Source organism: Phyllostomus hastatus, unplaced genomic scaffold, assembly GCF_019186645.2.
Source record: "Phyllostomus hastatus isolate PE091 unplaced genomic scaffold, TTU_PhHast_1.1 phas_scaffold_21, whole genome shotgun sequence".
Taxonomy (NCBI): Eukaryota; Metazoa; Chordata; class Mammalia; order Chiroptera; family Phyllostomidae; genus Phyllostomus; species Phyllostomus hastatus.
Genome location: NW_025334017.1, coordinates 49,465,434 through 49,537,522, shown reverse-complemented (window position 1 = coordinate 49,537,522; position 72,089 = coordinate 49,465,434). Strand labels below are relative to the sequence as shown.

Here is a 72,089-nt window from a genome sequence, read left to right as displayed (position 1 = left end):
GAGTCTCCACTCTGCTAAAGCTGTAGGGTTCTCTCTTGCAGGGCTGCGCATGGTTCTCCCCCCCTCAAATGGCTGCCGCGTCTCGGTTTAAATCCCAGCACGAATCTTCCTCTGAAGCCCCCATTTCCAGCTCCTCTCACAATTGGCTACAGCTGCCCAATTCTGGGCAGGTGTGGCCCTGGGGTGTGGAGCCAATGATCTCCAGGTTCTTCTGGGTCTTATTACAGATCCCTATTTGAGGCTCCCCTCTTGGCTGCACCCTGTTACAATGCTACAAAAACAGTTCCAAAAAAAATAACACGAAAAAAGGGATTCTGGCTGCTTTGGTCCTTATGGTGAAAACCAGTCACAAGGGAACTGGACCGTGATGACATCTGGACGCTTTGGGAGGCACTTGGAAATACCACTGCCATCCAAACTCATGGATACGACACTGAAATCCACCCCTATTCCTGCCGACCTGCACGGACGGTGCATTCCCCAAAACGGCCACAAGACGGCAGCAGAGAGCGACAGATGCAACGCATAGCGCACTGTTGCCTCGGCTGAAACATTCCATCCATTATAACCGTGAGATCCAAGGATGGGCACACTTTTCTCCAAAAAAAAAAATAAATAAAAAAATGTGAAGGCACAATATTCCCACCATTCTATTCCGCTCCCTTCTGCCATCTTGCCAGAGCAGAGAGTTCTGCCAGGGGCTTTCTGCATGATTACTGAGAACAGAAATTTCTCTACACTGAAAAAACTTTCGGAATAATGCACTCAACAGCCACACGAAAGTGCTAGGTCTGCTGAGTACAGCGATTGAATCACGACTGTGCAGCCAGTCTGAGTAAGGTAGCCACCGCCATCCTCCTCCAAAGGGAGGTCGTCATCCAAAGGAGAGGAGGTTGCCTTTGTACTGGATTCTCGAGGGAGTCCTGTAGCAGGAGCTGTTTGTGGAAATCCATAAGGTTACTCGCAACACGTCTCCGAGGGAAAGAGGGCAGCATTCATCCTCAGAAGACTGCGAAACTGCAGGAGGAGGTGAGAGCACACATTTCTGTTGGGTGACTATGGAAAAGGTGTTGGGCCCTCCGTCTCTCCCATTTCCCGTTAGTGGAAAACATCCATGATTCATCCCCCCTCACAATTTATTTTGGAAAGTGAACATTTTCCTTATCTTTCACTAGAGAATCTCCAACGCATAGAACGTGAAGATAGGTACCCCCAACTCCCCGCTTAACTCCTGTGGAACACAAACTTCAAAAAGATAGACCTAACTCTGCTGGTGCAAATAGTTTTCCACGCTTCATTAGGGTGCTTTAGGTATGTTACCTGTTAACATGGTCTGTCCTCCGTGAACCTCAGCCCTCCACGGCAAATGCTATACCAGACTCCTAGGGCAACTGCAGGCGAGAAATCTCCAGCATGAAACTGCACGATCCACTTCAGACTTGTTGTGTCCCTCACGGCAACGTCTCCACACACACCACTAATCTTTCTTTACCTTACAGGGGTGCTTTTACATTTCTAGAAATGACAAGGCCAAAAGGGCCAAATAGGTTGCCTAGGCTATTTCCTCTTCACTGTAAAAATGGCCACACACACACATTCACCAGTTGTCTTCAGGTTTTTTTTAATGGGAGCCGGTATAACAGCTTCCATGGTGCAATCTAACAACACGGTTTTGAATGACAGAAAGGCATGTGTGCACGATGAAAGAGATTGGATGGGGTGGGTATGTCATGGGGGGCGGCATCACATTGAACTTTTTACAAGCCCAATTTAATGCAAGGTTCAACCATCATCACAGCCTTGAAATCTTACACTTTTTATTTTTGCTCTCATAGCATTTAAGCTACCATTCACAGCAAATAGGTGACTGCAGCGTTCTGTTTGGGACTTCTGAAGGAGACTCCTACAGCACCTCCTCCGTGAACCACCAAGGCAATTACAAAATAACTCAACATGACGCATGGTAAAGATGCTCTAGAACAACACTTGAGAAAGAAATCTTCACCCTGGACGGCACATATTGCAACAAGAAGCTGCAAATGGACGAGTTTTGCACCCATACGAGGAATCAGAAAAGTTGATAAAGTCCAGGCAAAACCAAGAAACGAGGCTATACAGATATCAGGAAAGGGCACATGCATACAATGATACAGCTGATAGTTTACTTTGCTGTTTTTGGGTAACTCTTCGTGCAGCATTAGGTATAAATTGTACCTCTGCATTCTTTAAGGAACCTAAAAACAGACCAAACAGACAGAAATGACTTTCAAGCACACCTGCAACTTGTCAAAGCCTGACTAAAATACGCTGCAAAGCTGCTTCAGAAAAGGGTCACACAGTACACGTTCCCTGCTCCCTTTGCTCCCTTTCTCCTTCACCTGAGAGCCCGTCACTAGGTAACTGGACACTGTTGCCATTTATACGTTGTCAAAAGCACTTGACATGACTACTGCCATGAAAGTCATTGTAATTCCACTGGAATCAACCTTTACTGCTGACCTACACTAAGGTGTCATTCCTGAAAACGGCCACCAGACAGCAGCAGACAATGACAGATGGACCGCAGATCCCACTAATGGCTAGGCTGAAAGCTTCCTTGGCTTTTGAGCCTGAGATGCAATGACAGACACACTTTTCATTTTCCCAGGACAATGTGACTGCAAAACAGCCTCGCTGTTTTCTTCCACTGCCCTCTGCCTCCTTTCCGGCAATTTCACCATTCCATGGTCCCACAACATGGTTATCTTTCAGAGCACAGAAATCTTCCACCTGCCTTCTGCAGTCTTCCAGGGAATGTTAATTTCTCTCCAACAGGAAAGTCGGAAAGACCCAACTCAAAGGCCACGTGAAGGGGGGGGGTCTGGCGAGTATTGCGGATGAACCACGACGGCGCAGCCAGGCTGAAATCGTTTTTCCGTGGTCAGAAACAGAAACATGCACTCTCACTTTATGCTGAAGCTTACGTGTCTTTCCTCACAGATTCCAGGCTCTTTCCCTTGGATTGGGCTTTCAGTTGGTCCAAAGGGGAGCAGTACATGTTGCCAGGAACCTGCTGGTTTCCCCAGGAGCGCCCACTGCAGGACTCCCTCCCCGATCCACCACAGGGGGACATCACCTCCGATGGATGAAGACCGGCCTTGGGAGAGGCTGCTGTGGTGGTTACTTTGTTTGCCCATAACCTCTCCTGTTCCACATGTTTCTCACATATGAATGATTCACTTCGCACCCCCCACAGATTGGCCTTGGACAAGGAAGGTTTCCCTTACCCTTCAGTAGAGAACCACTTGTGAACATGGGATCAAAAAGGGTCCCCTACCATCCCACTTAATTTCTGTGGAACCCACATGTGAAAGCAATTAATGTAACCATGCTAGTGAGGGGACTCAAGACTTCTAAAATTTTACCTTAAAGTAAGAAGTTGTAACTCTACCAAGTAATGTGTATATTAAGAATTTTCATTCAGACACTACAGATAAGGCCCATCCTGGCTCCTGGGAACACAGCTGACCTCCTGGAACACTGCTGAACATTACCACCTGGGAACAGTCGGGCCTTTTGTGTTCTAGGAAGACACAGATGACCGCCATTCCTGGGAACAGCTAACTGCCCAGAACAGGAAGGTTGCAGCTTTGCTCACCTGATCCTCCCTGAATCTCTAAGCCCTCACCGCATCCGGTTTAATCCCTGTTCTAAAAACTCTGGCCAGGAAAGAGAAGACAAAATGGTAAGTTAGGGTATTAACCCACCCATCTTCTCGGATTGCTAGCCATCTGAATAAAGCGCCTATAAAACATTCAATCACTGTCACTGCTTATTGGGTTTTTGGTAGTGACAGGTACCCCAAAAGCCAATGTCTTTTCCAGTTACACTAGTGCAAATGATGTTTGACGCTAGATTAGGAGAATTTCAGTGTGTCGCCTGCCTCCCATGGGACATAACGTGGTCTATACTCAGGGAAGGTCTGCCCTGCCTGACTCTCCACTGCAACGGATCTGCCTGCCTGCGGGGCAACTGGGCGTGAAAAATCTCCAGCGTGAAACTTGCAATCCACTTCAGACACGTGCCATCATCACTCACAGCAATGTCTCCACACACACCACAAACCTTCTATTACCTTACAGTTGCACCTTTACCTTTCTTGAAATGATGAAGCCAAACAGCCGGAAATGTTGCTCCTGTTCACGTGTCTTCAGTGGGAAAAGGACCACACACACATTCGCCACTTGTGGTGAGATTTTCTTATCAGACGCTGATGTGATGGCGGCCATGACACGATCTAACAAAACAATTTCAAATGATGTTAAAGGCAAGGGTACGCGACTGAAGCGAGGGGATGAGGAGGGGGCTGACGGTGGAAGTGAGGTTGGGGACCAAACCAACTATAGGGCTGAACAAACGTTTTGACCATTCTGATTTAGGACAAGGTTCAACAAGCAGCCCTGGCTCAAAACCCTATACACTGTTTTGGCTCTCATCACCCTTATGCTAGCATTCACAGAGAATGGAGGAGAATGTTCTGTGGTTCGGGACTTGTGAAACAGACTCCTACAGAAACTCCCAACATGGTTCCCCATTACAATTACAGAATAACACGATCAGAACAATGCTAAACATGCTACGACCCAAAACTTCAGAAAGAGATCTTCACCCTTCAAGGCACACATTAGAAGCAGAAGGTGGAAATGGACAAGTTCTGCACCCACATGAGGAATCTAAATAGGTAAATGTAGTCTCAGCAAATCAAAGAAATGAGCCCTTAGACGTGTCTGAAAGGGCTATACATACAATAATAGCACTGATATTTTACTCTGCTTTCTTTTGTATCTCTTGGTGCAGCATTATGTATAAATTTTACCTCCGTGTAACACAAGAAACCTGCAGCAGACAAAGCAATGACAAATGATTTTCAAACACTCCTGAAACTTGACAAAACCTGACTCTCCTACAGTACAAAGGCAGTTCCAACAAAGGTCACATCAACCACATTTACCATTCCCTTTCCCGTAACTTACAAACCAATCACAAAGTAGCTGGACACTGCTGAGATTTACATGCTTTCAAATGCACTGGAAATACCACTGCCATGAAAAGTCATTATGATGCCACTGAAATCAAACCCTTTTCCTGCTGACCTGCACTAAGGTGTCATCCCCAACACGACCACGAGAGGGCAGCACAGACCAACAGACGGAAGGCACATCCCGTTAATGGCTTGGCGGAAAGGTTCATTGGCTTTTTAGAGTGAGATACAATCATAGGCACACTTTTCATTTTCCACCAACAGCAAGACTACACAGAGTCGTCACTTTTCTGTTCCACTGACCTCTGCCACCTCACAGGCAACTTCACCATTCCATCATCACACAACATTGTTCTCTTTTGGACGACAGAACTCTTCCCGGTGCCTTCTGCAGTCTCCCAGGGAATGGACACTTCTCTCCACAAAGAAAAATTTGGAGAGACAGACTAAATGGCCGTGTGAGGGTACAAGGGTTGGTGAGCACTGCGGATGAATCGGGACTGCGCAGCCAGGCTAGAACCATTTTTCCCTGATCACCAAAGAGAAACATAAACTCTCGCCTTATCCTGAATTGTACGTGACTTCTGCTGACAAATTCCAGACACTTTCCCTTCAGTGGACCTTTCAGTGGGTCTGACGGGGAGCCGTACCTGTTGTGAGTAACCTGATGGCTTTCCACAACGAACTCCTTCTGCACAACTCACTCTAAAATCCACCATATAAACACCCTCAGCTCCTTTGGATGAAGACCGTCCTTTGCTGGGGTGACGGATGGTCCCTTTGTTTGCCCACAATCTATCCTGTTCCACATTATCCTAACACAGCAACGACCCATCCCCTAATCACACTTTCACCTGAAAACACAACATTTCCCTTACGTCTCAGTGGAGAAATGCATGTGGATATGCGGTCAGGAAGAGTCCCCACCACCCTGATTAACTTCTGTGGAACCCAAATGTCAAAGCAATAATAGAACAGAGCTGGTGCAAACGATTTTCAAAGTCTGATTAGGATACTGTGAGTATGCTGCCTGTCTCCCATGCTGTTGTAAAGTAATCTGTCCTCATTAAACACCTTCCCTTCATGGCTCTCCACTGCACCTGGTACACAGGACCCGTGGGACAACTGCACACGAGAAATCTCCGGTGTGACAGTTGACAATCCACTTCTGATATGTTTTCTCAGCACCTTCTCCATACACACCACACATGCTTTTTCCCTTACAGTTGCACTTCTACCTTTCCAGAAATGACAAAGCCTACTGTGCCAAAAAAAATCCTTATGCTCATCCATCTTCAGAGTGAAAATGGCCACACAGATATTCACCACTTCTGATTATTTTTTTTAGCATCAGCAGATAAGACATGTCTCATGATAGAGTATAAATTAATGGTTTCAAATAATTTTTAAGACAAGTCTATGGGACCAGAGCCATAGACTCTGGTCTATGGCATGAGTGGGGACAAAAAAAATTTGTGACAAAACTGACTTAAAGCAATATTCAATCAGCATCACAGCATTGAAATCCTATATAAACAGGAAATCCTGTTTTCCACCTCATAGCACTTAGACAGGCATTCACTGAGAATGGATGACTAGAAACTTCTGTCATTCGGGACTTCTGAAATGGACTCCCACAAAACCTCTGAAGTGAACCAACATTTGAATAACAAAATAACTTGAACTCAAGAGAAGTGAAAATGCTCTGTACCAAAACTTGAGAAAGAAGTCTTCGCCCTTGAATGCTCACATGACAAACAGAGGCTGTAAATGTACATGTTGTGGACCCTTATGAGGAACCTGAAATGGGAAACAAAGTCCAGACAAACTGGAGGAAATGAGCCTGCAGACATGTCTGGAAGGCGGTGTATATAACATAAAAGCGCTGGTACTTTTTAATTTTTTACTTCTTGGTGGAAAATTTTAGCTAACTGTTATCTACACATTGTTAAAGGAACCTGCAACACACAAAGCAAATTACAAATCATTTTCAAGCACACTTGCCACTTCTAGAAATCCGAATCTATCACGCTACACAGTGAGATCTGAGAAACGTCACATAACACCCACTGATTGGTCCCTGGCTGTAAATCTGGACACCAGTCGCAAGGTAACTGGACAGTGCTGACATCTGGATGTTTTCAAATGCACGTGTAAATACCACTGTCATGAAAAGTCACTGATACTCCATTGTCATTGACCATTTTTCCTGCTGCTCTGCACTAAGGTGTCACTCTTCAAAATGACCACTAGATGGCAGCAGAGACAGACAGATGGAAGGCATATCCTACTACTGGCCGGGCTAAATGGTTCCTTCGCTTTTTACCCTGAGATGCCATGACGGACACATCTTTCATTGTCCCCCTACAACATAACTGCACAATGCCATCACTGTTTTCTTCCTCTGCCCTCCTTTATGCGATTTCACCATTCCATCGTCCCACAACACTGTTCTCTTTAGGAGCAGAGAACTCTCCCAAGTGTCTTCTGCACTGTTCCAGGAAATGGAAATTTCTCTCCACAAAGAAAAATTCAGAGAGATGAACTAAATGAATGTGGGAAGGAGCAAGGTCTCCTGAGCACTGTGGAGCAGTCAGGACTGCACAGCCAGGCTGGAACCGCTTTCCCTGGTCACCAAAGAGAACTGTGTTCTCTCACCTCATCCTATCTGCTTCCACATCTGCTGACAAACTCTGGACTCTTTCCCTTGGGTGGAGCTTTCAGTGGGTCTGATGGGGAGCAGTACCTGTCACCACTAACCTGCAGGTTTTCCATAAGGAGCTCCTCCTGCAGGACTTCCTCCCGGATTCACCACAAGAGCGACGTCACCTCCTCTGGATGAAGAGTGTACTTTGGAGGGGCGAGTGGTGGTTCCTCTGTTTATATAGAGTACAATTCTTCTTCTCATGGCTGTAACGTAGAAATCAGGAACAAACAGTCAATAATAAATCCTTACATTTAAAAGTTATGAAATATACTTCTAAACTACATTGCAATCAACACTGGTTGATATTTCACTGGAATCAACCACTTTTCCTATGGACCTGCATGAAGGTGTCATTCCCAGGAATGCCTGTGAGATAGCAGCAGTATGCACACTTAGAACACTTTGGAAATGACCAAATTATACCACCCGTCAGTTTTCAAAAAACTTCAAAGGACTGAAATTATACAAAATACACATGTCATCCTCATGGCTGCTAACATAAAAGTCAGAAACAGAAGGTAACTAGAAAGTCCTTTTATTTAAATATAATGAAAGACACTTCTCAAATAACGTTTCATGCACCCTTGGTAGATAATTTACTATTGCCAATGACTGTTCCTGCCAGTCTGCATGAAGCTGTGATTCCCAAGTAACACATGACATGGCAGCAGAGAGCCACACTTGGGACATTTCTCACAGGGACCATCCTGTGCTACGACAGGTTTAACAAATTCCAAACGACTGAAATTATATACAGCATGTTTCTTTCTGTCATTGCTGTTAATATAGGAATTGGGAGCAAAAGGTAACTACTAGGTCTGATATTTAAAACTTACTAAATGCACATCTCAATGACATTTCAATCAACATTCATGGATATTCTCCTACAGTCAACCACTTTTCCTGCCGACCAGCTACGAACATGTTATTCCCAAAAGGCCCACGAGATGGCAGCAGAGGTGCACACTTGGAAACTGTTCTATTTGCTATGCCAAAAGGTTCATTCAGTTTTTAGGGAAAGATACAATGAGAAAGATGTTTTTCCTATTCATCAATACTTTCATTGAACAATATATTGACCATCTTGTACCACTATTCTGCCATCTTTCAGTCATCTTCATAATTCCATCTTCCCAAGTGTTTACCTTTTGGCAAACCAATATAAAGCCAGTTTCAAAAACCATCACGGCATTGAAATTTTGTACAATATGTTTCTCAAAGTGCTCTCGTTGCACTTAGGTTGGAATTCATTACAAATGGGTGACTGGAAAGCCCTTATATTTGGTAGTTATGTAATACACTTACAAATAACCTCAAAAATAGAACAATTTGAACTTCAAAATAAACTGAATAGGGATAAAGACACCATATGCAAAAAACTTGTGAAAACCATCTTCACCCTTAAATGCACAATATCACAAATAAAGGATGAAAATATACAAATGTTGCACCCATACTTATAACCTAAAATACTAAATGAAATCCAGAGAAAGTAGAGAGAAGTGTGCACATTCATGAATCAGCAAGTGTATCTACAAGAAATCATAGCAGTTCTTTTTAACTCTTGGAGTAGAATTTTCAATAAAACTTTTGTCATTGCTTGAGTAAGCAGCAACAAAGTAAATTAAAAATGCTTTTCAACCACACCTGAAACTTTTTTTCAAGTGACTATATTTAGCTATAAAGCAAGTTTCAACGAATGTCTTCAAAAACTATGCTTATTGCTCTCCTTCTCATAAGGTAACTAGAAAGTCCCTATACTTACATGTTTTAAAATACATTTATAAATACCTTCCCAATGTAAATCACAGTCAGAGTGGAGAAAAATAGTAACAAGACTGCATACCAGACCAAGATCTTTCTAGTTTCAAAAATACTAAAACCTTCAAACTGCTTCTCAACCAAAGGTGATTTGTGCCGCAAAGAGGACTTCAGGCAATGTTCTGAGTCTGTTAGATTGTCCTCAGGTGGACAGAAGCGAGGCTGCTGGCAGTGAACAGAGGTATATTGGATGCTCCTGAGCACCTGCAATGCAGAGCACAATCCCCCAGGAGAATGAATTCTCTGGCCCAAAAGGTCCCTAGTGCTGAGAATAAGAAACCCTACTCTGTATCATGAAGACTCCATTGAAATACAAACAGTATATCCTTTTGCATCCTAGATCTCAAGGGCTGCCTTTCTTGGAACAGGAGGCCTGAAGCTGAAACTGAAAGAATAAAATGCCAGCCAACTTGCAAATGTCAGGGAGAAGTGTCCTAGGCAATAGTCGGGAGGCAAAGGAAGATCTGTCCACTTAGGAGAACACATCACACTGTGATTAAACACAGTAGTCCTCTGAGGGTCCCTGCTTCTTTCCATTGCTCATACATTATTTTAATAACTTATTCATAGTGTCACTTAGAACAAAGAGTCTTGCTCTGTTAGATTCCAGATTTCACCACCTAAAGTTTTCCTCTTTGAAAATGTGGACATTTGCTACATTGTGTTCTTCAGAGTACCTGGGCAGGGGGGGGGGCACACTTCCTGTCACAAAGTACTTCGGATTTCTAGAACACCGAGCTCTTTTAAAATGCAAAGAAAGATGTTACTCTTTTATTTAGTCATTAACATATTTGTGACTAACAAACACAATTTTCCTAACTCCTCACATTACCTCACTTCTTCATGTTTTCATTCAAGCTGTAACTATTTCTAGGTCACCTACAGCTACAACCATGGAATGATCATTATTGCATGAGAGCAAGTTTACCCTCGTAACTCATGACATTCAACGGAAAAGTATCACAAACAGAACTCACTACAAGGATAGGGAAATTACATGAAAAATAGGTAGATATAGAAAATTATAGATATAAATTTATGAAAGGACTCAGAAGCAACAAAACAGTTTAAAAAAAAAACCTGGGAATAAACCTAACTACAATGTACAGGATCTGTATGAATGAAATTGGAAAGTGCTACATAGTCACAGAAACTTGCACAAATGAAATATATCGTCTTGTTTGGGGGTTCAAAATGGCTATCTTTGTATATCCATTTACCACAGTTATCTACAACAGAAATATCCAGAGAAACATAGAAAAGTGGTCCCACAGGAAAAGTTAGTTAAACTGGGACCCGAGACATGTACCCCAGAAACAGTCTGGCCCCCCGTTTTCTGCTCCTCACAGGGCGGTTGTATCTGCCCCCCCAACTCTCTCACCTCATAGCCCCCACGCAGCTCACCTCCTGCCCCTGGACCACCTTGCTTGCATCGCGTTAGCCTGTGAGCGTCACCTCGTGCCCACGGAGAGTCGTGCCCCAGCAGCGCCTAAACTCCAGGCCGTGTAGTTGTTCGTCTCTCCACCACAACTGCCCACCCTTCACACTCGCCAGCCTAAATAGGCCTCCCACCCAGCCCCGCCCCATTGGTGGCCCACTCCCACCTCCAGCCCAGTCCTGCCTCTGACCTTAGGCCCCGCCCCTCATCTGTACCTTTGAGGTTGATTGGTCCATTTAAAAAAAAAATAGCCAGGAGTCATGCACACTTGTGGACGTGCAGTGTAATGAAGAAATACATTAATAATTATACTTTACAAAATTAAATAATACTCTGAAAAAGTTCCGAGATTAAAAGGACAAGACACAAACTGGGAGAAAACATGAATGACCTAAAACGTGGTGTGAAAAAACATCGAAAGTGAAAGAATAGGAACAGGTACACAGGATGGTGCAAAAGCAGCTTTACAGTTGTTCACATGAAATTAATGTCATCATTATTAAATTATAGGGCAAAAATAAACTTCGTTTCTCGTCCTCAAAACACGAAACCTCCTTTTGCCCCGCCCTGTCTTATGCACACATAAACCACCTGAAAATTACATAATCACATGCGGTGGGATTCAAGGTAACAAGCATGGCTAGAGAGGAAGACCACTTCCTATCAAGGAGTTTCATTTACCAGGACGTCCAAATTCATACACAATGTCATAAACTTAAATTGTGCAGATCAGAGACACAAAAAACTATAATCATAATAGATTTAACAGACCTCTCATCAAAAATGCAAAATTCCTCTTTCAGAAAGAACAGACCACCTCAAAAAATTCAGTAAGGATGTAAAATACACCATGAGCGGCACACTGGACTCAACATTCACAGATAACCCACTTTGCAGTTTTCTTGCTGACCTGCCCTAAGGTGTTATTCCCAAAATGACCACAAGACGGCAGCAGAGATGCAAACTTGGAACATTTTTTACATTGACCATATTGTAATAAAAATTTTTTAAAAATTCAAGGGATTAAAATTACATTAAGTTTCTAGCTCTAATTGTAGATAATCTAGAAATCAGATGTAAAGGTCACCAGAAAATTCTTACATTCAGAACTTATGAAATGGACTTCTAAATATCACTCCAAATGAATCACAATTGCAGTTAAAATATCATTTCAAACAAATAATATTTAAAACAATACATTAAAAACCTATGGGAAAACATAGTGATACACCTGCACATTAGGGGGAAACAGTTGAAAATTTACCTGTTTTTGCATCCATACTGCAAACCCATAATAGTACATTAAATCCAGAGAAACTAGAAGAATGGAACTAGGCAAGGAGAGATGTCCTGAGGGTATATACCTAAGAGAATAGCAGCTATTACCTGTTTGGGTAGGTTTTGAATTACTTTTTTATTTCTCTATGTGATATAAGGAAGTTACCACAAAAAAAAGGCAGTCTGTTTGGGTAAAAAAAAAGAAGTTATGAGAGGAAAACTTGGCATAGTTTATGAATAGAAATAACCTAGACTGCTGTGGTGACACCAGAGGCCTTTTTTCTGCTCACCCACCCGATCTCCCCAATCAGAGGGGCCCCTTTTCCAAAGCGCACTTTTTTGTGAGGAAATGACGGGACCAGAACTGAATGGGCAGAGAGGTGCTGACCAGCACAGCCTGAGGGGGAACTTGCCCCAGGGCTGCCTCACTCCAGGGCCCCCTCACAGCCAAGACGCTTCACAACTAAGCAGCAGCAGCATTGGGCTGACCCACAGAGCTGTTGCTTCATGATTCACCCAAAACAACATGATTCACCTGGAACAATACTGAGCTTCCTAACAGCCATGCTGCACTCACAGCCATGAGTACCAAAACAGAGGTATTCGCACTAAAAAGAGTTTCCTTCTTCCCCACACCCCAGCTCTGGAACTCCTGCTGGCATTGAATTGAAGCCAGTGACCATCACTTCCCAGACACCAGATGCCACAGACAGACTCAGAACCTGACACAGGCCCTGGACTCCAGAACCTGGGCCCCAGAGCAGACCTAGAACCAAAAGCTGAACCCAAGAAACCTGCCCCAGTCCCAAAACTGTTCCCACGACCCAGGCCAGACCATGGACCCTCAATACCAGACCCCAGACACCACAGACTGATGACAAACACTGGACACCAGATTTCACACATCCGAGATAAGAGCCAGAGCTGCACACGGACTCCACACACTAATCCAGGACACGGACCTACACCCAAAGATACTCCAGCTCCCAGACACACAGCCAAAGACAGATTGAACACCAGCCCACAGACCCAGGAGACAAAACCCGAATCTGTAAACAGAACCCCACAGCCAGACTCCAGAGCTGGAGCTGGGCAATGGAGCACACTTCCCAGATGCAGGAGCAGAAGCGAGTCCTCACAGTGTGAAAAGAGCCAGGAGCCGATAAAGAACATTCCTGACTCTCTAAGTCCAAGCAGCTGGCGGCAGAAATAGCTTTTCATGACAATGTAAGTGTACAATGGAAGAAAATAAGTCCTGGCACTACTAAATTAGATCAAAACCTGCAGAAATAGACCAAAAAGACTGGCAGAGCAAAAAATAACAATAATGCTTACTCTTGCCAGGAGATGTCCATGATCTCTCAGATGCTGCACTTTCCAGAAGTTAGTGTCCTGCCCATGAATGTCACATGGCCGGTTCACCAACACTGTGGGGCATTAAAAAATTGTTTGTCTTGCCTTCTAAATTCTAACACCTGAGAAACCAATCAAATTCACGGGATCTGATTAATGGGCGGAATCCAACATGTAATACATGCGCAAGGGGGATTCCTATTAAAATGAATACCAAACACAATGAGGTAATATCGGGCATAGGGGGTATTTTAGAAGATGGAAGAACAGAGTCTTGGATTTCAAGCATGAAGTGGGGGACAGTGGCAGGTAATTTAGAAAGAAGGGCAGCACACCTGGCAGGTTGATTTTTGTTGGGCAACTCCCGCAACTTTAAAACACAAGGAATACGGTAACAGAGTTAACAAGCTCGGGCTAGGCATCTTACTGTCTGAAGCTGAGGTGATTGTCCTGAAGCTCTCTTCCAAAACCGAATTTTGGCAACTAAACCTCTTAGGAAGAAATGACATGAGAATCCTGTCATTTCCCAGCCTTCCCTTTCCTAACAGCCAGGTAAACATCAGCATGCCAAGTGCAAAATGCTGGCCCTCTCATGACCGCCTCTGATACTTTACATACAAGTTTTATATCCACAACCTACATTAGCACATTGTTCCATATTTCACTGACACAATCAGTCTGGTTTTAAAATAATTTACTTTACTTAAATTGTTAAATTTTACCTAAGTAAATGTTGACATGCATGTACTCCCCAAATTCACCTCATCTTAAACACCTGACTACTTGCCTATGTGGTGGGGAAACAACCTCTCTTGTGACTTCAAGAATCTATGGGCTGCTCTAATAATCCAACAGCTATGACACAGATTAGCAAATGAAAACAGCCAAATGTCAGACATACACAGGCAGGAGAACCTCACTCACAGGAGAGAGTCAGAAACCCCACACACAGAAAAGCATACACGAGGCAGCAATAATGTGAGGTGCCGTGGTCATTTTCTAGGACAAAGATATCTCTTAGATCTGTGGGGAAATATTTGAGATGCGGCATTTCTTGGTACTGGCTTTGTAGCATAATAGAGTCAGGTTTTCACAAGTTATAAATGTGTTTGAAAAAAGGCACAAAAAACAGGTTTAGGGCATTCTTTGCCCTAATCTGGAAACCAGTCACAAGGGAACTGGGCAGTCCTTACATTTAGACATTTTAAAATATGCTTCTAAATACCATTGCCATCAACAGTCATGGACATTCCCCCAGAACCAACCACTTGGCTGGTTGACTGGCACTAAGGTGTTATTCCCAAAATAAACAGGAGGCGGCAGCACAGAACCACGCTTGGAACTTTTGGGGTTTTTTTACATTGACCGTATTGTACTGTGGAGCAAGTTTCAAAACGCAATATAAGGTTCTCTGAGGTTCCAGCCAAGACTGACGCATGGCTAGAAACTCTTCACTTCCTTGCACAATCAAAATGAGGATAACCACCGACCTAAAATCAATACACAACCAGCGGTGCCAGAATATCAAGCTGCACGGCAGTCTGGCAGCCAAATTATTAACGAAACAGTCAACCAGACCCACCAGACTGGTGCGCCGAAACACAGAAATATGGCCCAGATGAAAGAACAGAGCAAAACTCCTGAAAAACAGCTAAGCGATGAGATAGCAAACCCATCTGCTGTTGGAGAGTTCAAAGCCCTGGTAATCACAATGTTCACAAAACTGATTGAGCGTGTTCACAAAGTAAAACAATGAATAAAAACTACCCAAAGTGAAATAAAGCAAAATTGATGCGTGGGTCACCGGCCAGCAGTGATCACGGAACGCTGAGGATGGCTCTTCGAAACTCAAGAAAAAAACATGCACAGAGACAGACCAGTTTCTGTGGAGAAGTAGGGACAGAATGGTCACCCCTTCTAGTGGGGAGCGCGCTGATTTACCTTCCAAACCGGCTTTGATTATTAGGTTCGTTTTGCATAAGAATTCAGGTAAAGCACATTACTCATTGCGAGGAAGTAAGGATCAAACGATAGGGAACAAGGAACTCTGAGGGTCTATTTGGAGTCAGGGTCAAAGAGCTGTAAGACTTTAAGGAACAAACTAACTTCCTCCTTGGACCCTTCTCATTCAACTGAGAGCATTCTAAACAAAGATGGTTTCACAGGAATTTACATGTTCTTTCTTAGGCCTGATCACCTGGGGAATCCGCCCTTTCCAGCACAGGGTGGCACCACCCTGTCATTGTTTCAGGCTTAGGTGGAAGGAGGGAAGTAAGGCACCCAAGAGATTAAGAGATTTTCTTCAGGGCAGGAGGACGCGACATTTGTCAAAGTCAAAGGGCGAGAGTCCATCACCCCCTTTTGCCGTAGCCCCCAAAGTCCTTCTTTTGGGGACCTCCCACATGATCGTGCCTGTCTTGGGTCGTTCCCCCCTTGGGGAATCTTATCCATCATTGGGTAACCAACCAAACATTGGGTCCCAGGCCGGGTGAGGTATATAGGAGCAGAAGCAGCGCCCCTGCCAGGGAGATAAGCTTGTCTCCTTGATGGCTTACGGTTTCAAGGACGTTCCCTTAGCCTTAGCCTAGGAGGGTTACAGCTTCTGATACCAGGCAGGGCGGTTCCCAACACAAAATATGCAGGGAACCAACAGTCAGAGGAAGGAAATCAGGACTCAAATAAACTACTTGAAACAAAAGGAAGAAATAAACATCCAACCAGAAAACAATGAAGAAACAAGAATTCAAAAAAAGGAGGAGAAGCTTAGGGACCTCTGGGACAACTTTAAATGTTCCAATATCCAAATTATAGGCGTGCCAGAAGGAGATGAACAAGAGCAAGACATTGAAAACTTCTTTAAACAAATAATGAAGGAAAACTTCCCCAGTCTGGGGAAGGAAATAGACTTCCAGGAAGTCCAGGAAACCCACAGACTCCCAAAGAAGGTGGACCCAAAGAAGAAGACAACGCACATCATCATGAAGTTACCCAAGATTAAAGATAAAGAGAGATTCTTACAAGCAGAAAGAGGAAAAGAATTACCTACAAAGGAGTTCCCATCAGACTATCAGCTGATTTCTCAAAAGAAACCTTGTAGGCAAAAGGGGGGCTGGAAACACGTATTCCAAGTCATGAAAGACAAGGACCCACATCCAAGATGACTATCCAGCAAAGCTTTCATTTGAAATGGAGCGGCAGATAAATACTTCCTTGATAAGGTCAAGTTAAAGGAGTTCATCATCACCAAGCCCTTATTATATGAATTGTTAAAGGGACTTATCTAAGAAACAGAAGAAGATAAACTATGAACAGTAAAATGACAACAAACTCACAACTATCGACAAATGAACCAAAAAGAAAAAAAAACAATGAAAACAAAAACTAAGTAAACAACTACAACAGGAACAGGATCAGAGAAATGGACATGATGTGGAGGGATTTCAGTGGGGATGGGGGAGGGAGGAATAGGGGGAAAAATACAGGGAAGAAGTTTAATTGGCAGGTATAAAATAGATGGGGAGAGATAAAAATGATATAGGAAACAGAGAACTCAAAGAAATTATATGTACAACCCACAGACATGAACTAAGGGGGAAAGAGCTGGAGGGTTGGGGTGCAGGGCGGAGTGGGAGTACAGACGGGAAATTGAGAAAACTGTAATAACATAATCAGTAAAACAATTTAAAACTAAATTAAAGTAAGTAAATAAAAAACAACAAAAGAACTCAACATGACTGATAATAAAGATACTCCATCCCAAAACTTGAGACAGAACTCTTCACCTTTGAATGCACAGCTTAGAAACGGGAGCTAGAAATACACAAATTTGCACCGGAACCAAGGACCTAAAATAGTTGATGAAGTCCAGGCAAAGTACAGAAATGAGCCATAGACATGTCCTGAGGGGCACTTATATAAAATGAGAGCGCTTGTATTTTACTTTACGTTTTTTTACCTCCTGGTGGAGAATTTCAAATACATTTGACCTCCGCATTATTTAAGGAAGCTGCAATGGAAAAAGCTAATCACAGATGATTTTCAAGCACACTCGGCCCTTGTAAAAACCTGCCCCTATCAGCTACAAAGCCAGTTCCAAACAACATCACATAAAACATGCTTATTCCTCCCTAGGCTGATATCTGGAGACCAGACATGAAGTAACTGCACAGTCCTGACATTTGGACGTCTCCAACTGCGCTTCTAAATTACATTACTGTGAAAAGTCAGTGATATTCCCCCTGCAATCAACCACTTTTCCTGCGGACCTGCACTAAGGTGTCTTTCCCCAAAATGGCAGAAGAGGCCGACATATGCAACGCATATCCCACTAATGGCTTGGCTGAAAAAAAGTTTCTTCACTTTTTAGTGTAAGATGCAATAATGGGCACACTTTTCATTTCCCCCCAAAATGTGACTGCACAATGTCATCTCCAACCAGTTCCACTGCCCTCTGCCATCTCTCAGGCAAATCCCCATTCCACCATCCAACAGCACTGTTACCTTTAGGAGCAGAGAGCTCTTCCAGGTGTCTTCTGCTGCCTTCCATGGAACAGAAATTTCTCTCCACTAGGAGAAATTCGCAATACTGAACTAAATGGAGTCACGAAGCTGCAAGGTCTGGTAAGTACTGCAGAGGAATCATGACTGCGCAGCCAGGCTGCAACCAGTTTTCCCTGGTCACCAAAGAGAAATGTGAGCCCCCACCTCATCATGAAGCTTTTACAACTTCTAATTGGACTCTTTCCCTCAGATGGTGCTTGTAGTTGGTCTGATGGGGCAGCACGCGTTGCGAATTTCCCCAAAAAGCTCCTCCTACAGGACTCCCTCTGGTATCACCACACAGGCAACATCACCTCCTTTGGATGAAGAACGCCCTGTGGAGGGGCTGCTGGTGGTAATCCCTTCGTTGGCCCACCATCTCTCCCATTCCGTGTTATTCTCAAATTTTAATGGTTCATACCCCCTCACAATTTGCTTGCAACCACAATGGTTTCCTCATGTTTATGTAGATAACCGCATGTGGAAATGAGGTGAAGAAAGCTCCCGCCTCCCTGCTTAGCTTCTGTGGAACCCAAACATCAGAGCAATTCATGTAATTGTGTAGGTGCTAATGATTTTCAATGCGCGATCGGGATACTTTGGATATGTCACCTTTCTCCCACACGGCATAACATGGTCTGTCCTCAGTGAACATCTGGACTCGGTGGCTCTCAACTGCAAATGGTCTGCCAGACCCGTGGGATGCCTTTGTGCAAGACATCTTGGCCATGAAACTTCACAAACCACTTCTGATACATTTCATCACCTACAGCACCTTCTCCATACACACTACTAATCTCTATTTGTGCATTTCAGTTGTGTTTTCAGCTTTCTTGAAGTGACAAACCTTAATGTGCCAATAATGTTGCTATGTTCATCGATCTTCCATATGACAATGGCCACACAAATATTCACGAGTTCGGGTCAGATTTTTTAATGCATGCAAAGATGACAGCTGTCACAATACATTTTTTTAAAAAGGGTTTCAAATGAAGTTAAATACAAGTCATGGCATCCACCTCAAACGCAACCACCAACCCTAATCCCAAGCCATGCCACTGGACTGCGTATCCGAAGCCTGTCCCTGACTCCAGATGGCTGGCTCTGGACATCATACTCCAGAGAACAGTCTGTCCTCCTATTTAAACCTGTAAACCCTTGAAACACAAACATCTAATGTCTACAAATATAAGGCAGGTTTCTGTATTAGCAAGAAAGAGCCCATAATTCGAGTTTGGTTAATTGCCCACCTCTGGTCACTATCTGTCTTACAAGAGAGTCCCTGATGCTTACAGAAAGAGCCCATAAATAACTTTGGAAATTGCCCCAAAATTTAATTAACTGCCTCCTGTCACATATGTGTTTTACAACAGGATGACCAAATGGAGTCTGCAGCAAGATAAGAATTCGGGCAGACAGACCCCCATGCATCCCTAAATTTGGATAGTCACATTCCCCCAGGAAAGGTGGCACCACATTTACCCATTAATCAATATGTCACTCTTTTCCCTCCTATCCCACCAACTATATAAATCCTGAGAACAAAGGACTCTCTCTCTCTCAGAGGCTCAGGATGGTCTCGCTCTCATTGGCTCAGGGGGCTCTTGGCTCTCAGGCCACAGGGCCTCTGGCCACAGGCTGCCCAGGGGCTTGCCACCCTGGTCTCCAGCCTCTCTTGCTTTTCTCACCCTGATTTACTCTGAAACTTTCCCTTTCGCCCCCTGATCTACCCAGTCCTGTTCTCTTCCATGGAAGCGGACCACTAATAAACTGATTCCATACTACTAGATTTGCTGATATGTAATTCTTTACATGCGTCAGCAAGAAGAACCAGGTCTCTCCCGTCAACACTCCGAGCCTCTTCATGTGCCTTATCCAACACCGGCCTCTGCTCATCCCCCTTACGGAAGCAAAGAATTCAATAGGGTTTCTATGTCTGCCCAATTGAGATGCTAAATGGCAAAAACTGATGCAATCAAATCAGTCACTTTAGCTTGGTTATGTCCAAGAAGGGTTTGAGACTTTCCAGTTTCACAGGTCCACTGTAGGAAACAGAGTATGTGCCAGATAACATCTGGCAGACTGGCCTTCTGACCTTACTCTCACTGAAAAGTCTCCAAAAAGGATAGTGCCCTGGCCCAGTGGGGGCTTTTCCTCCACCGAATCTGGTTTCTTGACCGATTCAAGATAGCGATGCCAGTTCAGGCGCACTTTTCCCATTTCACTCACAGGAATGGATCCCCTGGGGCTGCAGGAATTCTGACCAGCCTGCAGCAGTCTTAATACCTACATCTTCCTGGCCCCTCTGCTCTGACCTTCTATCTTTCATATGTAAATTCTCTTTTCTCTGAGCTATTAACTCACTTTCCTCTCTTTTTTTCCTTTTTAACTCTGCATGCATCTTTATCATGTAAACTCAAAAACTTCTAGGTAAGGCAATTTGTCCTACTTCCCTGATTTTGACAAAACAACTTTTCTTACAGTATAATACAGTAGTTTAAAGACCCATTCAGTGACCAGCCCTCTCCTGAGTCTAAATTATACAGGACACAAACAGAACAGTACTACAACAAAACAACATACGCTTTCGATATACGCTCATATGTCGATCAATTTACCAGAACCCACCCCAGCGGGCTGTTTTTTGGAACAGAGGGTTCCCTGCCCCCACATTACCAGACAGCACTCCACGGAGCTCCAAACAGACGCCCTTTTGGGACCAGAGCAGATGTCCTTGCTGACCAGACAGAGCTCCAAACAGACAGTACCCAAACAGAACAGCTGACTTAAGTTGTGACCCAGGATTTCAACCTGAACCAGAAAGCGCAATGATTCAGTCTAGTGTGATGCACGACGAGAGGTGCTGGGAGCAAGGGGTGAGAATCCCCAAGTGAAATCACTTGGCAGCTGCTTGGGATTCTCTGACTCCAAGCCTCCAGGGCCCCTCAGTCCAGGCAGCCAATGGGACTCCCCTGCAAAACACCCAAACTTACCAGAGAGTACCAAAGTCTGTCCCCGCGCAGACTCGCCAAAATATGTAACGGGAAAAGACACCGGCGTCCGGGCTGCCTGTCACGACCAAATCCAATGAGCAATGACAGTGATTGCGTCTTTGATGGGCGCTTTATTCAGATGGCCAGCGATCCGAGCAGATGGCGGGTTCATACCCTAACAAACCATCTTACTCTTTCTTTCCCGGCCAGATCTTTTATAAGGGGGTTGGGGGAGGGCAAACAAGGTGTCAGCGAAAGCCTTTCAAAATCAACAGTTGCCTCCTAGGGGGAAGGGTGGTCGCTTGCTTCTTCCTGGTACAGATGTCTCCAGGAGGTCAGCTGCTTATTCTCAAGGGGCAAGGAGGGGCCTTATCTGTAGTTACTGAAACAAAAACTTAACATACACATGACTTGCTAGATTGATGACTATTTACCTTGAGCTAAATTTTCCAAAGTCTTAAGCCCTTATCATTGCCAAGAGATGTTCATGATCTCTCAGAAGCTGCACTTTCCAGAAGTTAGTGTCCCGCCCATGAATGTCATATGGCCACTTCACCAACACCATGGGCGATAAAAAAAATTATTTTTGTCATACCTTCTAAATTATAACAGCTGAGATAACAATCAAATTCACACAATCTGATTAAAGGAGGAATTCAACATCTACTACATGGACAAAGAAAATTCATATTCACATGAATACCAAACATAATGAGGTAATATTGAGTATATGGGGTATCTTCGAAAATGGAAGAACAGAGTTTTAGATTTCAAAGGTGAAGTGGGGGACATGCAGGTAATTTAGAAAAACAGGCAGCATACCTGGCACGTTCATGTCCATTGGGCAACTCCCACAACTTCAAGATGCAAGTTGTACAGTAAGAGGGTCAACAAGCTCTGGCTAGAAGTCTTACTGTCTGAGGTTGAGGTGAAGCTCTCTTCCTAGAGCAAATTGTGGCAACTAAACCTCTTAGGAGGAAATGAGATGACAATCTTAAGTAATTTCTCACTCTTCCCTTTCCTAACAACCAGGTTAACATCAGAATGCCAAGTACAAAATGCTGGCCCTCTCATGACCGCCTGTGATACTTTACATAGAAGATTTATATCCACGAGCTACGTTAGTACATTCTTCCATATTTCACTGACATGGTCATTCAGTTTTGAGAATAACTTACTTTACTAAAATTGTTAAATCTTACTTAAGTAAATGGTGAGGTACATGTACTCCCCAAATTCACCTCGTATTAAACACTTGACTGTTTGCTTATGTGGCCGAGAAACAATCTTTCATGTGACCTCAAGAATCTTTGGGCTGGTCTAACAATCCAACAGGTATGATACAGATTAGCAAATGACAATGGCCAAATGTCAGACCTACACAGGCAGAAGAACCTCACTCACAGGAGAGAGTCAGAAACCCCACACGCAGAAGAGCATAAATGAGGCAACCATGATGTGAGGGACCATGGTCATTTTCTAGGACAAAGATATCTCCTTAGATCTGTGGGGAAATACTTGAGATGGAAATAAAAGGTGTTGGAACAACTAAATGGGAAAAAATGTTGGGGCCCCAAACATTACATCCTCCACCAAAATCAAGTCTTCAATTGATTTTAATAGCCACTCATAACTAACATAAAACACTGAGAGCTATCTACAACATACCAAGAGATCTAAAGTGAAAGAATGGTAAAAAAACACTATACGACCATTAACCAAATGAAAATCATACAACATACAGCAGACTGGAAGGCAAAATGTAAACCACTATACACATAAACAGGAGTACTTCATAAAAGTACTCCTTCAGAAAATTCAATTTACCACTTAGTTCCAAATTTTTATTCACTTAATAACATAAACTCGAAATTATATAGGACAGAGCTACATGGAAAAATACATGAAATAATAATCATAATAGGAGATTTAACAAACCTCTGTCATTCAGGTTCTGTTTCAGAAACAATAAAGCCCACAAAAAAATAGTAAAAATATTTTTACAATTACATGATAAGCAAATGGCATTCAATGTCCATAAATACTTCACTACACCCCAAAATATCAAATTACAGATGCTTTCCAAGCACCCTGGGAATTTTTTTTTAAAAAAACTGACCATACTGTGATATAAAGCAAGTTCCAACACACTGTAAAGGACTGAAATTTGCATATATATATATATTATATATATATATATATAATGTATATATACACATATATGTTTATATGTCCACATATATATATTTCTTGCTCTCACTGCCATTTATCAAGAAATCAGTAGCAACATAACTAGAAAACCCTTATATTTACAAATTACGAAGTACACTTCTAAATAACAACCCAAAAATAATCCACAATTGGAGTCGGAAAACAATTTGCAGGGACTGATAGTCAAAACACTTCTTACCAAGGCCAGATCACTCAGGTTCCAGAGATGATCACAGCTTCAAGATCAGTGGTTTTCAACCTCAGGTCTACTTTTCCCCCCAAGGGGACATTTGGCACATTTATGGAGACCTTTCAGGTTGTCCTTGGCGTGGGGTTGAGGTGGGAGTTGCTGGCATGCACTGAACAGAGGTAAGGATTGCTAATAAGCACCTACAATGCAGAGGAAAAACCTCCCAAGAGAAGGAATTATCCACAGCAATGAGAAACCCTACTCTATATGGAGCACGATGAAGAGTCAATTAGAATACAAACAGCATGTGACTTTGCACTCTCGATCTGAAATCATGCCCCTCTCTGGACAGGCAGCCTGCAGGCTGAGAGCTAAAGAACAACAACAGAAATAAATACGTACATACATACATACATATATACATAAAATGCCAGCCATGTTGCAAAGACTGGGGCGGGGGGATGTCCTTGGCTAGAAAACACCTGCAAAAGCTCAGAAGCCAAGGAAGATATGACACCTTCAGACACTGAACCACACTGTGATAAACCGCAGCACTGAGGGTCACTGTTCCTTTTCATTGCCCATAAATCGCTCTGCAATAATTGTTTCTTAAAATCACTTAGACTCCACAATCTTCCTCATTTAGATTCCAGCACTCACCACCAAACGTTCTCCTCTTTGAAAATGTGGATCTTTGCCATAGTGTGAGTTCCTCAGATAACCTATAAGGGACGCGATTTCGCTGACAAAAAATGTCTGATTTCTAGAAAACCATTGCTCCAGGTCCTGACCTCATTTACAAATGCTAAGAATCATATCACTATTTTATTTAATTATTAATGAACTTACAACTAACACATTTTTTAACTCTTCATATCTTCATACTTTATTCCAAGCTCTATTTTTTCATGCTTTATACGGCTAAGCTAATGCAATTTTATTATTGCATGATATCTTATTTACCTTGAGAACTCATGAATATCAACCTACCATTATCATAAATAACACAACTTAGTGAATTGTGTGGTAAATAACATGCAGAAATAAACATCTTTTATATATACAAAGAATAATTTAAGGATATAATCAAAGAAAAGAACCCATGGTGCACCCCCAAATCCGGTATCTGGTCCAGACGATGTGCTCACAAAAAGTGGTTCCAAGGAACTGGTCACTTGCATTGGGACCTGAGACTTGTACCTCCAAATAGTCTTTGAAAAAAAATCAACAGTCACTGATATTCCACTGTAACTAATCAAGGACTTCTCCTGCTGACCTGAACTAAGGTGTCATTCCCAAACATGGCCACAAGATGGCAGAAGAGACCGCCGCTTAGAACGCATGTCCCACAAATGGCTTGGCTGAAAGGTTCCTTCACTTTTTACCGTGAGATGCGATGACGGGCACACTTTTCATTTTCCCTCAAACACGGTGACTGCACAAGATCGTCACCATTTTTGTTCCACTGCCTTCTGCCACCTTTCAGGTAATTTCACCATTCCATGGCCCCACGCCTTTGTTATCTTTTGGAGCAGAGAGCTCTTCCAGGTGGCCTCTGCAGTCTTCCAGGGAATGGAAATTTCTCTACAATAAGTGAAATTCAAGACAAACAGAAGTAATTGGTCATGCGAAGGTGCCAGGTCTGGTGAGCACTGTGGATGAATCAGGACTTCACAGCCAGGCTGGAACCATTTTTCACTGGTCACCAAAGAAAAACATGCATTCTCACCTTATCATGAAGCGTATGTGTCTTCTGCTGACAAATTTCACCATTTCCCTCAGGCGGTGCTTTCAGTTGGTCTGATGGGGAGCGGTACTTGTTGCAAGTAACCTGCTGGCTTTCCACAAGGAACTCCTTCTGCAGAGCCCCCTCCAGAAACCACCACAGGGAAACATCACCTCTTTCGGATGAAGACCACCCTTTGGAGGGGGCTGGTGGTGCTTCCTTTGCTGGCCCTCAATCTCCTCCACTCCACATTATTCTAATGTATCAATAATTCATCCCCCCTCACAATTTATTTTGGAAATGAGATGTTTTCCTTATGTTTCAGTAGAGAACCACATGTGGATATGCGGTGAAGTTGGGCCCCACCCCCCTACCACCAGCTTCACTTCAGTGGAACCCAAACGTCAGGGCAACTGCCCTAACTGTGCTGGTGCAAATGATTTCCGATGCTTGACACAGTTAGGGTAGCTTCTGTTAGAAACAGAAGCTGGAAATGCACATGTTTGGCACCCGTACGAGAAACCTAAAATAGTAAACGAACTCCAGACAAAGTGGAAAAACGAGCCAATAGACATGTCCCAAAGGGCAGGTACATACAATGATGGCACTTATATTTTATTTTGCTTTTTTGTATCTCTTGTAGCAGCATTACATATAAGTTTTACTGCTGCATTGTTTTAGGAAGCTGCAACAGACAAAGAAAATTGCAAACAACTTTCAAGCACACTTGGCACTTGTAAAAACCTGCCTGTATTATGCTACAAAGCCAGTTCCAAGAAACGTCACATAAAACACGCTTATTCCTCAACTGGCCACTACTCTTGAGACCAGTCACAAGGTAACTGTATAGTCCTGACATTTAGATGTTTTCGGATGCAATTGTAAATACCACTCCCATCAAAAGTCGTTAATACTTCCCTGGAATCAACCACTTTTCCTGCGGACCTAAACTAACATGTCATTCTTAAAAGTGGCCACAAGATGGCAGCAAAGACTGACACATGAAACACATACTATAGTATGGGCTAGGCCACAAGGTTCTTTTGGGTTTTCCAGTAAGACGCAATGACAGGCACATTTTTCATTTTCCTCAACAATATGACTGGACAGCGGTTTCACCATTTACTTCCACTGTCCTCTGCTATCGTTCGACCAACTCCACCATTCCATCTGCCCACAACATTGTTATCTTCTGGGGCACAGAACTCTTCCGGGTGCCATTTGCAGTCTTCCACGGACCAGAAATTTCTCTCCACTAAGAGAATTTAGGAAAGGCTGAAATACCTGGCAGTCTGAGGACACAACGTCTTATGAGCACTGCAGACGAATTGGGACTGCCCAGCCAGGCTGGAGCTGTTTTCCCCTGGTCATCAAAGAGAAACGTGCTCTCTCGCCTTCTCCTGATCGCCAGTTACGCGTCTTCTGCTGACAAATTCAGGACTCTTTCCCTGGGACAGTTGCATAGGTCCAATGGGGAGCAGTACTGTGGAAGTAACTGCCTGGTTTCCGGTGAGCAGCTCCTAGTACAGGACTCTGTAATGATCCCACCATGTCCACAGCATCACCTCCTTTGGGTGCAGACCACACTTTGGAGTGGCTGCTGGTGGTTCCCTTCATGTGCCCACGGTCTCTCCCAATCCACATTGGTGTCAAATATCAATGATTCATCCCCCTTTCCACAGTTTGTCCTGGAAATACAACAATTTCTTTGTATATCAGCCGACAATCTGATGTGGAAATGTGGTCAGGCAGGGATCCCTCTTCCTCCCCCCTTAACTTCTGTGAACCCAAACATCAAAGCGATTGATGTAACCATACAGGTGGAAATTATTTTTTTTTAATATTTTTTAAATTTACTTAATTTTTTTAGAGAGGGAAGGGAGGGAGAAAGAGAAAGAGAGAAACTCAATGTGCGGTTGCTGGGGGCCGTGGCCTGCAACCTAGGCATGTACCCTGACTGGGAATCGAACCTGCGATGCTTTGGTTCACAGCCCGTGCTCAATCCACTGAGCTACGCCAGCCAGATGGTGGAAATTATTTTTGATGCTTGATTTGGGTTTTTTGAGTATGTCACCTGTCTCCTGCGTGGCACAATAGGTTCTGTCCTTGATGAAAGTCTGGACTGCATGGCTATCGACTGTGACTGGTCCATCCAATGGGTGGGGAGCCCTCACATGAGAAATCTCCAATGAGAAACTTCACAAACCACTTCTGACATGTTCAATCCATCACACCACCTTCTACAAGCCACAAATCTTGTATTCCATTTAACTGGCATTTTAACCCTCTTGATATGCCACAGTGTAATGTACTGAAAATATTACTTCTATTCATCCATCTTCAATATGAAAATGGCCATACATTCATTAGTTCTGAGTTTTTCTTAAACACATGCTGATAGGACAGTTTAAACAAAGGGTTTCAAATAAAGTTAAAGACAAGCACGTGAACCAGAGTCACATGATGGCAGAGTGAAGGCGAGGGTGGTGAGGGACTGAACTGAGTGTTTGGCCAACCCAGTATAAAGCAGGCTTCAACCAGCATCGCAGCACTGCAATCATATACAGTGAGTTTTTTGCTTTCATATCACTTAAGCTGGCATTCACTAAAAGTGGGTGACTGGAAAGTTCTGTTGTTTGGTATTTATGAAACAGACACCTAAATAATCTCCAAAATGAACCACCATTTCAGATACAAAATAACTTTAACTGAAATATGCTTAACATAATACATACCGAAACTTGAGAAAGAAATTTTCACGCAGAAATACACGTAAGAAACAGAAACTGGAAAGGTACCAGTTTTTCCCCCCATGTGAGGAAACTAAAATAGAAAAAGACATCCAGACAAAAAAGAGAAAAAGAGCCCCAAGACATATCCCTAAGGCCACATACACAAAACAGTGACACTTTTATTTTATTTACGTATTTTATTTTGTATTTTACACCATAGTACAGAAAATTGAATAAACTTTACTTTTCTCATTGTTTAAGGAAGCTGCGACAGTGCAAATTACAAACGATTTTCAGGCACACCTGCAACTCGTCAAAGCCTGACTGTATTACACTACAAAACCAGATTCAAGAAATGTCACATGAAACGCACTCATCGCTCCTTTTGCCCTTAACCTGAAAACCAGTCACAAGGTAACTGGACAGTGCTGATGTTTAGACGTTTTCTAATGCACTTGTAAATACCACTGCCATCAAAAGTCACCCATATTCCACTGGAATCAACCACTTCTACCGCTGACCTGTACTGAGGCGTCATTCCTCAAAATGGCCACCAGATGGCAGCAAAGACCACCACTTGGAACACATCAACCAACTAGCTTCGCAGAAAGCTTTGTTCACTTTTTACCATCAGGTACCATGACAGACACACTTTTCATTTTCCCCCAAACAATGAGACTGAACAACGGCTGGACAATGTACTCACAGCTTCGTTCCACTGCCCCCTGCCACCTTTCAGGCAACTTCACCATTCCATCCTCCCACAACATTGTTCTATTTTGGAGCAGAGACCTCTTCCAGGTGCCTTCTGCAGTCTTCCAGGGAATGGAAATTCCTCTCCATTTAGAGAAATTCGGAAAGACTGCACTAAATGTTCATGCACCGTCTGCGTCTTCTGCTGACAAATTCTGAATGCTTTCCCACAGGCGGCTTTCAGTTGGCCTGACAGGGAGCAGTACCTGCTGGGAGTGACCCGCTGGGTTCCTGCTACGAGCTGCTACTGCAGAACACCCTTGGGAATCCACCACATACACAACATCACCTCCTTTGGAGGAAGACCGCCCTTTGGAGGGGCTGCTGGTGGTGGCTCCTTTCTTTCCCTCAACTGTCCTGTTCCACATTATTCTAACATATCAACAGTGCATCCCCCCTCAAAATTTTTTATGCAAGTGGAATGTTTTCCTTAGATTTCAGTGGAAAACTGCTTGTAAAAATGCAATCAAAGGGGGTCCCCAGCACCCCACTTAACTTCTGTGGAACCCAACGTCAAAGTGATTAACATCACTGTGCTGGTGCAAATAATTCTTGACCCTCGATTTCAACCCTCTGAGTATGTAGCCTGTCTCCCATGTGCCATTATGTGGTCTGTCCTCAGTGAACATCTCCCCTCCAAGGCTCTCCACTGCCTCTGGCCTGCCTACCCATGGGGCAACTGCACTCGAGAAATCTCTGGCATGAAACTTCACAACCACTTCTGAAACATGTCATCACTCAGAGCAACATCTCCATACACCCCACAAACCTTTTGTTGCCCTGCAGTTGTGCTTGTACCTTTCTTGAAGTGACAAAGCCAAAGGGGCTGAAAATGTTGCTTATGTTCATGCATCTTCAGTGGGAAAAGGGCCACACACACATTCACCACTTATGATGTGATTTTTTATCTTCCAAAAACTTTAAGACACAAGGAGTAAGGTAAGAGGGTCAACAAGCTCTGGCTAGGAGTCTTACTGTCTAAAGCTGAGATGATTGTGCTAAAGCTCTCTTCCTAAACCCAGTTTGGGAAACTAAACCTCTTAGAAAAAGATGACATGCCAATCCTACATAATTTCCCAGTCTTCCCTTTCCTAACAGTGAGTTTAAAATTAACATGCCAAGAGCAAAATTTTGGCCCTCTTCATTAGCGTCGCTGAAACTGTACATAGAAGTTTCATATTGATGAGCTGAATTAGTACATTGTTCCATACTTCATTGACATAATCATTCAGTTTTGAGAATAAGTTACTCCAGTTACTTTGTTAAATCTTACTTAAGTAAATGGTCATGAACATGTATTTCCCAAATTCACCTCCTATTAAATATCTGACTGTTTGCTTATGTGGTGTAGAAACGATCCTTCCTCTAGCCTCAAGGATCTTTGGGCTGGTCTAATAATCCAACAGGTATAACACAGATCGGCAAATGAAACAACCTATTTTGAGATATGCACAGGCATGGGAACCTCACTCGCATGAGAGAGTCAGGAACCCCACGTGCAGAACAGCATTAGACAGGGAACGGAAACGTGGGCACATACAATGTACTGAGGCTGTGATGGCAGGAGGCTCAGAGGGGCTTCAAAGTGACCTTGCAAAATGATGCGAGCAGATGCTACGAAAAAGGTGCTGTTCCCAATATGTCCACAAGGCGGCGACAAAACCATTTCCTGCTGGCCTCAACTCAGATGCTACTCCAAAAATGCTCACTAGATGGCGGTGTGTAATAGAGTGTAAAAAAGGGGTCCTGACAAGTCAGTCCTGGGTCCTCTGACTGCTGGGAGAAGTACTATTTCCTAAGAGAGGATGGAGCCCCATAACAGGAGCTCTGGGTCCTCACCAGAGAGCATAAGAGGTGGTGTCAAGTAAGCTCTGGGTCTTATAAGCAAGGAGAGGGGTCCCACCTGAGAGTGTAAGGGTCCTATGACCTCAGGCCTGGGCCACTTGAGTGTGGAGAGGACCACAGGAGAGATGGGAGTGTCCTGTCACTGCACACCTGTGTCCTGTGAGGGTTGAGAAAGGCCCCTCCCTGTGAAATACAAGTGTCCTGACCCTTCACCTTTGATCCCGGTGATTGTGGGGAGGGGTCTGACTTGAGAGAGCAGGGGGTCCTGTCACTTCAGCTGTGGGTCCTGGGAGCCTGAAGACAGCCCCCCTCCAAGAGCACAGGGCTCGGCCACATCAACCCTGTGACTTCGGGGAACATCCCCGCCTGTGGGTGTGACAGGTCCTGTCCCATCGCCTGTGCGCTGTGGGTGCGGGAACAGGGGCTTTGCCGAGAGAGCTGGGGGTGTTGTCACTTCAGCCCTGGGTCCCAGAATCGCAGGAAGAAAACCTCGCCAGGAAGAGGAAGCTGTGGTTCCGAGTCAGCACTGGGTGTTGTGAGCAGGAGAGGGTCCACCCGAGAGGACACCTGGTCTTCTGACATCAGCCAGGGTCCCAGAGAGTGTGTGGGGTCCAACATGGGATAGTCTGGGGTGCTGTCTCATCACCTTGGGGTCCTGTGAATGTGGAGTGAGCCCCTCACTGAGAAAGTAGGGGCCCCTGCCATCTGAACTCTGGGTCCTGAATGTGTGGGAAGGGGCCTCTCCCTGCGAGGAGTGGGGTCCTGTCACAGTGAAGAGGGCCCCGACCTGGGAAAGACAGGTGTCCTGCCTGACAGCCGAGACCCGTGGACATGGGAAGGACTCCCACCTGACAGAGTCGGGAGCCCGTCACACTGGCTCTGTCCCCTGTGCGTCTGGAAAACTGTCCCACCAGGGAGAAGAGCAGTTCCCGTCCCCTTGGCTCTGGGGCCCCCGAGTGTGTGCAGGGTCCCTCCCAGGGAGCGCAGGGGGTCCTGTCACATAGGCTCTGGATGCTGTGACATGGGGTCCGGGTCACACTGGAGACAGTAGAGGGCACAACAGCTGCAGCTTTTGCTCCTGTGGCTGTAAGAAGGTGTCGGTCCTACCAGAGAGTGAGGAGCCGTGTTGCTTCAGCACAGGGTCTTATCGGTATGGCCTGGGGTCCCTCCTAAGAGAACAGCAAGGCCTGTGACACCAGGTCTGGGCCCTGTGCGTGAGTAGGGAGCCCACCTGGGAGAGTGGGGTCCTGTGGTCACAGCTTGCATCGTCCGAGTGCTGAGAGGGGTCTCGTCAGAGAGAACAGGGGTGGTGTCGCATCCGCTCCAGTTAAGGGGGTTCAGGGAGCGTGGGGCGGGGTTTCACCCAGAGAGAGCAGCGGTCCCGTGACATCAGCTCGGGGCCTATGAGTATGTAAAGGGGCCCGGCTGCCAGAGTAAGGGGTTGAGTCACTTCAGCTCTGGGTTCTATGGTTATGGACAGGGGTCCCTCTCTGGGAGAACAGGAGTCTTGTCACATTAGTTTGGGGAAAGGTCCCCCCAGCGGCAGTAGTGGGCCCTGTCACGTGAGCTTTGGGCCCAACAAGGATGGGCATGTAAGACCTGCTGAGCGGGGGATGGTGTGAGGTGCCCTGGAGATTCCAAGCGTCCTCGCAAAACGGTCCGAGCAGCTGCTGAGTAAATAGGTGCCATCCCCAGGGTGTGCACTAGATGGCAGCAGAGCAAAGCATTTCCAGGCAGTGGGCGTCTGAGAGCCAGCAGGTCCACTCTGCCAGCACAGAAGGACCTGTCCCATCAGCTCTGGGTTCTCTGAGTGTGAGGAGGGGTCTCACCCGAGAGAATATGGAGCCCTGACACCACCTCGTATCTGAGCCCTGTGATTGGGGAAGGGGCTCCCCCTGAGAGAGCAGGGGTCCTGTCACATTGGTTCATGGGACTGTGTAGAGGGGATAAGCCTGAGAGACTGGGGGTGCCGGGATGTCAGCGCTGAGTCCTGTGAGTGAGAGTGGGGGATCCAGTCACTGCTGCTCTGAGTCCTGTTAAAGAAGAAGAAAAACAAGAGCAGGGTGCACCTGCAGGGAGAAAATAACAATGACCATTCATCAGTGCCCTGTAGCCATAGCAGCACTGTAACAAAAGGGCCCACTCCCACCCTCTGTCCTGAATAGAAAGCCTGGGCACTCACACACAGGCATGACTCTGGTTCTGATCCCCACAGTTACTGCCCTCGCGACGGCTGAGTAAATCTTATTCTCATTTAAAAAAGAAGACAGAATCAATTTGACTCATAGATTCTGCAAATCTAATCTGTATAAACATATGAAGTATAAGATGTGGTCCATAACTGCTGCTCATCTTAGTCTACATAGAACCACATGCAGGGTAGGGCAGCAGTAGGTTTGTATGGGAAATTGTACAATGATTAATAAATAATGCAAGAATAAACTCTCTGTTTTGAACACTCACGTCTGTAAACCTACATTTTCCCCACCCTGTATGTTCATGACAGTTCATTTCATCACTTAATAAACATTGACTAATTATTGTGGGCAGATCATTCTACATAGTTCTTGTATGTTCTATTGATAATACAAAGTCCAAATTCTTTGTCAGGAGCCAACTGGCCAACCTGAATATATTAGCATTAAGAAGTTGGGGTCCTTTTCACCCCAAGGAAGGATGTTGTTGTTCAGGAGAATGTAACTACCATGTTTCCCAGGGCCTTGACAAAACCCCGGATGTGTGGCCTTCAGGCCAGCCATGTCTGATTTCATGTTGCTGGAGCCATCCTTGTATGACTCTGGGGGGTGCATCTTTCTATAAGTTTGCTGTGGCTGAACCGATAAAACAGGTGTATGCAGATTTCTGCAGAAGTTATGATTCCATGAAAGATTTTGAGATGAGGAAGGCTGGTGTCTTTCTGAGTGCACCGTGGTCTTCGAATGTAAAGAACTTCTGTGGGTTGACTTCCATGGAAGTAAGTCGTATTGCACTTCCACAGTTTGTCTCTGGCTGAGTTGCTGGGAAGTCAATTTCTGCTGGGAGGCACCAGTACATCTTCCTGGGGGGGGGCCTGTGGTTGACACTTTTTCCTGTAATTGACCCAGGGTGGTGCTACGTGAGAGCACTCCCTCTCGCCCGCCAACTCCATTTTGGTGAGATTCCCCTTTATGCAATTTCACAGTAATAATTACAGTTAGTTGGCTTATTTCTGACCCATGGAAATGAAGTTATCTTTCTGTGCTCAAAATGAGGTGAGGGCCCGAAACCCTATTTCCGTTTTTTCCTGTGAAAGCCAGTGGCAGCTACACTGACCCTGGACCCCCGTCCTCAGATTAGGTGCCTTATATTTGTGCAAAATACTTGTAGGTTTTCTCAGGGTGTTTTGTTTGTTTTCATTTCTGTTTGCTTATATCTTGTCTTCTTGTTTCTGAAGCCTTTGTAGACCTGCTAAACCAACTTCAACAAACCTATTACTCCTATCACCACTTCTCCCCATGGCTTTTCTGGTATACTTATTACTCCATGTGTTCAGTCTTTGAGCCCTCTGGGACTTCTTTTGTGTCTAGGAATTGCATGGTCAGGATTTACTGACAAGTTTCCCAGAATGCAGTGCAGTCTTGACCGCGCCCTCGCTGGTTATGCAGCTATTTTTGAAAGTGGGTTTGACAAGGGAGGGCATGGAGGGGTCTAGACGAAAGTTGGGGATCCCGACTACACTCTGGTGCAACAAAGACACTTTGTCAGGTGGCAGGAGGGCCACATCCACCCTAAAGACCTGCCCGGGCTCGGAGCTCCCAGCTCCCGCGGGTCGGGTCCCTCACCAGCCGCTGGAAAACTAGCCACGGAAACCGCCAAGGTGGTCCTCTCTGCAGGCAGTGTGACTGGCGCTCGGGAGACGCTGAGCAGCCAATCCCCGCGGGCGGGGCGGGCCTTCCGCTGGCCAGTCCCGAACCGACGGGGCTCAACCCCCCCACCCCTCCTCCACCCCCGTCTGCCCGTTCAACTTCTTCTGGCCGCCCATTGGCGGGCAGGGCCCTGGGATCGCAGCGCTGATTGGCGGATTGCTCCCACGCGGCTATCCGGGCAGGAACCTCGCCTCGGGCACCCGCCCTGCTCCCCGAGGGCGGGAAGCCCAGGAGCCCGGAGAGGGCCCTCAGCGCGGTGGGCAGCGCGACAGAGACCTGGGAGACTGACCGGTAAGCGGGGAGCCCTGCCCTGTGCAACCCTCAGCCCGAGACCTTCCAAGTCCAGCCAGAGAGACCCCAGATGCCCTCATCCCGAGGGGCCCGAACCCCTTCAGCACCGAGGGGCCGCGTCCGCTAACCCGGAGGACCCCACGTCTCCTGACCCCCAACGCTCAGACCCCCAAACAGCCTGGAACCCCAGTTCCCCTCGGCTCGGGGCGCCCTTCCTGCAGCCCGCCCGCCCGGGAAGTCCAAACCTCCCCAAACTCAGAGACCCCGAATGCCGTCGTCCTGGAAACCGACTCAGTGGAGGGGACCCGGAAGCCCCTCGTGAGACGCCCCAACCCCCTCAGCCGCGGCGGTCTGGCCCTCTGCCCCGGGACGCGGAGTGTCCTCCGCCCGGAAGACGCAGATCGAGTCCTGAGGGACCCCGGGCCTCTCAGCCCGAGAGACAGCGGTCTGCCGGACACTGCGCCTGCGCCTCGCGCGGGCTTCTCCGGACCCCGGGGCGCCTCCCGGCCCTTCCCCGGGAGAAGCGCGGTTCCTGCGCCGCCACAGGCCCGCCCGGCCGACGGGGTCCCTCAGACGCCCGTGCTGCGGCCTCCGGAGCCCGCCCTGAGGCGGCGCTCGGAGGGAAGGGCGGGAACAAGTGGGGGGTCCCTGCGGGCGCCCCCGCAGGCGGGTCTGCGGGCAGCTCGGCCCATCCAGCCCCTCTGTCCCCCTCTCCGGGCGCCCTGCCCTCGGGGAGAAAGGCCGGTACCGGGACGTGAAGAGGAACTCGGTCGCGCTCACCGGCCCAGGTAGCGCGTGCGCAGGCGCCGGGCCCCGGGGCCTGGAGACCCGGCAGGCGCTGGGCTGGCCCCGGCTCAGGGCTCCGTGCGCCTGCAGCTCCCTCCCGCTCGGACCCCGGTGGGGGAGTTTGCTCCTTCAGTCAGAGCGGGCCGGCGCCGACCCAGCAGCGCTCACGGCGACTCGCTGTTGCTGTGAGCAACTGTGGACTCTCCCGTCCCATCGGGCTTCCTGGGCTTGTCCGTCCCCCACGCTCTCTGCCTCAGGACAGAGGTTTCGTCTCTTCCCCAGGTCTCAGGGCCCCGCGACCGGCTTTCCTGTCACCGCCGCAGGCAGGCGGGCCACCGAGCTCCAGGAGGAGGACCCTGAGGACTCGGATGAAGAACGGGCTCCGAGGCAGCAAGGTGAGCGGCGGGAGGAGCCAGCGCTGCCCTCCCGACTCGGACCTGGTGTGGGTCGGGCGGCATCTCAGGACGTCACCAGGGAACAGGTTTGCTGGTGCAGCGAACGAGGAAGAGGCACAACAGTGTGTCGCACAGTGAGGGGCTGTTCCCGTCAACTTTCACGTGGGCAACGTAATCGTCTATATTTATAGACGCATTAGTAAGCAGTGAATGTGTAAGAACATAAAGTGAGCGAGAAATAACTAATTCAGAAGGGTCGTCATCGCAAGGGAGGGGGCGGGTCTGGCCGGTGAGGAGGGTCCCCACACCTGGCCGCTTGGTGGCCCGCATGGAGACGGGCGGGGACAGTGTTCACCTGGTGATGACCGGAGTGGGGGAGGGCCGGGGTCAGGAGGGGTTGATCACGTGTGGTTTCCTGATGTGGCCCCATGTTCTGTCCAGTATCGTGAGTGTTCGGAGGGTGGGGTCGGTCCACTTTCGTGGGTCTGGGGTTGACACACGGCTGAAGTCAAGATGTGATCTTCAACTTCACTGGAATTCTGTTTCTGGGGTCAGCAGACTGTGGGTGTTGACGGGAGTCTAATGACTGAGGAAGGGCGTGGGTGGCCGGTATGTGCCCGGCGGGGAGGATACCAGAGAAAGGAGGCCGGGTGGTCGAGGTGCCCTCAGCCGGGACAAGGCCAGTGTGAATGAAGAAAACAGGACAGAGAAAGGGTTATGTTGAAGACGTGGGGTTTCTGTGCAGTTAGTTTTACCACTTTTTTGTCAGGAGAGGCCAATTTATTCTTTAATAAATGTAATAGATGGTTTGTGAACAAAGGGTGAAGCATAGATGACACTTTGTCTATTTTTTTATCATTCTAATGAAATTAGTGGATGGCCCCAATAGAAGCCTAGGCCTTAGTGAACATCAGAAAACATTTTCCAATCATCCTGGGATTGTTCTTGGACTGCTCTCATTCAAAAGTCTGTGTCCCTAATAAGAATCTCCAGGTTTTGGAAACATTTACCAACCAAAACACTGATTTCTCATCATTTTTCAGTGAAACCTTCCTGGGTGGCCTGCAGAAGGGAACACAGTAAACACCAGAAGGTGAGTATTTCCCAAATCCTGTTGACGACAAAATTTTCCTCATGGATAGAAAGGCAGGTAAGAGCAGGGAAATGCAAAAAGTATCCTAGGAACTGATGCCTTCCTTTCCTGGTCTCTTCAACACACTGTCTGACATTATCATCCTTCCTTAAAGATTTTATTTATCGACTTTTTTAGAGAGGGGGAAAGGAGGGAGAGAGGGAGAGAAACATGAATAGGTTGCCTCTCCCACACCTCCAAGTCGGGGGACCTGGTCCACAGCCCAGGCATGTGCCCTGACCGGGAATGGAACTGGTGACCTTTCAGTCTGCAGGCTCAGTCCACTGAGCCACGCCAGCCAGGGCTCATCATCATCTTAATGGTTAACAACTACAGCAGCAATAGTAACTACCATTTGTTTCATTCTCACAATGTTTCAGACTTTAACAATTTTATGTGAATTTACTCACTCGCACATACAACCACCTGATGAGGAAGGTACTGTAACTGTCACCATTTACAATGAGGAAAGTGATCTTTCAGAGATATAGAAATGTTTGATTATATGTCTAAGATCACAGTATCAGTGCTTGTGCAGTCTAATCCATAGTTTCTTCTCTAAACCACTTACAAACTCATTAAAACTTTCAGTTTTTTCCTAGCCAGTGTGAATTGGTTGGGTGTCATCCTGCAAAGCAAAAGATCACCCGTTTGATTCCTGGTCAGAGTGCATGCCTGGGTTGTGGACCAGGTTCCCATTGGGGGTATTTGTGAGAAGTGACTGATCACTGAAACATCTCTCACATGGATCTTTCTCTCCCTCTCTTTCTCCCTCTCTTCCCCTCCCTCAAAAAAATAAAATCTTTTTTAAAAATTAGAAAAATTAACTTTCATAGTTTTCTGAAGTTTACATTGTCTTATCCATATGTCATTACATCATTCATCTGACTGATGATTTTAAACAAATTTCTGCTATGCTGAAGTAAGAGATGCACTAAGACCCACTGACTAAGGAAAGCGTACATTGCATAGGCAGTTTGTACAGTGGATGGTCCCAAGTGAAGAAATATATAAAATGTTCAGGATCACAGCCTCCCACTCTAATCAAAGAGCATCTACCACCCCTGAGTAGCTTCAGGTTTCATGATTGAGAAACAACAAATAATAAAATGACTTAAGGACTTCATATAGGTTACATGCTCTTCAATAGAAACTCATCTGTCTGGAACTGATTTCAAATGCCGTTTCTTATAAGGTGAGGTAACAGCTTCTTTCTCTGAGTTCCAATGAGGCCACTCTCATCCTGTTCAGAATCATTTGTTCAGCCTGCCTACCTCTGTGTTGTGAGCTCTTTGAGAGGCTGTTGCATACCTGAGTCTTCTCAAGGGTTACAGACCCAGATCAGAGCCCCCTGAATGTTTGCTGAATGAGTAATTTCACAGTTACAAATTAAACTAGAAGAAGATCAATAAATGCTGAAGGTAATTTCTATGAGATTTGAAATATGGAGAGAGCTGAGAGGTAAATTGATAGCAGGACTGTATTCTCACATTCATACTGTTACAGAATTCACAGAACACTGGTGAGCATTATTTAATGGCACATTCACTAGAACATTCAAAATTAGCATGTTACAGATCATGAAACTGAAGAACACTAGCTACCAATACGGGCTTATTCAAACAGAATTGGTGGGAACCAGCTAATCTAAGTACAAATATTCTTTCTAAGGTATTGTAGATTTTATCACCATTTTATTGTGTAGATATGTTTCTGCCAACTATTTCCTTATTCTCTTCCCAATATCCTTCACTCTCAATATTATACAGACAGTTGAAAGAAAAGAGCCATAAAGCATGAGTTCTAATCTTGGATTCATTACCCACATTGGCCCTATCCCCTATTCATACTCCCTAGGTATTTTCAAGGGTTGAGGTATTAAAGACATGCATGTAAAATGTATCATAAGCCTTAAAAAATTAAATACATTTTATCTTTTAATATGTGACGCTTACATTGAAGGCAACATCCGGGGTGCCATTAAGCAAGGAATATAGTTTGAAGGAATTGTCAGGAACAACAAATTTGATGACTGTAAGTGACTCAGAGCATGCTCAGAAACCAATGTCACTTCTTGGAGAACCATGTGCCTTTGGAAAGCACCCTAGACAAAAATTGGGTAAGAAAAAATAATTTGGAAACTTAGTTCTTCTAAGTCCTATAGAAGGGCTGATAAGTATGACCTAGGTATGTGAGGTGGAGTTTGGATGGGCCTGGATTTAAGCTGGGCTCACCTGAGACTATAGTTAGCACTGGAGCTTTAGGCAAATCCTATACATTCTCTGAGCTCCTGAATACTACTGTGTAAAGTGAAGATAAGGAAACACCACTCATACAGTATTTGAAAACATTAAATCAAATTTAAGACAATTGACACATGCAACTTGTCCAATAAATCCACTGTGATAATGGCAACCACACTTTATTGGTGTTGTGTGCCCAGGCCTTTACTCAATGCCTAACACATAAAGCGTACCCAATAAATATTTTATGAATGATTACAGGTTGGCAAATTAAACCTGGTAATGGGAAGATCTAGAAACTACAATTGAATCAGTCATCTGTAGTTAGTGTGGAGTCTTCATCTTCTGAGCCAATAGTTCACAGTAAAATACCAGAGTATGCAAAAGGACAGGTAATAAATTGATGAGAGGAGATTGTGTGTTATATGACAACATGGGAACTAACACTGCAGGCCCTACCAGCCTCGCTCACCTGGCCTCCAACTTAGAACTCAAGAGAAAGAAGATGGACATGAAGATGTACAGCCTACGAGAAAGAAAGGGCCAAGTGTACCAAGAGGTCAACGAGCCCCAGGATGATGACTACCTTTGTAAGTGACCCTCACTGAGAAACATGTTATGATACAATAATTTCATCTAGTCCTTTGCTCCCTAAACCATTCCCTTCCTCTAGTGACGTAGGGAACAGGATTGAGTCTCAATGATGTCAGTGCCCGACTCCCTCTGAAGCTGTTTGTGTCCAGGAACATGCACTATACCTTCCCTAACCCCTGTTGCTCTTGCCTCCAGATTGTGAGAAGTGTCAGAACTTCTTCATCGACAGCTGTGCGGTGCATGGACCCCCTACATTTGTAAAGGACAGTGCAGTAGACAAGGGGCATCCCCACCGCTCAGCCCTCACCCTGCCCCCTGGGTTGAGAATCGGGCCATCATGCATCCCTGAGGCTGGGCTTGGAGTGTGGAATGAGGCAGCAGACTTGCCAGTGGGTCTCCTCTTTGGCCCTTATGAAGGACACATCACAGAAGATGAAGAGGCAGCCAAGAGCAGATACTCCTGGCTGGTGAGAACTGTTTACCTCTTCCACTGTCCTCTGGCTTCCCACATTCCTTCTGAGGCTTGAAGGGACCTCACTCTTATGTGCTAGGTATGGAGGGGACAATATGGTTAGCTCTGTATACTGACTGGACTTCCCATGAACACAGAGCTCCTGTTTAAGGATCAGAAGGTGAGCGGGAGCAAAATGGTACAGACACAAAAGAGTGGCTCCTCCTTTGTGGGGCTCCCCCTCTGATTGGACAGGTAGAGTCGGATGTGTAGATGATGACTAACAAAAATATCATGTGGTGACAACTGGCAGTTGAGTCCCCATGCACGCTGGAAGAGCTTTAATGACAGTAGAGTAAAGGAATTCTGACTATTACCTACCCACAAAAAAAAATAAAAGGTCTTTAACTTCTTTTCTGAAATACAGATCGCCAAAGGGAGAAACTGCTATGAGTATGTGGATGGAAAGGACAGACCCTGGGCCAACTGGATGAGGTGAGGTCAACAGGTCTCTGGGTGCCAGAGGGGACTGTCATCCCCCACAAACCCATACATCTCTCCCTCTCATCATGCCTCCGTCAGTTATCTCCCTTCATCCTTTTTTCCTCTTTTTCTCTACGCAGTGTTCTTTCATTTCAGGACCAATTTAGGAAAAAAGTATAGCGTATGTCCTCAAAATATAAAGCTCTCTAATAGACACACTTGGGCACTGGAAAAGACCTTAAAGAGCCTAGATTCACCAGGGACACTGGATTACACTTTAATTTATCAAATGAGCATTAATTAAGCACTTACTGTATTCCAATTTAGGTGAAGGAATACATTGCTTAAATAGATCACACAACCCATGTTCTTATGGAGGACTTCTCACAGACAAACATAAAACAATTGCTTTTACAAACATTTAACTATAATTTCCAAAAGTGCACAGTGTCAAGATAGCACAAACCACGGATGGCCTAAAGCTGTAAGGGCAGTACATCATCCCAGCCTCACTTCTAAGTAGAACTGCGCTCTGAGGCCTGCAGAGGAATGGTCATGGGCCCCTTTCCTAAGGGGGGCTCCCTTTTACCAGGGTCACCTGAATGTGAATCAACTACTATTTTTCTGTTTCATTTTACTAAGACAAAAAGACCTATAATTTTCTATAGTAACCTGGGGCAAGCAAGTAAATGGTATTCTAAAGTGTAGAGAGGTTGCAGAAAGGCCTCACAAGAGAAAATAGATGTGGGCCGAGTACTGGATAATTAGTGAGCTAATTTAGAATCAGAGCCCTAGCTCAAGCACCAGGCTCTGTGGTGTGAGACAACTTGATGTAGAGTTTGCAGCAGCCAGAGATCACGGGATATTATGGCCCATCAGAGTGGAGGTTAGGTCTAGAACTGGGTTTTAGAAAATGGTATTAGGCAGCATTCGCACTGCAAACAGAACTTGGAGATAGGAGTTCACATGATATGCTGACAGAGGCTCAGACACTGAACAAAGGTTCCCCGGGAGCATGAGGGGCAGTGGGCAATACCAGAGCCTGAGGGCCTTTAGATTCAGTGAGAAGGACATGGATATAACAGTTACTGGAATCTCATCACTGTGGTTTTCTTTCTTTCCCTTCATGTGCCTTAATCCCAGGTATGTGAACTGTGCCCGGGATGATGAAGAGCAGAACCTGGTGGCCTTTCAATATCGCAGGCAGATTTTCTACCGAACCTGCCGGGTTGTCGTGCCGGGCTGTGAGCTGCTGGCCTGGTTCGGGGATGAGTATGGCCAGGAGCTGGGCAGCAAATGGGGCAGCAAGTGGAAGAGAGAGCTGGCAGCTGGAAGAGGTGGGCACCACTATTCTTTAAAACAGAAAAAAAAGAGAGAATTCTCCATAGAAATATCCATGATCCAACTCCCAAGTAGAGTAAAATCCACTCTAAAGTCAGTAAAGTTTCACATCAGATGCTTTAGAAATGCACGATTCATTCATACACCTGTGACTCTTAGGCAAAATTTTTTTATTTTTTATTTTTAAAATATTTCATGCACAAAATATACAACCACTTTTAGTGCTGTGAGGCTGAGAGGCAAAAAAAAAATTTTAAGCACTAACCAGCTCTCTCACCAAGGCCGTTTTTCTGTCATTTTTATAGCTGTTTCTTCTTAACTTTCCTCCATAGTTCTAAATAACATGTTTCTGTTTATAGGCACTCATTATTTTTTAAAGACTTTGCCCTGGCTGGTGTTGCTCAGTGGATTGAATGCCAGCCTGTGAAGCAAAGGGTTGCAGATTCCCAGTCAGGGCACATACCTGGGTTTCAGGCCGGATCCCCAGTAGGGGGCATGTGAAAGGCAACCACAGATGTTTTCCTCTCCTTCTCCCTCTCCCTCCCTTCCCTCTTCTCTGAAAATAAATAAGTCTTTTGTAAAAAATATTTTATTTATTTTTACAGAGTAGAAAGGAGGGGAAAAAACCTCAATGTGCAAGGGAAACATTAATCGGTTGTGTCTGGCACACCGCCAACTGGCCCACAACCCTGGCATGTGTCCTGACTGGGAACTGAACTTGTAAACTTTCAGTTTGTGGAACAACACTCAACCCACTGAGCCACACCATTCAGGCAGGGTACATTCGTTCGTCATTTCAGTGAATTATCATGAGAGGTCCTATTCTGTGGCGCACACGGTCCTGGGATCAGGAAATACAGATTAACATGTGGATCAGAACCACTGCTTTTGAAGGACTGATGGGTGTAGCAGGGAAACCCAGGCCCACGTGCTTGCATGTGTATAACACTACACAGGGGTTAGTGCTGTGGAGAAAACTAATCCAGGACAAGTGCCCAAGGATCAGTGTGAGAGCAGGTGTGTCCAGGAAGGGCTGTCTCGGGAGGCAACATTTACAAAAACACCTGTGGGCAAGGGATCCCCAGCTGAGGGAGCAGCTAGTACAGGGAAGAAAAGGTGACACATAGAATTGTCTGAGGGTCACTCAAGTGTCGTCTCAGCATAGACGTTAAGAACAGAGACCAGATGGATGCTTAGCAGCCCGGAAATGTAGTGCTGATGACCAGAGTTGAGACACTGGGGACTTTCGTGAGTGTAAGTGTGCAGTCGTCAGCTGTAGAGTGGTCTGTTCTCTGTTCTGATCATGCTTTGTTAATTTGTAGAAAATAAACCCCAGTGGGGAATCCCCTGAGACATCGCTTCACCTCCAAATGAAAGCACATGGTGGATTGGCCAAAGAGCAACAGGAGTCAGGCGTGTAAGACATGTGGTTGGAGAAAAATTTTGAAACAGGACTTCTCAGTGTATTTGAAATGGGCTAACACTAAATGAGATGAAGCATAAATATTTGGTGTGAGGCTTGAGGAAGGACATTTATTTTTTAGGATTTTATTTATTTTTAGAGAGGAAGAGGGAGAAAGTTAGAAAAGACCCTTGATGTGGGCTTTCTGGATTTCTGAAGACCCACTGCATAAAAATAAAAAGGAAAATAGATGGCAAGTGGACACTTTATGGGAGATACAACTTCTGTTGTCACCACAGTAAGAGGATTCATGGGGCAGGTGTCACTAGGAGACAAGTCATGGCCCAGGCATTCTCATCAATGTCTGCCCTGACCAAATCTTTCTCTTTCAGCAGAACCAAAGCCAGAGGTTCACCCATGTCCCTCCTGCTCTCTGGCCTTCTCCAGTCAGAAATTCCTCAGCCAACACGTGAAATTCAATCATCCCTCTCAGATTCTCCCGGGAACATCTGCAAGAAAACACCTCCAAGCAGAGGAACCCTGTCCAGAGGATAAGAATCAGCAGCAGCAACATACTTGTACATGCAGCTGGAATGAAAAAGCTGAACATCAAGAGGTTAAAGAAAGGTCAGAATTTTTGCTTAAAAGAATCAGTCAGAGGAGAATCTCAAGACCCTTTTTCCAACCTTCCAAAGAACAAATGAGAAACTCTAGTGAGCATGAGAGAATGATGGAGGAAGAGCCCTGTAGAGGCCAGAAAGAGAGTCCAGAGGACACAGGGAAGTTATTTGTGAAAGTAGGAATGTCAAGAATTGTAACGATCAGGTATGGAAGGTGTTGGCAAGGCTTCAATCATGGCTCACATCTCATCACACACCAGAGGACACACTCAGGGGACAAGCCCTATGTTTGCAGGGAGTGTGGGCGAAGCTTTACACAGAAGTCGCATCTCATAAGACACCACAGGATACACTCAGAGGACAAGCCCTATGTTTGCAGGGAGTGTAAGCGAGGTTTTACATGCAAGTCAGATCTCATCAGACACCAGAGGACACACTCAGGGGACAAGCCCTATGTTTGCAGGGAGTGTGGGCGAGACTTTACATACAAGTCAAATCTCATCACACACCAGAGGACACACTCTGGGGAGAAGCCCTATGTTTGCAGGGAGTGTGGGCAAGGCTTTACACAGAGGTCACATCTCATCACACACCAGAGGACACACTCAGGGGAGAAGCCTTATGTTTGCAGGGAGTGTGGGAGAGGCTTTACACACAAGTCAAATCTCATCACACACCAGAGGACACACTCTGGGGAAAAGCCCTATGTTTGCAGGGGGTGTGGGCAAGGCTTTACACAAAAGTCACATCTCATAAAACACCACAGGATACACTCAGGGGAGAAGCCCTATTTTTGCAAGGAGTATGGGATAGGCTTTACACAGAAGTCAGTTGTCATCAGACACCAGAGGACACACGCAGGAGAGAAGACCTATGTTTGTGGGTGGACTGAATGAGTCATTAGCATTAAGTTGGATATCAACAGCCATAGGAAGTCTATGGCCCCTTACTTTCCCCAAGATTGTAACTACAGAAGTAACTGATTAAACAAACCTAGTTTCATGACAAGAGATGAGATGGATAAACAGTTCCATGAGTAATATGGGGATATCAGCACCAATCTTATGGTTTTTGATGGCCTTTTCTAAAGAGTTTTGTCTCCATACAAATATGAAGCCCACATCCCTCATTCCCCCATCACTGAAAGCAGAGTTTGGGAAGAGCCACAAAGAACTCATACTCGCAGCCACATAAATTCAGCCCCTACAAATGGGTGAGTGTGGGCTCAGTCTACTTTGGTTACTGCCCAGAGAGAGAGAGATTTGAGACAGACTCACCAAGAGAAGGGAATTCCCTAGACTATTGGGAAGTGGGCCTTTTCTCTAAATAGGCTCCCTACCCTCCTCCCTTGGCTTCTCTTGGCTCTTCTAGTTTTCTACAACCTCTGGAGCCTCAGAGGTGAATGGCAGGGAGGGATGTAAGTTTGTACACAGATGTGAGCCTGGCTCAGTGGACACCTGGTCTTCCTCACTCTCCTTGCTGCCCCTTCAGGATCAGCATTTCCTGGTGCACAGCATACAGATTCCACATCAGTCCATAGTGGATGTGAGTCTCAGCTCTGTCTTCTCCAGCTGTGTGACCTAAGACAAGATTCTCAACTTCTCTGCCTGATTCCTAGTCTATACACTTAAAATGGGAACTCCAGCCTTTCAGTTTGACATTCAAAGTTGAGTGAGCACAGACAGAATCTGGCAAGTGGATCACTGAGATCACAAGTCCTGCTGAACAGCCATCAGTACCATTGTCTTCTGGGTCTTTAGCACTAGACAAAGGAAGATAAGGACAGGGTAGGAATCTGTAGCCAAACTCAGGTTTTGAGCAAACCCCATTGCTTTCCCCACATAGACTCAACTGCCCTGAGAAGGAGGTGTGAGGTGGAGGATGTGCCTTCCTCCAGATTACCACCCTCTCTCTGAGCTTGTATACTTAGAGCCTCCTCAGCACAGGCGGGTGGTACTGAAAATAACCTGTGAAACAAGACCCTCACCCACCCCTTGCTGAGAACTGACACTGGGAGCAACATCTGCCCACACTGGTGTGTTAGGTAGGATAGATGGTAAGCCAAGGCAGGGAGGATGAGGAAGACATCCCTCACCCACTAACTCAGCAGTCCTGACCTTGGGCCATTTCTATTGCCAGATGGTCCAGCATCACAAGAAACTCCATGCTAACACATGGAAATTCTAGGTATCATTTCCACCATCTGGGAAAGAAAAGCTTTCAAACTATTCATCCCAAGGCCTAGAAGATGGGAGGGGGTCCACAGCACTCAAGGAAAGGACCCATAAAACAAAACTGTCTAACTGTTTGCCCCTGTCCACTATCTGTTTTATGAAGGGTCCCTAATGTTTACAGAAAGAGCCCATAGATAACTTTGGGTGACTGCTTTAACTTTCACTGTCTCCAGTCAGAATTTAGTAAATTCTAAAAGCTGGGATAACAATCAAATTGACATAATCTGATTAATGGGAGGTATTCAATGTCTAATACAAGGGCAAAGAGAATTCATATTAAAGTGAATACCAAACAATGAAGTAATATGGTGTATAGGGTATTTTGGTAAATGGAAGAATAGAGTCTTAGATTTCAAAGGTGAAATGGGAGACATGCAGGTAATTTAGGAAAAAAAGGCAGCATACCCAGCAGGTTGATTTTTGTTGGGCAACTCCCACAACCTTAAGACACAAGGAGTTCAGTAGGAGGATCAACAAGCTCTTGCTAGGAGTCTTACTGTCTGAAGATGAGGTGATTGTGCTTGGGACACGTATTAGTGGCTTGGCCAAATAGTTCATTCGATTTTCACTTTTAAAATGACAGCGGTTTTATCTTTTTAACCTATTGGGTTAAAATTTATTTTAAATAGATTTTACTTTCTTCATTGTTCAACGAAGAAGCAACAAACAAAGCAAATTACAAATGGACTGTCAAGCACACTGGGAACTTCTAAAAGTCTGACTCTATTACACTGTAAAGCAAGTTCCAACAAATGGCACATACAACATGATTACTGCTTCCTTTGCCTTAATCTGGAAACTAGTCACAAGGTAATCACAATGACAGTCTATACCTTGAGACATTTAAAAATATGATTCTAAATACCATTGCCATCAACAGCCATTGAGATTCCACCAGGATCCACCATTTTTCTTGTTGACCAGCACTAAGGTGTTATTCCCAAAATGAACAAGAAATGGCATCACAGAATCATGCTTGGAGCTTTTTTTTTATTATTGACCATATTGCCATATTGTACTATGGAGCAAGTTTCAAAAAAACTATATCAAAGGGTTGAAATTATATAAAGTATGTTTCTTGTTTTCATTGCAGGTAATCTAGCAATCAGTAATAAAAGATAACTAGAAAGTGCTAATATTTAAAAACTATAAAATACACTTCAAAATAACCCACAAATTAAATTACAATTGCAGTTAAAAAATAATTTGAAGTGAATGATAATAAAAATAGCACATAAAAAATAGTCTGGGAAAATGTATTGATAAATCCACACATAGGGAGAAAGCCTCAAAATGTACAAATTTTGCATCATATTACAAATCCCAAATAATACATTAAATTCAGAGAAAGTGGAAGAATGTGCAAGTAGTGATGTCTGGAAGGGTATATGCTATTATTTTATTAAATGATTTTTATTGTTATTCTATTAGGGTTTCCCAATCTTTTCCCTTTGCCTTCCTCTGCCCATCCCACCCTACACACCCCCACCTTGTTTAGAAGTGCATATACTTAATATAATAGCAGTTATTACCTGTTTGGGTAGGATTTTCAATTATTTTTATTTTTATATAATTTAAGCGGCAACAACAACAACAACAAAAAAGGCTGTCTCAGTTTGGGCTTAAAAAGTACTACAGGAAAACATGGCATAATTTAATAATAATAAAAATCTAGTCTGTTGTGGGGACAACACCAGAGGCCTTTTCTTTGCTCACCCAGCCTGATCTCATTTAGAGGGGCTCCTCGTCCAATTTTTACTTCTTCATGTACAAATGCAGCTGAGCAAAGAGGAAATGAAGGTCTAGATGAGAAGTCATGTAGATAAGTGGAGAAGCCCTAAGCAGAACAGCAGGGGGAGGGACTTGCCCCAGGGCTGCCTCACTTCAGGGCCTCCTCACAGCCCTGATGCCAAGTAACTAAGAAGCAACACTACTGAACTGATACACAGTGTGGCGCTTCATAATTCACCTGTAACAATACTGAGCTTCTTAACAACCCTTCTGTACTCACAGCCATTCTATATTAAAATTCAGGTATTTGCACTAAAGTTTCCTTCTTCACCACACCCCAGCCTCCAGACTCCTCTTGGCATTGACTTGGAGCCAACAACTATAAATTTATAGACAGCCACATGGACCCCACACACAAACCCAGAGACCCCAAAGCCACACCCAAAGAGACCCCAGATCTGAGACCCATAGCCAAATGGATTCAAACCCAGGCCACAGACCTTAAAGACAGGACCCAGATCCGTAACCAAGACCCCACAGCCAGACTCCAGAGTTGGAACTGGACAATGAACCCTAGTTGCCAGATGCCACACAGGGAAGCTGAACCACACTAGTCAGGGCTTATAATATTCTTAATAGCATTCTATAAGTGACCTTGGATACAATACTTAAATATAAAATTTATTGTTTTTATAATAAATGGTTTTCATCTCACAAACAGTAAGTGTATGACACCATATATTTTGTACTATGGAAATGTTCCTGCTGGAATCCAGTTTTGGATGCAAATTGGATACTTTGGGTGGTCAGGATGCTATTCAGATAAGGAAGGCAGTGTGGGACACTGGATTTAATGAGTGTGCAGAAATTTTGTTGAGTCATGTTTAAATGCATACATAAATAACCAACTATTTCTCATCCATTCTTTTATCTACAAAAATGTTTATAGATACATTTATTTTAAGTAAAGGAGAAAACAAATGACACAACATTCCAAATGACATGAAGGAAAAGCAAATTTTCCCCTCCACGTTGCCCAGGCCCTGGTCCCTGTGATTAGTCCCTATGTCTCCTCAGCACATTTTCTGCCTGGGTTTTTTTTTTTTTTTTTACATAATTTGTTTTGCAGGATACTTTTCTCTCATAATAACATTATTTACAAATCATTCTCTGTTAAAATCCATTAGAACCAGCCCTGGCTGGTGCAGCTCAGTGGATTGAGCGCGGGCTGGGAACCAAAGTGTCCCAGGTTCGATTCCCAGCCAGGGTACATGCCTGGGTTGCAGGCCATAACCCCCAGCAACCGCACATTGAAGTTTCTCTGTCTCTCTCTATCTCCCCCACTTCCCTCTCTAAAAATAAATAAATAAAATCTTTTAAAAAATCCATTAGAACCACCTTACTACGTTTTATTTCTTCAGTGAAATATATATTCTCACCCATTTTTAATGTTCTACAATATTTTACAGTGTGAGCAAACCATAATTTAACAAATTCTCTTCTACTGAAATCTTAAAAATTATATGTTATTGTGTGTTGGATAAAATATGTTAAACATACTTCATTTCATACACAGGGAAGCATAACTGGGGGGAATTTTTCATGCTTTTCTTTTCATTTATTAATTTGAAAGAGAGAGAGAGTTAGTTGGTCCTCTTATGTATTCATTCATTGGTTGCTTCTTGTATGTGCCCTGACTGGAGAAGGAACTGACCACCTTGGCATATACGCAGAACACTCTAACCAACTGAACTACCAGGCCAGGGCTACTAGGAGAAAATTTTGAAAAGTAGAATTTCTGGATCACAGGGTATGAGGGTGTTATTTCTGGATGGGTATTCTCAAAATGATCACTGGGGAGTCTGCACCAAAGGACCCTTCCCGGAATCTTTCAGAGCATGGACACTGCACCTGATTGCTCATCAGCCTCAGACATGTCAGGAGTCCTCTGGATCCCCATACAGGCAACCAAATTATGTCTACCTTAAAAATATAGCAGTCAGTTATTTTACCAGCAGATAAGCCGTTTATTCGGAAACAATAAAAAATTGCAATTTAGGGCAAGGAAGCTGTAGCAAAAATCATAGGCCAGCTCCACAAGTAAAGGAGAGGAATGTATTTTACAGGGAGAAAGGAGGAAGTTGGGAAGGGTCACTTCAAATGAAAGTGCATTGCAGAAAAGTGTCAGTTCAGGGTGAGGATGGTTTCTCTCTGGCTGAGGTGCTGGGGAGTCGGCTCCTCCTAGGAGCACACAGTATCTTCATGTTGGGGCCTGTGAGACAGACAATTTTTCCTGTAATTGACCCCAGGTGATGCTATGTGACAGCACCCCTACTGACCCCCAACTCCACTTCATTGAGATTTCCCTTTATGCAATTTCACAGTAATAATTACAGTTAATTGGCTCATTTCAGATCCATGGAAATCAAGTTATATTTACGTGCTCAAAACGAGGTAAGAACCAGAATCACTCTTCCCACTTTATTCCGTGAAAGCCAGTAGCAGCGAAACTGACCCTGCTCTGTGGACCACTGTACTCACATTTTACGTTATTTTTATGCAAAATACTTGTAGGTTTTTCCAGCATTTCTACATTTATTTAGTTTTGTTTGGTTTTATCTCGTCTTCCTATTTCTGAAATGTTTTTACACCTGAGTTAAACACACCTATCAATCGTAACCACCACTTCCTTGAGACATGAAATTCTCCCAGTGTGTTTTCCAGTATACTTATTATTCTATTTGTTGTGTTTAAATGTTTGGGCCCTCTGGGACTTATTTTGTGTCTATGAATTGCGTGCTCAAAATTTACTGACTGAAGTTTCCACGGAATGCAATGCAGTCTTGACCGCATCCTCACTGCTTAGGCAGCTCTAGCTGAAAGTGGGTTTGAAAAGGTGGGGGTGGGGGGGCACGGACTGGGCTACATGTAAGTTGGGGATCCCGACCACAGTCTGGAGGAACAAAGACACTCTGTCAGGCGGCAGGAGGGCCACATCCACCCGGAGGTCCAGCGCCGGCTAGGGACTCTCAGCTCCTGCGAGGCGGACCCCTCACCTGCTGCGGGAAAACGAGCCACGGAGCTGCAGGCTGAGCGACTGGCGCTCGGGGAGACCCAGGGTAGCCAATCCCCACGGGGTGGGGCGGGTCTTCCGCTGGCCAGTCCCGCACCCAGGGGGCTCCGCCCCTCTGCCCCGCCCTTTCAGCTTCTTCTGACCGCCCATTGGTGGACAGGGCCCTGGGATAGCAGCTCTGATTGGCGGATTGTGCCCACGCGGCTATCCAGGATGGAGGCTCCTCCACAGGGCGGGAAGCCCAGGAGCCCGGAGAGGACGCTCCGCAGAGGTGGGCAGCGCGGCAGGGGCCCCGGGAGACTGACCGGTAAGCGGGGAGCCCTGCCCTGGGGAACCCTCAGCCCGAGACCTTCCAAGCCCAGCCAGAGAGACCCCAGATGCCCTCATCCCGAGGGGCCCCAAACCCCTTCAGCACCGAGGGGCGCGCCCGCTAACCCGGAGGACCCCACGTCTCCTGACCCCCAACGCTCAGACCCCCAAACAGCCTGGAACCCCAGGTCCCCTCGGCTCGGGGCGCCCTTCCTGCAGCCCGCCCGCCCGGGAAGACCAAATCTCCCCAAACGCAGAGACCCCGAATGCCGTCGTCCTGGAAACCGACTCAGTGGAGGGGACCCGGACGCCCCTCGTGAGACGCCCCGACTCCCCTCAGCCGCGGCGGTCTGACCCTCTCCCCCGGGACGCTGAGTGTCCTCCGCCCGGAAGACGCAGATCGAGTCCTGAGGGACCCCGAGCCTCTCAGCCCGAGAGACGGCGGTCTGCCTGCCGGACACTGCGCCTGCGCCTCGCGCGGGCTTCTCCGGACCCCGGGGCGCCTCCCGGCCCTTCCCCGGGAGAAGCGCGGTTCCTGCGCTGCCACAGGCCCGCCCGGCTGACGGGCTCCTCAGGCGGCCTCCGGAGCCTGCCCTGAGGCGGCGCGCGGAGGGGGGGGGGGGTCGGGAACCAGGGCGCCCCCGCAGGCGGGCCTGCGGGCAGCTCGGCTCATCCAGCCCCTCTGTCCCCCTCTCTGGGCGCCCTGCCGTCGGGGAGAAAGGCCGGTACCGGGACCTGAAGAGGAACTCGGACGGGCTCACCAGCCAGGCGCACGCCCTGGGCCCAGGGGCCTGGAGACCCCGCAGGCACTGGGCTGGCCCCGGCTCAGGGGGCTCCATCCGCCTGCAGCTCCCTCCCGCATGGACACCGATGGGGGGAGTTTGCTCCTTCAGTCAGAGCGGGGCCAGCGCTGACGAGGGTGCGGGGCTCACGGCAACTCGCTGCAGACTCTCCCGTCCCATCGGAGCCAGTCCGACGGGTTTCCTGGGGCTTGTCCCTCCCCCACGCTCTCTGCTTTCAGGACAAAGGTCTTGTCTCTTTCCAGGTCTCCAGGTCCCTCGACCGGACTTTCCTGTGTCACCGCCGCAGGCGGGCCACGGAGCTCCAGGAGGGGGACCGTGAAGACTCGGATGAAGAACGGGCTCCGAGGCAGCAAGGTGAGCAGCAGGAGGAGCCAGCGCTGCCCTCCCGGCTCGGACCTGGTGTGGGTCGGGCGGCATCTCAGAACGTAACCAGGGAACAGGTTTGCTGGTGCAGCGAACAAGCAAGATGCACAACAGTGTGTCGTACAGTGAGGGGCTGTTCCCGTCAACTTTCACGTAGGCAACGTAATCGTCTATATTTATAGACGCATTAGTAAGCAGTGAATGTGTAAGAACATAAAGTGAGAGAGAAATAACTAATTCAGAAGAGTCGTCAGCACAAGAGAGGGAGGCGGGTCTGGCCGGTGAGGAGGGTCCCCACACCTGGCCGCGCAATGGCCTACATGGAGACGAACGGGAACAGTGTTAACCGTGGTGATGACGGGAGTGGGGGAGGGCCAGGGTCGGGAGGGGTTGATCACCGGATCATTTCCTGATGTGGCCCCATGTTCTGTCCAGTATCATGAGTGTTCGGAGGGTGGGGTCGGTCCACTTTCATGGGTCTGGGGTCGAAACACGGCTGAGGTCAAGATGTGATCTTTAATGTGACTGGAATTCTGTTTCTGTGGTCGACAGACTGTGGGTGCTGACCGGAGTCTAATGACTGAGGAAGGGCGTGGGTGGCCGGTATGTGCCCAGGGGGGAGGATACCAGAGAAAGGAGGCCGGGTGGTCCTGGTGCCCTCAGCTAGGACAAGGCCAGTTTGAATGAAGAAAAGAGGACGGAGAAAGGGTTATGTGGAAGACATGGAGTTTTGTGCGCAGTTACTTTTATTACATTTTTGTCAGGAGAGGCCAATTTATTTTTTAATAAACGTAATACTTTATGAACAAAGGGTGAAGCATAGATGACACTTTGTCTATTTTGTTATCATTCTAATGAAATTAGTGGATGGCCCAAATAGAAGCATTGGCCTTAATGATACATCAGAAAACATTTTCCAATCATCCTGGGATTGTTCTTGGACTACTCTTGTTACAGAAAATAACTCACACTCGGGAAAGATGGCGAGGCACAAACTTTTATTACGTGCGGGCTCAGAGGGGTTAACTACCCAAATTCTGAGCAAAGAGCTTAAGCTGGAGTTTCCTTTAAATACTTGTTACAAGGCAAAAAGGGAGGGGGGAAACAACTGCTACAAGCAAGCATACAGAAGCAGAAGTGAAGGTTAGTGTTTTGGCCTTGAGATAACTGTTGCCTTGGGAACAGCTGCTGGTCAGTTCCTACCTAAAAATAGCTACTGCTCAGCTATGTCCTGTCACATTAAAACAAAAGGCACTGTTGAAATTTTGCAGGTGGTACAGAGAGCACTGCTTATCAAAGAAGCTGCAGAGCATAGAAGCTTTTTCATGGGGTTTTCTTTTCCTGCCACACTCTCATTCAGAATTCTGTGTCCCTAATAAGAATCTCCAGATTCTGGAAACATTTACCAACCAAAACACTGATTTCTTGTCATCTTTCAGTGAAACCTTGGGTGGCCTTCAGAAGAGAACACAGTAAACACCAGAACGTGAGTATTTCCCAAATTCTGTTGACAACAAAATTTTCCTCACAGATAGAAATGCAGGTAAGAGCAGGGAAATGCAGAAAGTATCTTAGGAACTGCCGCCTTCCTTTCCTGGTCTCTTCTACACACTGTCCAACATTATCATCTTTTTTTAAAGATTTTATCTATCAATTTTCTAGAGAGGGGAATGGAGGGAGAAAGAAAGGGAGAGAAATATGAAGAGGTTACCTCTCCCACACCCCCAAGTGGGGGACCTGGTCCACAGCCCAGGCATGTGCCCTGACCGGGAATGGAACTGGTGACCTTTCAGTCTGCAGGCCAGTGCTCAGTCCACTGAGCCACACCAGCCAGGGCTCATCATCATCTTAATGGTTGACAACTACAGCAGCAATAGTAACTACCATTTGTTTCATTCTCACAATGTTTCAGACTTTAAGAATTCTATGTGAATTAACTCACTCATACATACAACCACCTGATGAGGAAGGTACTGTAACTGTCACCATTTACAATGAGGAAAGTGATCTTTCAGAGATATAGAAATGTTTGACTATATGTCTAAGATCACAGTATCAGTGGTTGTGCAGTCTAATCCATAGTTTCTTCTCTAAACCACTTACAAACTCATTAAAACTTTCAGTTTTTCCCTGGCCAGTGTGAATTGCTTGGGTGTCATCCTGCAAAGCAAAAGATCACCCGTTTGATTCCTGGTCAGAGCGCATGCCTGGGTTGTGGGCCAGGTTCCCAATGCGGGTATTTGTGAGAAGTGACTGGTCACTGAAACATCTCTCACTTCGATGTTTCTCTCCCTCTTTCTCCCTGCCTTCCCCTCTCTCAAAAAAAAATAAACAAAATCTTTAAATTAAAAAATAAAACTTGCAGAGTTTTCTAAAGTTTACATTGTCTTATACATGTCATTACATCATTCATCTGACTGATGGTTTCAACCAAAGTTCTTCTCTGCTTTGCTGAAGTGAGAGATGCACTATACCCTCTGACTACAGAAAGCATATAATGTGTAGGCAGTTGGAACAGAGGATGGCCCCAGGTGAAGAAAAATGTAAAATCCCTGGATCATAGCCTCCCACCCTAATCAAAGAGCATCTCCCACCCGTGAGGAGCTTCAGGTTTGATGATTGAGAAACAACAAATAGTAAAATGACTTAAGGGCTTCATATAGGTTACACATTCCTCAACAGAAACTCATCTGTCTGGAACTCATTCCAAATGCCCTTTTTTATAGGGTGAGGTAACAGGTTCTCTGTCTGAGCTCTAATGAGGCCACTCTCATCCTGTTTTGAATCATTTGTTCAGCCTGCCTACCTCTGTGTTAGGAGCTCTTTGTGAGCCTGGTCCATACCTAGGTCTTCTCAGAGGTCTCAGGCCCAGATTAGGGCTCCTGAGGGCCCCCTGAATGTTTGCTGAGTGAATGATTTCATGATTACAAAATGAACTAGATGATTAATGAACGCCGAAGGTAATTTCTGTGAGACTGAAATATGGAGAGAGCTGAGGGGTAAATTGATAGCAGAACATTCATGCTGTATTACATAATTCACAGGACACTTTGTTGAACATTATTTAATTGCATGTTCACTGTAACATTAAAAATGGGTATGTTATATATCAGGACACTAAAGACAACTAGCTACTGGTACAGCCTTATTCAAACAATTGGTGGGAACCAGCTAATCTAAGTACAAATATTCTTTCCAAGGTATTGCAGACTTGATCACCATTTTATTTATTGTCCAGATATGTTTCTGCCATTTATTTCTTTATTCTCTTCCCCATATCCCTCACTCTCAATATTATAGAGACAGTTGAAAGAAAAGGACCATAGGCATGGGGTCTAATCTTGGATTCATTACCCACATTGGCCCTATCCCCTGTGATATTCATACTCTCTAGGTATTTCCAAGGGTTAAAGTATTAAAGACATGCATGTAAAATATATAATAACCCTTAAAACAATAAATACATGTTATCTTTTAATATGTGACTCTTACATTGAAGGCAACATCCAAGGTGCCATTAAGCAAGGAATATAGTTTGAAGGAATTGTCAGGAACAGCAAATTGGATGACTGCAAATGACTCAGAACATGCCCAGAAACCAATGTCCCCTCCTGGAGAAGCATGTCCCTTTGAAAAGCACACTACACAAAAATTGGGTAAGAGAAAATAATTTGGAAGCTTTAGTTCCTCTAAGTCCTATAGAAGGGCTGATAAGTATGACCTAGGTATGTGGGGTGGACTTTGGGTAGGCCTGGATTTAAGCTGGGATAAGCTGAGGACTGAAGTTAACCACTGGACCTTTGGGAAAATCCTATAAATTCTCTGAGCTACTGAATATGTAAAGTGAAGATAAGGAAACATCACTCATATATTGTTTGAAAATATTAAATTGAATTTAAAACAGGTGACACATACAAGTTGTCCAATAAATCCATCTGTGATAATAGCAACCACACTTTATTGGTGTTGTGTGCCTAGGCCTAAAATGTAATGTGCTCTCCATAAATATTTTATGAATGATTAAAGATTGGCAAGTAAAATGGGAAAGATTGGCTGGTAATGGGAAAATCTAGAAACTAAAATTGAATCAGTCATCTGTAGTTAGAGTCTTAGTCTTTTGAACCAAGAGTTAATGGAATAAAATACCAGAGTACGCAAATGGACAGGTAATCATTTGATGGGAGGAGATTGTGTTATCTGACAAAATGGGAACTAACACTCTAGACCTCACCAACCTCACTTACTTACCTGGCCTTCTCCAAATCAGAACCCAGGAAAAAGGAGATGGACATGAAGGTGTGCATCCTACAAGAAAGAAAGGGCCATGTGTACCAAGAGGTCAACGAGCCCCAGGATGATGACTACCTTTGTAAGTGACCCTCACTAAGAAGCTTATTGTGATACAATAATTTCATCTAGTCCTTTGGACCCAAATCATCCCCTTCCTCTAGTGACCTGGAGTACAGGATTGAGTCTCAATGATGTGACTGTGGGACTCCCTCTGGAGCTCTTTGTGTCCAGGAACACGTGCTATACCTTCCCTAACCCCTGTTGCTCTCACCTCCAGATTGTGAGAAGTGTCAGAACTTCTTCATCAACAGCTGTGCTGTGCATGGGCCACCTACATTTGTAAAGGACACTGCAGTGGACAAGGGGCATCCCCACCGCTCAGCCCTCACCCTGCCCCCTGGGTTGAGAATCGGGCCATCATGCATCCCTGAGGCTGGGCTTGGAGTGTGGAATGAGGCAGCAGACTTGCCAGTGGGTCTGCACTTTGGCCCTTATGAAGGACACATCACAGAAGATGGAGAGGCAGCCAAGAGCAGATACTCCTGGCTGGTGAGAACTATCTACCTCTTCCACTGTCCTCTGGCTTCTCATATTCCTACTGAGACTTGGACCTCACCTACATGCTAGACATGGAGGGGACAATATGGTTAGCTCTGTGTACTGACTGGACTTTACATGAACACAGAGCTCCTGTTTAAGGATCAGAAGGTGAGCGGGAGCAAAGTGGTGCAGACACAAAAGAGTGTCTCCTCCTTTGTGGGGCTCCTGCCCTGACTGGACAGGTAGACTCAGATGTGTAGAAGATGAGTAAGACCAATATCATGTGGTCACAGTTGGCAGTTGAATCCCCATGCTCGATGGAAGAGCTTTGATGACAGTAGAGTAAAATAATTCTTCTGACTATTACCTCCCCACAAAAAGAATAAAAAGTCTTTTAACTTCTTTTCTGAAACACAGATCACCAAAGGGAGAAACTGCTATGAGTATGTGGATGGAAAAGACAGATCCTGGGCCAACTGGATGAGGTGAGGTCAACAGGTCACTGGGTGCCAGAGGGGACTCTCATCCCCCCCAAGCCCATATATCTTTCCCTCTCATCCTGCCTCCCTCAGTGGTCTCCCGTAATCCTTTGTTCCTCTTTCTCTCCATACAGTGTTCTTTCATTTCAGGGGACATTGAGGGAAAAAGTATAGCATATGTCCTCAAAATATAAAGCTCTCTGCTAGACACAACATGGGCACTGGAAAGGACCTTGAAGAGCCTAGATTCACCAGAGACACTGGATTACACTTTAACTTATCAAATGAACATTAATTAAACACTTAATTTATTCCAGTTTAAATGAAGGAATACATTACTTAAACAGATCACACAACCCCCTGTCCTTATGGTGGACTTCTTGCAGACAGACATAAAAAAAATTGCTTTTAGAAGCATTTAACTATAATTTCCAAGAAGTGCACCGTGTCAAGATACCACAAACCAAGGGTGGCCTGAACCTGTGAGGGCAGCAAACCATCCCGGCCTGCCTTCTAACTAGAGCTGGGTTCTGAGGCCTGAAAAGGAATGGCCATGTGCCCCTTTCCTAAGAGGGGCTCTCTTTTATCAAGGATAACAATGTGAATCAACTACTACTGTTCTGTTTTATTTTACTAAGACAAAAAGACCTGCAATTTCTATGGTCACCTCGGGCCAGCCAAGTGAATGGCACCCTAAATAAAGTGTATGGGGGTTGCAGAAAGGCCTCTCAAGAGAAAACAGATGTGGGCTGAGTACTGGATAACTGGTGAGCTAATTTAGAAGCAGAGCCCTAGATCAAGCACCAGGTTCTGTGGTGTGAGACAACTTGATTTAGAGTTTGGAGAACCCAGAGGTCACTGGATGTTATGGTCAGTCAGGTGGAGGTTAAGTCTAGAACAGGGTTTTAGAAAATCGTGTTAGGCAGCATTAGCACTGCAAGCAGGATTTGGAGGCAGGAATTCACATGACATGCTGACGGACGCTCAGACACTGAACAAAGGTTCCCTGGGAGCATGAGGGACAGTGGGTAACACCAGAGCCTGAGGGCCTTAAGAATCAGTGAGGAGCTGGACATGGATGTAACAGGTAGTGGGACCTCACCACTGTGGTTTTCTTTCCCTTCCTCTGCCTCAATCCCAGGTATGTGAACTGTGCCCGGGATGATGAAGAGCAGAACCTGGTGGCCTTTCAATACCAAAGGCAGATTTTCTACCGAACCTGCCGGGTCATCAGTCCGGGCTGTGAGCTGCTGGTCTGGTTTGGGGACGAGTATGGCCAGGAGCTGAGCAGCAAGTGGGGCAGCAAGTGGAAGAGAGAGCTCGTGGCCAGGACAGGTGGGCACCACTGTTCTTCAAAACAGAAAGAAAAGAGAAATCTCCATAGAAATATTCATGATCCAACTCTTAAGTAGGGTAAAACCACACTAAAGTCAGTAAAGTTTCAACTCAAATGCTTCAGAAATTCACAATTCATTCACATGCCTTTGGCTCTTAGGCAAAATTTTTATATTTTTTTATTTTAAAAATATTTCATGCACAAAATATACAACCACATATAGTGTTGAAAGGCTAAGAGGCAAAAAAGAACAGTTTTCAAGCACTAACCAGTTCTCTCACCAATGCAGTTTCTCTGCCACTTTTGTAGCTGTTTCTTCTTAACTTTCCTCCATACTTCTAAATAAAACATTTCTTATAGGCATTCATTATTTTTTAAAAATTTTGCACTGGCTGATGTGGCTCAGTGGATTGAGTGTCAGCCTGTGAACCAAGGGGTCACCAGTTTGATTCCCAGTTGTAGCACATGCCTAGGTTTCAGCAAGGTCCCCAGTAGGGGGCAGGTGACAGACAACCAGAGATTGATGTTTCTCTCCCTCACCTTCCCTCCCTTCCCCTTTTCTGAAAATAAATCAAATCTTTTAACAAAAGATTTGGTTTATTTTCATAGAGAATAGACAGGAGGGAGGAAAAAAATCAATGTTCAAGGGAAACACTAATCGGTTGTCTATGGTATGTCCCCAACTGGTCCACAACCCTGGCATGTGCCCTGACTGGGAATCGAACTTGTACCCTTTCAGTTTTTGGACAACACCCAACCTACTAAGCCACACCATTCAGGCAGGGCACATTCGCTTATTATTTCAGTGAATTGTCAGCTGAGATCCTACTCTGTGGGCACAGGGTCCTGGGACCTAGAAATACAGATTAACATGAGGATCAGAATCACTGCTCTTGAGGAGCTGACGGGTGAAGGAGGGAAACTCAGGCCCACATGCTTGCATGTGCATAACACTACACAGCAGTTAGTGCTTTGGAGAAAACTAATCCAGGACAACTGCCTAGGGATCAGTGTGAGGGGAGGTGCAGTATGGCAGGTGGTCCGGGAAGGGCACCTCAGGAGATAACATATACAAAAATACCTGCAGGCAGAGGATTCCAGGCAGAGGGAACAGTTAGTGCTGGGAAGAGAAGAGGTGGGGCATTGAACTGGCTGAGGGTCACTCAGGTCTCCTCTCAGCATAGGGGGTAAGAACGGAGATCAGATAGGTGCTTAGCAGCCTGGAAATGCAGTGCCAATGACCCGAGTTGAGACACTGGGGACTTTCATGAGTGAAAGTGTGTTCTCTGTTCTGATTATACTTTGTTAATTTTTAGAAAATAAACTCTGGTGGGGAATCTCCTGAGAGATCACTTCATCTCCAAGTGGCATGGTGCATTGGCCAAAGAGGAACAGGAGTCAGGTGTATAAGATGTGTGTTTGGAGAAATATTTTGAAACACGACTTCTCAGTGTATTTGAAATGAGCTAACACTGAATGAAATGAAGCACAAATATTTGGTATTAGGCTTGAGGAAGGACATTTTTTTAAAGATTTTATTTATTTATTTTTAGAGGGGAAGATGGAGAAAGAGAGGGAAACATCCGTGTGTGGTTGCCTCTCACACGCCCCCTACTAGGGACCTGGGCCACACCCAGGCATGTGCCCTGACTGGGAATTGAACCTGCGACTCCTTGCTTAGCAGGCTGGCACTCAGTCCACTGAGCCGCACAAGCAAGGGCAGGAAGGACATTTTATTTTACTGTTTTGGAAAACAGAGGAGCAGTTCCTAGTTGGGGCCTGTGGCTTTCCTCTTTAACATGACTTAGAAAATACCTATGAAAGGGAAAGGTCAATGCAGTTCCATCCACACAGGGAGTAAAATGGCCTCTGATGCTCCTCGAAAATCCCTAGTCCGGGCAATATTAGAAAAGACCCTTAATGTGGGCTTTCTGGATTTCTGAAGAAGATGCACTTCATAAAAATGAAAAGGAAAATAGACTGCAAGTGGATACTTTGTGGGAGATGGAACTTGTGTTGTCGCCACAGTAAGTGATTCATGGGACAGGTCTCACCAGGAGACAAGTCATATGGCCCAGGCATTCTCATGAACATCTGCCCTGACCAAACCTGTCTCTTTCAGCAGAACCAACGCCAGAGGTGCACCCATGTCCCTCTTGCTCTCTGGCCTTCTCCAGTCAGAAATTCCTCAGCCAACATGTGAAACTCAGTCATCCCTCCCAGATTCTCCCGGGAACATCTGCAAGAAAACACCTCCAAGCAGAGGAACCTTGTCCAGAGGATCAGAATCAGCAGCAGCAACATACTGGTACACACAGCTGGAATGATAAAGCTGAAGGTCAAGAGGTCAAAGAAAGGTCCAAACCTTTGTTTAAAAGAATCAGTCAGAGGAGAATCTCAAGACTCTTTTTCCAAACTTCCAAAGAACGAATGAGGACCTCTAGTGAGCATGAGAGAATGATGGAGGAAGAGCCCTGCAGAGGCCAGAAAGAGAGTCCAGAGGACACAGGCAAGGTATTTGTGAAAGATGGGATGTCAAAAATTGTAACAACCCAGCATGGAGGGTGTTGGCAAGGCTTCAGTGATGGGTCACATCTCATCACACACCAGAGGACACACTCAGGGGAGAAGCCCTATGTTTGCAGGGAGTGTGGGAGAGGATTTACACGGAAGTCAAATCTCATCAGACATCAGAGGACACACTCAGGGGAGAAGCCCTATGTTTGCAGGGAGTGCGGACGAGGCTTTACACAGAAGTCAGATCTCATCACACACCAGAGGACACACTCAGGGGAGAAGCCCTATGTTTGCAGGGAGTGCAAGCGAGGCTTTACACAGAAGTCAGGTCTCATCAGACACCAGAGGACACACTCAGGGGAGAAGCCCTATGTTTGCAGGGAGTGTGGGCGAGGCTTTACCTGGAAGTCACATCTCATCACACACCAGAGGACACACTCTGGGGAGAAACCCTATGTTTGCAGGGAGTGCAAGCGAGGCTTTACGCAGAAATCAAGTCTCATCGCACACCAGAGGACACACTCAGGGGAGAAGCCCTATGTTTGCAAGGAGTGCAAGCGAGGCTTTACACAGAAGTCAGGTCTCATCACACACCAGAGGACACACTCTGGGGAGAAGCCCTATGTTTGCAGGGAGTGCAAGCGAGGCTTTACATACAAGTCAGGTCTCATCATACACCAGAGGACACACTCTGGGGAGAAGCCCTATGTTTGCAGGGAGTGCAAGCGAGGCTTTACATACAAGTCAGTTCTCATCACACACCAGAGGACACACTCTGGGGAGAAGCCCTATGTTTGCAGGGAATGCAAGCGAGGTTTTACCTGGAAGTCAGTTCTCATCACACACCAGAGGACACACTCAGGGGAGAAGCCCTATATTTGCAGGGAGTGTGGGCGAGGCTTTACCTGGAAGTCAGTTCTCATCACACACCAGAGGACACACTCTGGGGAGAAGCCCTATATTTGCAGGGAGTGTGGGCGAGGCTTTACACGGAAGTCACATCTCATCAGACATCAGAGGACACACTCAGGGGAGAAACCCTATGTTTGCAGGGAGTGCAAGCGAGGCTTTACCTGGAAGTCAGATCTCATCACACACCAGAGGACACACTCAGGGGAGAAGCCCTATGTTTGCAGGGAGTGTGGGCGAGGCTTTACACAGAAGTCAAATCTCCTCAGACACCAGAGGACACACTCTGGGGAGAATCCTTATGTTTGCAGGGAGTGTGGGCGAGGCTTTACATACAAGTCAGGTCTTATTACACACCAGAGGACACACTCTGGGGAGAAACCCTATGTTTGCAGGGAGTGCAAGCGAGGCTTTACATGCAAGTCAAATCTCATCACACACCAAAGGACACACTCTGGGGAGAAGCCCTATGTTTGCAGGGAGTGTGGGCGAGGCTTTACACAGAAGTCAGGTCTCATCACACACGAGAGGACACACTCTGGAGAGAAGCCCTATGTTTGCAGGGAGTGTGGGCAAAGCTTTACACGGAAGTCACATCTCATCCCACACCAGAGGACACACTCTGGGGAGAAGACCTATGTTTGCAGGGAATGCAAACGAGGCTTTACATGCAAGTTAGATCTCATGAGACACCAGAGGACACACTCAGGGGAGAAGACCTATGTTTGCACATTGACTGAATGAGTCATTAGCATTAAATTGCATATCAACAGCCATAGGAAGTCTGTGGCCCCTTACTTTCCCCAAGATTGTAACTACAGAAGTAACTGATTAAACAAACCCTCCAGTCTCATGATAAGAGATGAGATGGACAAATAGTTCCATGAGTAATATGGGGATATCAGCACCAATCTCTTTCACGGTTTTTTGATGGCCTTTCTAAAGAGTTTTGTCTCCATACAAATATGAAGCCCACATCCCTCATTCCCCCATCACTGAAAGCAGAGTTTGGGAAGACCCAAAAAGAACTCCTACTCTCAGCCACAGAAATTCAACCCCTGCAGATCGGTGAGCCTGGAGTCAGTCTACTTTGGTTACTGCCCAGAGACAGGGATTTGAGACAGACTCACCAGAGAAGGGTATTCCCCCTGACTCCTGGGAAGTGGGGCCTTTTCTCTTAATAGGCTCCCTACCCTCCTCCCTTGGCTTCTCTTGGCTCTCCTAGTTTCCTGCAACCTCCGGAGCCTCAGGGGTGAACGGCAGGGAGGGATGTATGCTTGTGCACAGATGTGAGCCTGGCTCAGTCTGGGCACCTGGTCTTCCTCACTCTCCTTGCTGCCCCTTCAGGATCAGCATTTCCTGGTGCACAGCATACAGATTCCACATCAGTCCACAGTGGGTGTAAGACAAGATTCTCAACTTCTCTGCCTGATTCCTAGCCTGTACACTGGAAATGGGAACTCCAGCCTTTCAGTTTGACATTCCAAGTTGAGTGAGCACAGACAGAATCTGGCGAGTGAATCGCTGAGATCACAAGTCCTGAACAGCCATCAGTGCCCTTGTCTTCTGGGTCTTTAGCACTGGACAAAGGAAGATAAGGACAGGGTAGGGGGCTGTAGCCAAATTCACAGTTTGAGCAGACCCCACTGCTTTCCCCACATAGACTCAACTGCCCTGAGAGGTAGGTGTGAGGTGGAGGATGTGCCTTCCTCCAGATTACCACCCTCTCACTGAGCTTGTGCACCCTCAGTGCCTCCTCAACATAGGCGGGTGGTACTGAAAATACCCTGTGAAACAAGACCCTCACCCACCCCTTGCTGAGAAATGACACTGGGAGCAACATCTGCCCGCACTGGTGTTAGGTAGGATAGATGGTAAGCCAAGGCAGGGAGGATGAGGAAGACATGTGTCACCCACTAACTCAGCAGTCCTGAGCCTGGGCCATTTATATTGCCAGATGGTCCAGCATCACCAGAAACCCCATGCTAACACGTTGAAATTCTAGGTATCATTTTCACTATCTGGGAAAGAAAAGCTTTCAAACTATTCATCCCAAGGCCTAGAAGATGGGAGGGGGTCCACAGCATTCAAGGTAAGGGCCCATAAAACAAAATTGGCTAACTGTATGCCTCTGTCCACTATCTGTTTTATGAAGCGTCCCTAATGTTTACAGAAAGCCTATAGATAACTTTGGGTGACTGCTTTAACTTTAACTGTCTCCTGTCTCATATCTATTTGACAAGATGACCAAATGGGGTCTGAAGCCAGATAAGGATTTGGGCTACTGACCCCCACACATACCTACGTTTGAGTGGTCTCATCCCCTGTGGAAGCTGGCACCTGTCAATCAATATGTAAGTTCTTTGCCCCCATCCCATGAACTATATAAGTCCTCAGGACAAAGGACCTGGTGCTCTTGCCACCCAACTTCTTGCCTTTTACTCCCGTCTCAGCAAGACCTGTCCTCTTCCATGAGAACGTATCACTAACAAACCCTGTTTGCACGCTAATACACTTGCTGATCTGTAGTCCTTTACTGCATTGGCAAGAAGAACCGAGTTTCTTCTGTGACAAGTGCACCCAGTCTGCATATGGCGTTCATGAAGCCTGCAACACAGGAGCTTCCGTAATGCACTCTCCTTGTACCTGGGTCCCAAGGGCTGAATACACCACTGACACCATCTTGAAATTAGTACCTACTGTATCTTTACACTTTTGTTTGTGAGGTCAAGACTGATGGGATAATGGACATGCACAGTGTTCATTCCTGGCCACCCCTTCCCAGATATTGTCCACAATGGCCCAAGAGGACAAAATTCCAGTGGGCCCAATGGTGGGAGTCCAGTGAGACTGAAGGTGAGAACGGGGTAAACATCTACATCTGCATAAGCATAAGGAAGGGTGCTAACAGATCCCAGAGGTCACACTTTTCTTAGAACCAGAGCTGAATTCAATACACAGAGATGGCAATTAGCAAGGATCCCATCATACCCTCTCCTGCATGAGGGACACGACCTAAGCATGACCCACCCTGTTCCTGCTGGGGTGGATTCACCAAAAGGGGATACCCACCCCCATGACCAGGAACAATGATCTTTCTGTCCTACCAGTGCCAGGCTTGTGAAGAAGAGTGTCTACATAAACTATGTGGATTTCAATAATAAATACCCACTATTATTTTCTTTTATGCTTTTTTAAAGGAAGGTGTATTTCTTGGGTTTTAGTTCCCTTCCCTGTTTCTCCCCCACCACCACAGCCCAGAGAGAACACCATAAACTCAATATTCTGTGGCTTTCAGCATGGGCCATGGGAGAGGGGCAGAGTCCTGGTGTAATGCTGGCAGAGGGGCTGGCACTGAATACAGTGGGAAGGGGAACCCACAGACTGCCACGTGATGCTCACCACCCCCAACACCAGGACAGACCCTGGAGTTCTCCCAGAAGGCTTAGTGATTCAAGATGAGTAGAGAGGTCTGTTCCCTCTTCCTCCCCTTCCCCTTCAGCAGCAAACCACATTCCTAGTGTAGCTGCAAGCCTCCAGGGTGTCCCCCAAATGCACATGCCCTTGTACACTCCCTCCTTCACACAACCAACCTGATCTGTGTTGTGAAAATAGTGTGTGGCTCTCAAAGCTAAGTCAGAAAGAGACTTTTGTTTAGTTCGCACAATTTCAGACCACCTTGTGCAGGGAGCTGGATGTTTACACACACACACACACACACACACCTTGCCCACTTGGGAAGTAGAGGCTCCAAGAAGTGACTGCAGCCTGATGTTGGATGGATTCCAAGCCTCTTGCCCTTGCCCAGAAGATGGTTGTTTAATGGAAAGGATGGTTTTTCTAGGTGGGTGCCTTAGGGGCTACTCATCTGCTCTCTGGGTGGCCCTGGGTGGATGAGCCCAACCTGCCTCTGATCCCCAGGGCGGAGTACCGTGTATCTGTCTGCGAAGCGTGCCCATGTACAGCCCAATGGTTCAAGGTGACGGCCTCCAAGGTGACGAGTTAAGTTCTACGGTGACAGCTGTACTCACTGACAGCAACAGCACCTTCCCATCTCCAGCCTGACAATGTCCGCAGGAACCAGCACACATCCCATAAACTATGTTCACTGGTGGCTTGTGTGTTACTATGCTGAGCCGCAGTGTTGCCTGGGCCTGTGGTCCTCAGCCAGGTGGCTCATTAGAACCCTCTGGGCCTCACTGGGACACACCCACCGACTCTGTCCCAGGGTAGGGGCAGCTATCTCTGGCCTGGGCAGTGACTCAAATGGGGAGACAACTGAAGCAGACAGAGTCCATGACACAATCCAGATGTGGCTGCTCTGGAGTCAGGAGAGGGGCTCTGACTCTAAACCACAAATTCCCATCACAGTGGTGTCAGGGATGGGCACAGGCATCCTTCCTGTGACAGTCCAGCCACTGTGACGTGTGAGCCTCCCTGTGGTCGGTGCTTGTCCAGACATCAGCCAGAGCAGCCAAGTTCTCAGATCTCTGCTCAGGGTCTTGGCTGACCAAGAAGAAACATCAGTTACAAGTTACAGAGCAGTGTGTGCTGCATGTTTTACCTGTGTGGTCTCAAGTCTGAGGCAGAAACACCTTCAGCCACTTGCCCGGAAATATTAGCAACATGGTTCAAGAGCACAACTGCACTATGGCTCTGGCACTCACTCCAGGCCCAGAGGCCCAGTTGCCAGGCAGCCCAGCAGCAGCACCAGGCACACAGCTTCAGCTGTCTTTCTGCTCTGTCTTCCTGGGCCTGAGTTTTGTCCTCCTGGTAGTGAGGGGCCCATGCACTTCCAGCATCACACTCGTCCAGTCCCAGAGACAGGAAGCGAGGAGGGTGGAAGTCAGTTTCTTTTGAACTGGGAGGCCGCTACTGCTGGGCTTGTTATAGTTGGGAAGCCTTCCCCACTCTGGATGAAGCCATAGTTTGTGTCCTTTGATCCCAAGACAGAGATGCCAGGACACAGAGAATGGCAGGAGTTTGTGCCCTTGTTCCAGTGATGGAGATGTGAAAGCATGTCTGGACACAACTCTCTCGTCTAAATGGTCCTGAGCAGTAAACCCAGCTCTGCCCCCAAGGTGACAGGCAGATGTCGGGGTCTCACCTGAGGCTGTTGGGCATTCCACCTGGACTCTCCTGAAGACTGCACAGGCCTGGCTCAGGATGGAGAAATTTGCTCCCCTTGGAAACACAGTCAGAGGGGCTGTGACAGGAAGGTAGTGGTGGGGGGGGGGGGACTGGCAGCAGAGGACACTCCAGGCCTGGCTTCTGGCTCCACTTCCAGCCCTGCAGGGCTGACAGCCAGACTCAGGGCCTGAGGGTCTGCAGTCTTGGCACAGCCTCTCATGGCCACTGCAGGCTCCTCCTCCTGAGAGTGGAGCACCTGGGATCAGGGCTGTGAGGTGTTCGGCCCATGCAGGCAGAATTGGCGCTCCTTGTCTGACTGGACTCTGGGTCTTGGGATGGGATGAAGCTGACTGTCAGCCAAGAGCCTGTGAGGAGCCACCCAGCCCCTGATCCCTGCCTCCAAGCCCTACCCCTGCCAATGCCCCTGACTGGGTTCTTTCTGCCAAGCATCTCACTTGGGTGTATTGGTATTTTGTTGTTTGTTTTCTTTTTCTTTTTTTTAAGATTTTATTTTTATTTATTTTTAGAGAGGGAGGGGAGGGGGAGAGAGAGAGAGAAACATCAATGAGCGGTTGCTGGGGGTCATGGCCTGCAACCCAGGCACGTGCCCTGGCTGGGAATCGAACCTGCGATGCTTTGGTTCGCAGCCCGCGCTCAATCCATTGAGCCGAGCCATGCCAGCCAGGTCTGTTTGTTTTCTTTGTCAATATCATTTGTATAACTCTGAGGCAGGAGATAGTCAGGAAGGAGGAAACTCCGAAGGTGCCCCAGGGCTGAGATAAAGGACATCCATACAGGACAGAGACCCTGTTCTAAGACACGTTGTTTGTGCTTTCTGGCAAAGCACTGAATCATGGTGATTTATAAATGCACCTGCACAGAAGATGCTACACGACCCCTGCTTCATCATAATAGCATTATAACAAATTAATATTGTGCAACCTCCTTCTGCAGTGGCCAACAGAAGAAAATTATGGGAGACCACATGCACACTAACTTTAAAACAATACAACTATTTGTACATGCGCAATAAAAGCCCATCAAAACTAGCCAGGAAGGATCCACCCTCTAAGAACTGTATTCCTCTGGCCCCTGAGGTCAATCTCTGCTCAGGGTTGGCCCACTCCCATGTTCTGTGGAGTGTATTATTGCTTAATAAGTCTGCGCTCTCTCTCTCTCTCCCTCTCTCTCCTATAACTCTGTGTTCAGTTCAATTCTTTGTCTGCGATCACCAAGAACCTGGTTACCTGTGCCCACCTGTGACAACTCTAAATACCCATGGTTATAATTTTGGACTACAAAGAGAAAAAATAAAATACCACAAATAAAAAAATTAACCATACTGTGCTATAAAGCAAGTTCCAACAAATTTCAATTCAATCAAATTATATAAGGTATGTTACTTACTGTCATTGCTGATAATCTAGAAATCAGAAACAGAGGGTAACTAGGAATCCTTTTATTTGTATATTACAAAATACACTTCTAAATAACCCCCCCAAACAAACACAATTGGAGTTAGAAAGAAACTGAGTGATAATAAAAATACTGCATACCAAAGCCAGATCATTCAGGTTCCACAAACGGTCTAGGTCAGTGGTTCTCAAGCACAAGTGATTTTGCCCCCAGGGGGACATTAGGTAAAGCAGGGACACATTTCAGATTGTTGTGAGGGTGCAGGTGAGGGAGGATATAACTGTCAAGCAGTGAATAGAGGTAATGGATGCTAACAAGCACCTACAATGCAGAAAAAAAAAAAAACAGGAGAAAGAATTACTGACTGAAAAGGTCAGCAGTACCATTACTGGGAAGACCCAAGTTAGGGGAGTCAGGGGACTTCCCCTCCTCAGTTCTTGTCCTGCTTGAAAGAATGGATTCAGGCAGGGGACAACAAGCACAGTGAAGGTGAAGTAGCAGGTTTATTTGTGAAATTCACTTGACAGGAACCTGCAAGCTTGCACCCAGCTAGTCTGAGTGCCCCACCTGCTGGGGTTTCAGGGCTTTCACGTTTGCAGCGAGCCTCCAGGCTTCCCCTCTGCAGCCCTTCTCCCAGCCCTTCTCCCGACCTTGGGATTAACAAACAGTTTCAAAGGCTTCCTTTCCCAATAGAGAAAATGGTACATAGAATTTCAAAGGCTCCCCTCCAGCTGCTGGTGCGCTCATCCTGGTCTCTCTTGTGACCTTGGAACCTCTGAAAACATTACCTGACCCTGCTTGGAACTGCTGAATTACTGGGTGGGATGTGTCCCCCTCCCCCTCCCCACCTTGGTTTGCTACCTATGCTGCTTATCAGTGCTGAGAATGAGAAGCCCTGCTCTGCATGGAACTCAATGAACAGTCCAAGAGAATGGACACCGCACATCACTTTGCTCCCTAGATCTGAAACAATGCCTCTCTCTTTGCACAGATAGCATACAAACTAATGGCTTAGCTGAAAGGTTCCTTTGCTTTTTAATCTGAGATGCTATGACAGGCACACTTTTCATTTTCCCTCAAACACGGTGACTGGACAACGTTAACACCATTTTTTTTCCCACTGCCCTGTGCAGCCTTTCAGGTAATTTCACCATTCCATGGTCCCACAACTTTATCTTTCGGAGCAGAGAACTCTTCCAGGTGCCTTCTGCAGTCTTCCAGGGAATGGGAATTTCTCCCCACTAAGAGAAACTCGGAATACTGAACTACATGGCTATGGGAGGTGCAAGGCCTGGTGAGCACTGCGGATGAGTCACAGCTGCGCAGCCAGGCTGGATCCTTTTTCCCTGGTCGCCAAACAGAAACGTGTGCTCTCACCTTATCCTGTCTTCTGCTGACAAATTCCAGACTCTTTCCCTCAGGCGGTGCTTTCCAGTTGGTCTGACAGGGAGCAGTACTTGCTGGGAGTAACCCACTGGGTTTCCACAAAAGCTCCTTCTGCAGGACTCCTTCCCCAATCCACAACATACACATCACCTTTTGGATGAAGAACACGCTTTGGAGGGGGCTGGTGGTGGTTCCTTTGCTGGCCCTCAATCTCTCCCGTTCCACATTATTCTAAAATATCAACAGTTCTTCCTCCCCTCACAACTTATTTGGAAAATGCAATGTTTTCGTTACGTTTCAGTAAAGAACCACGTGTGGATATGCGGTCAAGATGGGTCCCCCCTTGCACCTGCTTAACTTCTGTGGAACCCAGATGTCCAAGTGATTAACCTAACTGTGCTGGTGCAAATGATTTTCAATGCTATAGGATACTTTGAGTATGTTGCCTGTCTCCCACAAGCCATAACGTGGTCTGTGTTCATTTAACATCTTCCCACGAAGGATCTCCACTGCAACTGGCCTGCCAGATCCATAGGACAACTGCACACAAGAAATCACCAGAATGAAACTTTGCAGTCCACTTTGGACATGTTCCATCACTCACAGCAACATCTCCATACATACCACAAACCTTTTTCTTGCCTTATATTTGCGCTTTTACTTTTCCTGAAATGACAAAGCCTAAAGGGCTGAAAATGTTGCTTATGTTCATGCATCTTCATTGTGAAAATGGCTACACACACATTCACCAGTTGTGTTCACATTTTTTTTTAACTCAGGCAGGTATGACAGCTGTCATGAAGCCGTCTAACAAACTTGTTTCAAATTATGTTAAAGGCAAGTATGTGGGACCAGAGCGAGGTGATGGGGCGGCGGTGGGAGAGGGTTGGGGGCTGAATTGACATTTTTACCAGACCAACTTGAGGCAAGTTTCAAACAGCATTGCAGCCTCAAAATCCTATACAATGTTTTTTGCTCTCATAGCACTTAAGCTAGCATTCACAGAGAACAGGTGAGGAGAAAGTTTTGTGGTTCAGGACTTCTGGAATAGACTCCTACAGAAGCTCCAGAATGAATCACGTTTCAATTACAAAATAACTGGACCTAAATGATGGTAAAGATGCTCTGTACCAAAACTTGAGAAAGAAATCTCCACCCTTGAACACAGGTCAGAAACAAAGCTAGAAATACACAAGTTTTGCAACCATATGAGGAACCCAACATGGTAAACAAAGTCCAGGCAAAGTGGAGGAAACGAGCCCATAGACACATCCTGAAGGGCAGGTACATACAATGATGGTGCTTGTATTTTCCTTTACTTTTT

At 46.0% G+C, this 72,089-nt stretch overlaps 2 protein-coding genes across 4 annotated transcripts; both read left to right on the top strand.

Moving 5' to 3' along the window:
- Positions 1-39,128: 39,128 nt before the first annotated feature.
- LOC123833145 (histone-lysine N-methyltransferase PRDM9-like) lies at positions 39,129-45,546 on the top strand. Its single transcript, XM_045861249.1, has 6 exons — positions 39,129-39,234; positions 39,847-39,948; positions 40,148-40,419; positions 40,831-40,898; positions 42,030-42,223; positions 44,025-45,546. The coding sequence occupies exons 1-6, from the start codon at positions 39,144-39,146 to the stop codon at positions 45,143-45,145; spliced, it is 1,848 nt and encodes a 615-aa protein (XP_045717205.1). The 5' UTR covers positions 39,129-39,143; the 3' UTR covers positions 45,146-45,546.
- A 5,953-nt stretch (positions 45,547-51,499) lies between these two features.
- LOC123833144 (histone-lysine N-methyltransferase PRDM9-like) lies at positions 51,500-65,991 on the top strand. 3 transcript variants are annotated; one of them, XM_045861247.1, is made up of 9 exons: positions 51,500-51,594; positions 52,642-52,753; positions 54,202-54,248; positions 56,262-56,418; positions 57,030-57,131; positions 57,330-57,601; positions 58,010-58,077; positions 59,213-59,406; positions 61,533-65,991. In XM_045861247.1, exons 4-9 carry the CDS (start codon positions 56,328-56,330, stop codon positions 63,575-63,577), a joined length of 2,772 nt encoding a protein of 923 aa, XP_045717203.1. In that variant the 5' UTR covers positions 51,500-51,594; positions 52,642-52,753; positions 54,202-54,248; positions 56,262-56,327; the 3' UTR covers positions 63,578-65,991. The 3 variants fall into 3 exon arrangements, with proteins under 3 accessions (XP_045717203.1, XP_045717202.1, XP_045717204.1); XM_045861246.1 differs by having other exon boundaries at positions 61,530-65,991; XM_045861248.1 differs by lacking the exons at positions 51,500-51,594; positions 52,642-52,753; positions 54,202-54,248; ... (1 more) ...; positions 57,030-57,131; positions 57,330-57,601 and adding an exon at positions 57,724-57,760 and having other exon boundaries at positions 61,530-65,991.
- Positions 65,992-72,089: the final 6,098 nt, after the last annotated feature.

Bases quoted from the DNA above. Each gene is read 5' to 3' on its own strand.
- LOC123833144 (XM_045861246.1), top strand. From the start codon at position 56,328: ATGACTGCAAATGACTCAGAACATGCCCAGAAACCAATGTCCCCTCCT. The intron at 56,419-57,029 runs GTAAGAGAAAAT...TCTCCAAATCAG, and splicing joins GCACACTACACAAAAATTGG to AACCCAGGAAAAAGGAGATG. The intron at 57,132-57,329 runs GTAAGTGACCCT...TCTCACCTCCAG, and splicing joins CCAGGATGATGACTACCTTT to ATTGTGAGAAGTGTCAGAAC.
- LOC123833145 (XM_045861249.1), top strand. From the start codon at position 39,144: ATGACTGTAAGTGACTCAGAGCATGCTCAGAAACCAATGTCACTTCTT. The intron at 40,420-40,830 runs GTGAGAACTGTT...TCTGAAATACAG, and splicing joins AGAGCAGATACTCCTGGCTG to ATCGCCAAAGGGAGAAACTG. The intron at 40,899-42,029 runs GTGAGGTCAACA...CCTTAATCCCAG, and splicing joins CCCTGGGCCAACTGGATGAG to GTATGTGAACTGTGCCCGGG.